Source organism: Pseudonaja textilis, chromosome Z, assembly GCF_049901715.1.
Source record: "Pseudonaja textilis isolate UNSWEBS1 chromosome Z, rPseTex1.2, whole genome shotgun sequence".
Taxonomy (NCBI): domain Eukaryota; kingdom Metazoa; phylum Chordata; class Lepidosauria; order Squamata; family Elapidae; genus Pseudonaja; species Pseudonaja textilis.
In genome coordinates this window covers 135055274-135125774 of record NC_142008.1, presented here as the reverse complement: position 1 = coordinate 135125774, position 70501 = coordinate 135055274, and the positions used below count along the sequence as shown (strand labels likewise).

The window sequence follows — 70501 nt, the reverse complement described above, 5'->3', positions numbered from 1 at the left end:
GGCGAGCCGGGGCAACTCTCCAAGGAGGGTTTGTGTCCCCTTGCCAGTTCTTCGTTCCCTCCATTGGTGGCAGTCTCGAGCCATAGATCAGGGATGCTTGTTCAGGGAACCCAAGAGGATTACCATCACCACCGATGACAGTCTCTATGGTTGGGGCCCACTTGGGAGCCCAGGTCATCCAGGGGAGGTGGTCACGAGAGGAGCTCGCCCATAACATAGATTGGCTAGAGCTCAGGGCTGCCCGCTTAGCGCTCAAGGATCTAAGGCAAGAGGTGGTGGGGAGACATGCTTCTCCTCACGGACAATGTGGCTACCAAGGCCACATGGTCATTGGCACAGTGTCCTATGCCCATAAACCGGCAGGGGGCACCCGCTCCAGATCTCTAATGCAGGAAGCAACTCAATTGTGCAGGTGGGTGGAGAGAAACCTGTTGTCCCTACGAGCAGAACATGTCTTGGGAGTATCCAACATGCAGGCAGACTGGTTGAGCAGGGCACAGTCGACCAGTAAGAATGGTGACTGCATCCCTGTCTATTGAGGAGATGACAGAACGCTTCGGCCACCTGATTCTGGATCTCTTTGCATCACCAGAGAACATGCACCTCCTGAGGTTCTTTGCTCGATTCCCTGCCCAAGGAGAAGAAGGGGTCAACACTCTCCGGTGCAAGTGGCCCCAGGAACTATTGTATGCCTTCCCCCCCTTCCCCTGATTCCGAGGGCAATCAGGAAAGTACTGATAGAAAGGGTGGAAATTCTGTTGGTAGCCCCTTACTGGCCCAGGCTTCTGTGGTTCGCCGACATGGTGGGCTTGTCAGTCACCAGACCCTGGAGAATTCCCCTGCACAAGATCTCCCTCAGCCAGGGCCCGATCGAGCACCCAGATCTAGCCTGGTTTTGGTTGACCGTCTGGCGCTTGAGCGGGGGATCCTGAAACGGGAGAAGTTTTCCACAAAGGTCATTCAGGCTATCCAGGCGGCCAGAAGACCTTCCACAACCAGGATATATAACGCAACCTGGAAGATTTTCTGCAGTTGGTGCACTTGTCACCAATTAGAACCCACTGGGGTTTCTGTTGCAAAGGTATTAGAGTTCCTGCAGGACGGGTTGGACAAAGGTCTCGTCCCCAATACCTTGAAAAGACAAGTGGCTGCCTTGGCCTCGGTGATTTTGGTCAAGGGCTCTACTACTCTGGCCCAACACCCTGGGGTGAAAGCCTTCCTTAGGGGAACCACAAATTTGAGGCCACCAGTGGTCCACCGCTACCCCACCTGGGATTTGCCTAAGGTCCTGCAAGCACTGACTTCTCCCCCATTTGAACCCTTATGTAAAGTCTGCCTCTGCCTTCTCACATGCAAGGTGTCATTCTTGGTGGCCATTACCTCGGCCAGGTATATTTCGGAGTAGGCGGCCTTATCCATCAGGAAGGATCTGCGTATTCCATGCAGACAGGGTGGTTCTGCAGTTGGACCCTACCTTCCTGCCCAAGGTGAACCCCTTATTCCATCGTTCACAGGAGTTGATTTTGCCTGATTTCTGTCCTAAGCCTACCCATGCACTAGAGAAAAAATGGCATACCTTGGACGTTAGGAGGGCCCTCCATATTTACATTAAAAGAATTTCTTCTTTTAGAAGGATGGAAGCCCTGTTTGTTTCCCTTCAACTTTGGGTCGCAGGGTGACACCTTCTACAGTAGGTCGATGGCCCAGAGCCTGCATTGCAAAAGCCTATGAGTCAGTGAGCCTTCCTGTACCCAGGAGGATCACAGCATACTCAACCACAAGTGCAGCAACCACCGCAGCCTGGGCAACGCAGGCATTAATTCTGGACATTTGTAGAGCTGCGACCTGGTCATCGGTGACCCCATTCATAAGACAAAATTGACTCCTTTGCCTCAGCAGAGGTGTCCTTTGGAAGACGAGTCCTGCAGGGTGTGCATGTAGAGGTGGGGACCTCCGACCAATCCAGATCCCACCCGTAGGACAGCCATCAGCCAGCTTTGGTATGTCCCATCCTGGATTCTCCCTTCGGCTCAGTGGAGAAGGGGCATTGGTCCTACCTGAACGCTTCTCAGGGAGCCGAAGGGAGAATCCAGTCCCACCCTGTATTCTGTCTGGTTGGAATAGGGAGGAGATGTCCCTTTTGTTTGCAGTATTAACTGAACTATCTGCTTCAACATCGTTCAGAACTGGGGACCGTTACCAAGGGCTGTGTCCTCAGTTTTTCAACTTGGTCTGCAGAGCTAGGAGACTAGAGATTACCCCATCCTGGATTCTCCCTTCGGTTCCCCGAGAAGAAGTGTTCAGGTAGGACCAACGCCCCTTATAAGTTGACAATTGCCTGTACCAAGGTTGTTAATGATTTCCTCTTTATTCTCCTTGTTTGCAGCCAGAGATGTGGCAGAAATGTCTCAGTTCCATTGATGAGCTTTTGGATATCCTCTTTGCGCACGACAACATCTTCATTGGACAGAACATTGCAGAGGATTCTGAAAACCTGGCCAACCCTGAGCAGGTGGGTTTCTGCAGGTCCTCCCTGCCTATAAACCATCCTGCCACGTGTTATGTAGGTAGTCTTCGACTTAGGATTGGCTGCTTAGCACCCAGTAAAATGGATTCCCCCAAAAGAAAAATCCCAAACTGGATTCAAAGTTCCAATGGTTGTCGCCCTTTCCTCCGGTCATGTGATCACATTTTGGTTGCTTGACAACTGTGTATATGGCTATTGGTGGTATCTATCGTCATGATTTACAGAGGTTTCCAACGAGCACCCCCCCCTCCAAAAAAAAAAATTGATATTAATTTTTGGGCTTTGGCAAAAAAGCACCCAATACAGAGAACGGGTTCCCTAAATGACCATCTCAAAAACCATAAAATCAGGTTGGTCACATGGATGCCTCAACTTAACAACTGTCATGATACAAGAATGAAAATTCCAGGCTTTGTTACAGTCATAAGTCAAGGATTATGTGTAGGGAGGGCTGAGTGAAGTTTGCAAAGATCAAAGAGGATGCTGCTGCGCTGGCAGACCAGGGGAGGGGGGACTTTTTTTTGTTTATGCCACTTCGTCAAGTATTCTGCATGCACAATCCAATCACCTCAATAGCCTCATAACTGGGAGTAATGGCGATTGTAATTCAGCCCAGTAGGAAAGTTCCACATTGGAGAAAGCTAAGATGAGCCTAATCCCACTCCTTCCTTTCTGCTTTTCCGTGGCCAGCCCCTTCGCATACGTGGGTGCATCTTGACCTTGGTGGAGCGGATGGATGAGGAGTTTGTGAAAATCATGCAGAACACTGACCCCCATTCTCAAGGTGAGTGAGTTTGTACATTGTCCATCATAAAGTGGTGTCTTAGAGGCACAGCTGGTTGAGGGAAGAAGTAGAGGTAATGAAGGGCAATGGGTTGGGACAGGAGGTACCTTGCCTGATAATAGGAATATTTGGCTCCTAGTTGAACGTTGTTTCTAGCAGAACTGCCTCTTTTAGCCAGACAAAGGAGGATTGGTTTCTTCAGAAATTTGGAGCCTGTTAAGTTGCAAAGTTGAAAATCCACCCTTATTTTTTTCATATTACTATGCCTGCTTACAGAAGAATAGCAATAGCACTTCATAGCGCTTTACAGCCTTCTCTAAACAGGTTACAGAATTAGCATATTGCCCCCAACAATCTGCTGGAACTGCTGGAATACGGAGAGCTGACCTTTTCCAGGCGACAAATCCAGCGTCTTTAAGCTGCTGAGCCTTTGCAACTCCATTGTAGATAACAAAAAGTTATAGGTCAGCATGAAAAACAGGGCTTGGTGGTCGAGGCCCTTCATTTTTCTACGTTTTAAATTGTGTAATTGTAAGGGCATAAAGCAACAGATATTTTGCACAACCACCAAAATGAAAGCTGTTGGAGACAGGAGGTTTTGTGGGACTGCATTGCCAGATTCCTCCTAATCAAACAAGAGAACCCGGTGAGGACCTCTTGTAAAAGATTAAGCTAAGCATCTGTGGTATGTTTCTCCTAGAATATGTGGATCACCTGAAGGATGAAGCCCGAGTCTGCAAGATCATAGAACGGGTGCAGACTTATCTGCAGGACAAGGGAACTACAGATGAGATCTGCCGTGTTTACCTGCGCTGCATCCTCCACACCTATTACAAGTTTGACTACAAGGCTCACCAGCGCCAGCAAGGCCCAGCAGGAGACAGCAAGGTAAGGTGGCCCCTTTGCTAGGCAAGGAACTTCAGTAGTTGGTTTGCAAAGCATCTTCCCTCTCCAGAGAGAGACATCTGTCTGTCTAGGTCTGTGTTTTCTTACCATCATCATCTTCTGCTGATTTAAGAGATGCTGGGGATTGGATTTGGAAGCTAAAAGTAACATCTTGAAATGTTACTTCTAGGAAACTTCATAGACCAGTAGTTTCTCAACCGTGGCAATTGTAAGCATGCTAGCAAGAGAATTCTGGGAGTTGAAGTTCACACATCTTAAAATTGCCAAGGTTGAGAAACACTATCATAGAAGACACAGCCACGTCTTCCAGGATGTACGATGTTTTTCCAACAATACATCCCCCCCATAGGAAAACCCAGCGTGTTTTCTAGGCATAAAATGAAATTAAGCCCCTCGCCCCCAAATTTAGAATTTTAAAACATGCGAAATTGGGGAAGGTGGGGGGAACTTACCATTAGGAGCGCCCCACGGGCAGCTACGCCTCGCCATCAGCTGCTCCTGACAGCCAATCATGGCAGAGCATGGAGGGCTCCCTACCCCCACCAAGCGCCTTTGCTGCAGACGCGGGTCAGTAGGTGGTCGGTGTGGATGTCCGCCAGCAGCGTTTCAGCCGTTTCTCAGGCCTCCATAGCTTCCACGGTTCCCACTGGTGCTGGGCACCTCTCTTGCCAGCGCTGTCTCCAACAACAGCATATAAGTCGCTCCCGCTTTTCCCCCATCCCCATAACAACAGGAAAAAAAAACATTTTGAGAGCGCCGTGCGCTGCATTTTGATTTAATCCTGAATGGCTGGGTGGGCGTGAGAAGAGCCGAGTGAGCATTTCTGCTGCTGCTACCCTTGGTGCTCCAGCCTCGGGCTCTGCAATTTTTCAAAAGTCACGGTGTGCAGCCCGTTCCTGCATTCCAAGCACACCCAGGCTGAGCTGCAGCTGTTCCTCTCTCGCCAGCGCTGTCTCCAACAACAGTGGCAGCAGCGGTGGGAACTGTGAAAGTTAGGGAGGCGGCTCCCCCACCTGAGAAGCGGCTGAAACGCTCTCTTCGATTCTGCTGGCAGTCTCCTCCCTGTTCACCACCTCTACGTGGTGGCTTAGCCCCAAAGCCAGCCGGCTTGGGGCGCTCCAGCAGCGAGCACAGATTGAAACTGCGCACGATCACAGATTTTGGTCTGTCACCGAAGAAGCTCAAACCGGAAGCCCTCGAGATTGCAAGTTGAACACTTTGCATTAGGAGCGTGTGATTTATTGATAATGGGGCTAATTTACACTCTCTGCTTATCTCAGTCCGAACAAGACCAAGCAGAAAACGAGGGGGAAGATTCTGCAGTGCTGATGGAACGCCTTTGCAAGTTCATCTATGCCAAAGATCGGACAGACCGGATCCGTACCTGTGCCATTCTCTGCCATATTTATCACCATGCCTTGCATGATCGCTGGTACCAGGCTCGTGACCTGATGCTCATGAGCCACCTTCAAGATAATATCCAGCATGCGGACCCTCCAGTGCAGGTTAGAGAGGAACAAGCAGTTTGGTAGCCTTTGAGAACCAACATTGAAGTTGCCTGTTTGATGGTGGTGGTGGTGCTAGCACTGAGTTTGGATGGGCAGCAGACTTTCTACTGTCCTATTCTCTTTGGTCTGCTTGGAGACAAACCACCCCTTCAGTGGGGCAAGCCACGGGGTCCTCTAAACAAAATGGAGGATGCCCAACTTAACCAACTAAGCAGCCTAGTAGGGAGGGAAGCTTAAAATTCTGCTTGACATCCTGTACTGTGAAAGGGCAGCAGTAAGAATCCATTATTTGATCAGTCTCTGAATTATCCCTGGGATCTGAGAGCAGATAATGGGAAAAGTGGTGCTGGTAGTTTTTCCTTTCCCAACCCTTTTGGTTTGTTTCCCTACCAGATCCTGTATAACCGGACAATGGTTCAGCTGGGGATCTGTGCCTTCCGCCAGGGCTTGATCAAAGATGCTCATAATGCTTTGCTGGACATTCAGTCAAGCGGAAGAGCAAAGGAGTTGCTGGGACAGGGTCTCCTGATGCGTAGCATGCAAGAGCGCAACCAGGAGCAAGAGAAGATCGAGAAGCGCCGACAGGTTCCTTTCCACATGCACATCAACCTGGAACTCCTGGAGTGTGTCTACCTGGTCTCTGCCATGCTGCTTGAGATCCCTTACATGGCTGCTCATGAGTTCGATGCCCGTCGGCGAATGATCAGCAAGCAGTTCCACCATCAACTGCGGGTGGGGAGCGCCAGCCTCTTCTTAGTAAGCGCTAAAGGATGCTTGCTTTAGCCCCCCCCAAAAAAAAAAAAAAAGATGCAGTTCTGGCCTAAGGTTTCAGAAGATTAAAGGGAATCTGGTTCTGCCAACCAGAAGCAGATAGAAGCCAACAAGGACGACATGAAGGCAACATTGTCGTTCTGTTTGTGTTCTCCAGCAAGTACTAGTAAGAATAAGAGAGCTACACTAATCGCAATTTATGGGTAGTCCTCAATGAACTACCATAATGAAGCCTGCTAAGGGGTTGTAAGTCAAGAACTACCTATAATATGAATAACCCTAGGGTAGCTGAGTTGAGATAGATTGCTAGCCCATAAACCACAGCTTACCAACGAAATAGTTGTATTTACACAGTATATGAATACAAAACAAAACAAGCTATATATAATCTTCTCTAATATAATGTTTGACATTAATTACCATTTAATACTGAAGAAATATTTAGCCATCCTGAGTGGTAATATGTTACGTTGGGGGGAATTAAGCCGTTGTGGTTTCTTTAAAATAGCTTTGTTCCTCAGATAAATTATTTAATCTCTAAAAATAAACTAAAATTTGGGAACTCATCTGTTTTTGTAACAAACAGTCTGCTTATTCCTTATACTTAAATACACAGTTTAAATACACTCTTTTATAACATACAAAATCTACAGTTTTCTGAAATAGCAAAGTAGCACTTTTTTTCCCTAAGAGATTGTGGCTTATTCATTTGGATAATTAAAATCCTCTCTAATGGATTAGAGGAACATCCTTTTATCTTTCCCCGCCTCTCTTTCTTTCCTTGCTTCAAGGCCCCCCTGAATCAATGAGAGAGCATGTTGTAGCAGCATCCAAGGCTATGAAGATGGGTGACTGGAAGACATGCCACCGTTTCATCATCAATGAGAAAATGAATGGAAAAGTCTGGGATCTGTTTCCCGAGGCTGATAAAGTGCGCAGCATGCTTGTCCGGTCAGTTGCAAGAAAATTATGAGAGAAGTAGGCCATGGATGTGATGTAATGCAGTGAGGAAGGGGATTCCCAGGTGGGAGGGACTGCATTTCTGAGGGGTAAGAGGCAACTCAGTCTGCATGTTACAAGTGAGAGAAAGAAGGTGTGTTCAGCTCCTCCCTAGTAGTTCATGGAGTATATTTTAGATGCAGATAATAGAACCTTCCATCCGGCAAGATTTTCTTTAGAGGCATGGAAGAATTACCCAGGTTGGAAGAATTATCATGAATTATTCTTGATTTTGGGCCTCCTATCTATCTAGGAAAAGTACAACTATTTCCAGTTTTGCTCCAATGTATTGCTGGAACTAGCAGCAAAGATACAGTGGAAAATTGGAAACCTGAAATGTATCTGTAATTTTGAAGAGTAAAATTTGGGGGACAGAAATTGAGATAATTTGAGACCTCATTCTTATACCTCATTCTCACTGCCATTGGTTTTTTTCTCTCGACTGCATCCCAACAGGAAGATCCAGGAGGAGTCTCTCCGAACCTATCTCTTCACCTACAGCAGTGTTTATGACTCAATCAGGTACAATCACATTGGGGGTCCAGAGGAGGAGAGAAGAGAGGTCCACAGTTAATGGCGATTGCATTTCTAGAGAGTCGTGCTTTTCCCTGACTATGGGACTGCATATATTTTATAAAGAGAGTTGACTGTGGACAATGGGTATTAGAATTCCCTTTGAACTATCTGACTTATCTGTACTTGGTGCTTAGTGTAACTCTGGTCCCCAGTTACAGATCCTTCTGAGCTACTGTTTTCTCAGTAAATTTTCTTCTGGGCAAGAGGCTAGTGTGTCAATCCTAAATAGCTGACTCTTACACAATTCTCTGTTTTCTGTGGTCCATCTTCCTAGCATGGAGATCTTGTCCGATATGTTTGAGCTGGACCTGCCCACTGTCCACAGCATCATTAGCAAGATGATCATCAATGAAGAGTTGATGGTGAGAACTTTTGTGTAAGGCAGGTTGGGGCAGCTCAAGAAATTAATTACACCACCAGGAAGAGGCAGGAGAAATGTTGCTCTTGCAGTGTGACCTGCTTCGAAGAATGGCAGGAAGAGAGCCATCCATCCATAGGCAGTTTCTGAGGCAATTTTAAGAAGACAAGAATATATAAGAACAAAGGAACACATAGAGAATCTCTAGTCACAGGCCTAATTTTTAATAATATATCTCGTCATCAAGAACAACCCCATCTCTTATAATAGTTACATGGGTAGTCCTTGACTTACAACCACAATTAAGACCAAAATTTCTGTTGCAAAGCAGGCGGTTAAGTGAGCTGCGCCTGATTTTAAGTCTCTTTTTTGGGGCCACAGTTGTTAAGTGAATCGCTGCAGGGGTTGAGTGAATCACACAGTCATTAAGCAAATTGGGCTTCTCCATCCACTTTGTGTATCGGAAGCTGGCTGGGAAGGTTGCAGATGGCAATCACGTGATCCTAGGAAGCTGCAACCGTTGTAAATACATGCCCGGTGCCCAAGTTTTGATCACATGACCACAGGGATGCTGCAGGGATTGTAAGTGTGAGGACCAATTATGTTGTTTTTTTTCACTGCTGTTGTAGCTTTGATAGCTAAAAGAACAGTGGTTCTCAACCACAATGGAACCCTTATAACCACAATGGAGCTCAAAATTTATGATGCTAAGTGAGAAACCTGTTAAGTGAGTTTTGCCCCATTTTACGACTTTCCTTGCCACCTTTGTGAAGTGAAACACCGCAGTTGTTAAATTAACACGGTTGTTAAGTGCATCTAATGGACTTTGCTGGTGAGAAGGTTGCAAAACGGGATCACATGAACCCCTGGGACACTGCAACTGTCATAAATGTGACTCAGTTGTCAAGCATCCTAATGAATAAATCACGCGACCTTGAGGATGCTGCAAAGGACATTCATGTGAAAAATGGTCATTAAATCAATTTTTCAGTGCCGTTGTAACTTCGAATGATCACCAACCAAACTGTTGTAAGTCAAGGACTACCTCCAGTTGTAAGTATAGGGCTACCTGTAGTGGCAAATGCGCCTTCAAACTAGGAGGAAAGAACCAAGATAATTATAAACAGGAGAGACTGAATCAAAACCTTGTCGTGGGAGGCAGGAATACATCAGGTCAGATTCAGTTCCATACTGTGTAGAAATTTCATTTTGGTAGAACTAGGAAGTCACAGCATAGGAATCTCTCTCTCCTGAAAGATTTTCAATTGTGTACAAATTATTCTGTGCCTTTTAAACTTTTCTTTTCTAGGCTTCCTTAGATCAGCCAACCCAGACAGTTGTGATGCATCGAACAGAGCCCACCACCCAACAAAACTTAGCCTTGCAGCTGGCTGAGAAGCTGGGCAGCCTTGTGGAAAACAATGAGAGAGTGTTTGACCAGAAGCAAGGCACTTACGGTGGCTACTTTCGGGGTAAGTTAAAGCTCCGATTTTCACTGCACTTAACTATTTTTGCTGGCGTCTTTATTTCTCCTCCATTCGATTAACTGTTACAGGCTCAACACACTCATGTCTGAACTACCCTTTTAACAAAGGGGAAAATATTTCAGCAGTTGTGGAACAAAATCTGAAAATATTTTGAAACTTTCCTTTACTAAATATTTATTTTTCCTGTTATCGGGGCAGGAAACCTCCTTTCTTTTCATTACTGGATTCAAGTCCATCTTGTTTTAATATACCTCTAGTCAGGGAAATTACAGTTCATGGCCACTTCTGTTCTCTTCCTGCTTCTCATCCCCGCCCCCCCATGAAACATGCAATGATATTCATTCCATGACCACTTATTATTTCCTTGTCCCTGATACATACTTTGCTACTCGCTACAAAACAGTTCGTTTCTGTTTTGTTTGCTGTCTCCTCCTTTGCCAGTACCTCCTAATCAGCTCATGTTTTATCTTGCAGACCAAAAGGACGGCTATCGTAAGAACGAAGGGGGCTACCTGCGGCGGGGAGGATATCGGCAGCAAGAACGTCAGAGCAACTACTAAGCTTAGAGCCATTTTTATTCAGTTAATTTGGAAGAAGAGAAGTTACCAGTGACCATAATTCAAACCCAGCTAATAAAAATATTGCTAAAAAAGAAGTCTATGTAGTATCCTTGGGAACAGGACAGGTAAATTAATTAAAGAGAATGACAAGAATCATCCAGCTCCATTGCATTCCCGACCTTTAGTAGTTACTATCTGGCCCTGGAACGAATGGGCTCCTAGACTGAAGATTATATTCATTTTCAGTCTTGATAGGATCAGAAACCCAAAGACAAGGAACTTCTCCTCAGAGAAGGTTTATTAAAGGTGGTATTCTCAAAAACCAGATCTGAAGAAACAACCCCAAGTAACCTTGCTGGAGCACTACTTTTGTTGAATGTATCTGAACCCTAATAAACACATGTGTGAAGCATGCCTGTTTGGCTTTAAGAGAGTTTTGCTACCTCTTGTCATTGTTTCTGGACTAGCGAGGCAAACCATATTGCAAATTGCAGAATTTCTTTTTCTAAAAACCTTTTATCAAGTTGGCTCTAAAATCTTGGGGAAATGGTCACTGTTTTAGTAAGACTGTCTTACTCGTGGACATTCATCTTCAGTAAGCCCCTTGACATTTCACAGCTTTATGTTATTTGGGTTGGTGAGCGGCTGATTTAGCAACAGACAACAGTCTTGTGAGTGGGGTAGCCAGCTGTTGGTAAAAAAAGTCATCCAGTAATTTCCCCCGGTTCACATGGAAATTTAACCTGAAGCCTCTCCAGTCAAAGTACAACTGTTACAGTATTAGACTTCATCCACATTACTTATTAAGTACCACTCATTTATTTATTGTATCCATATGCTTGTACAGTTCAAAAAAAAAGTGACATAGGCTTTGTCTTTCTATCATCCACTCAAAATTGCCACCATTTTTCCTGCTGTCTCTTGCCTTTGCCACAACATACTAGTCATGCAAACACTAAGGCAAGGGTCTTCAAACTTGGCAAGTTTAAGACTTGTGGACTTCAACTCTCAGAATTCCTGAGCTAAAATCACTGGAGGAGGAATTCTGGGAGTTGATCCATAGTCTTAAAGCTGTCATGTTTGAAGACCCCTGAACTGAGGCTATTCCAAAGTTTCTAATATCCTAGAGAAAATCAGGGGTCTATTTTATTTATTTATTTGATTTGTCAATTGTCATTTTATAATTTTGAGACCACAATTTTTGCCATTTATCTAAATCAATCCCATATCCAAAATTTCCCCCCCACGCAATCATTGTATCTTTTACTTGTTCTTCCTCTAATTTAAACTCTAGCAAATGTCCACAAAGTTTTTTGATTACTTTTTCATCAGTACCTGTCAAAATTTTATCTAGATCAGTCAACTTATCATAGATACCTTCTGTTTTAATATCTTTATCAAATCTAGATTGTATTTGCAAATATGAAAACCAATTCATTTTTACACCTTGTTCTTCCAACACTTGCATAGATTTAAGTTCACCCTTTTCATTCAATATCTCACCATATCTAACTGTTTGTTCCTTTTTATATATTATTGGATAGCAAAAAGCTTCAATAGTTGATAACCATTGCGGAGTTTTTAAATAATATTGCTTTTTTATCTTATCCCAGTTTAGAAACAATGCTTCTCGAATATAATGTCTTCTAAAATACCCCTGCGTTTTAGTTCCCTTATACCAGGGGAAGGCATGCCACCCTAACAGCAAGTCACGTCCTTCAAAATTCAAATGTCTAGTATTCCTTAGTGTTATCCGTTCCTTTACCCACATCAGACTCGTCGCTTGGTAGTATAATTCCCAATTGGGCAAAGCAAATCCTCCTCTTATTCTTGCATCTTGTAGCAATTTAAGTTTTATTCTCGCTTACTTCTCCTGCCAAATGTATTTTAGCACCATTCACTATAGCACTAAATCTTCAAAAAAATTCTTTCCCTAATCTGATTGGAATTGTCTGGAATAAGTATAAGATTCTAGGCAATACATTCATCTTAATTATAGATATTCTCCCAATCAGTGATAATTGTAAATTTTCCCATTTTATCAAATCTGTCGCAAACTTGTTTAAGTTTGAAATAATTGTCCTCCTTAAGTATGCTACATCTTGGTGTTATATGTATCCCTAAATACTTAACCTTGTTTGTGACTTTGATCCCCAAAACTTCCTCCAATTCTTTCTTTCGTCTAACTAACATGTTCTTTGCTAAAATCTTTGTTTTATGTTTATTTATTTTCAAACCTGCTACTTTCCCATACTCTTCTATCTTTTCTATCAGGTGCAGGCTCCAATTGATCCTCTAATATAAATACCAAGTCATCTGCAAAGGCTTGTAATTTATATTCTTCTTTTTTAATTTTCATTCCTTTTATTTCTTTTTCTTCTCTGATGTTCCTATTCAGCACTTCCAGTATTAACACAAACAACAGAGGCGACAGTGGACAGCCTGGTCTACTCCCTTTTCTTATATCTATAAAGTCTGTTAACTCTCCATTTATCATAACCTTTGCAGTTTGTTTATGATATATCGTTTCTATGGCTTGAGTAAATTTTTTACCAAAGTCCATTTGCTCCAATTGTAACAGCATAAAACGCCAATTCACATTATCAAAGGCTTTTTGTGCATCTATAAACACCAGAGCCATTTGTTTTTGAGGATGTGCCTCATAGTATTCCAGTGTATCTAAAATTATTCTCATATTATCTTTAATCTGTCTCTTCGGAAGAAATCCATTTTGATCAGGATGAATAAAATTGTTTCAGTATCTTTTCAGTCTTTCTGCTAGAATTGAAGCAAAAATTTTGTAATCTGAATTTAATAGTGATACAGGTCTGTAATTTTTAACTTGCTGTAGGTCTGTCTTCCTTCGGTACAAGTGTGATACATGCTTCTGACCATGTTTTGGGTATTCTCTTCTTTGTCATAATTTCATTCATAATTTCTAATAAGTGAAGATTCAATGTTTCCTGGAATGTCTTATAAAATTCCACTGGCAAACGATCCGGACCTGGTGTTTTCTCAGTGTTTTGCTTTTTTAAAGCTTCTGTTAATTCCATCATTGTTATATTACTTTCTAACATTGTTTCAATATCTTTGGGTATCTGGGGCAAATTTGCTTCCTGTAAGTATTGTTGAATTCTTTCTTCCTGAACATTCTCTTGACAGTACAGTTTTCCATAGTAATCTTGAATAATTTTTTTCTTCTCCGCATTTCCATAGCATACATGTCCTTGTTCATTTATCTATTGATTTATTCTTCTCGAGTCTCTTTCCTTTCTCAGTTTATATGATAGCCATCTGCCTGGTTTGTTTGCATCTTCAAAATAGTTCTGCTTAGCATTTTAAATTTTTTGTGCTATTCTTTTCCATTAGCCACATTTTATGTTCAGTTATGTCCATTTTAATTTTAATATCCTTTTTTTTTTTAGAAATTTCTGTAGTTCTTTTTCCAACTTCTTATAGTCATCTTCCAACATTTTAAAGGTTTTTTTTCTGTTTTATATTTCTTTTCCTTGTATAGTCCATTATCAAACCTCTTGTATAAGCCTTCATGGTGTTCCAGAGGTTCTGTAATGATGTATCTTCTTTTGTATTTTCTTTAAAGAAAAAAGTCAATTCTCTCTCAATTTTCTGTTTAAAGTCTTTTTCCTTTAATATCGTATTATTTAAAGTCCATCTAGATCTCCTTTTTTGTCCTTTCCATACAAGTGTTATTGGATTGTGATCTGCCCAAGTACTTGCTTCTACTTCAATGTCTTGTATGCTAGAAAGTAATTCTGTTGACATCCATATCGTATCTATTCTAGACCATGATGCATGTCTACTTGAATAAAAGGTATATTGTTTATTTTCCACATTTCTCTCTCTCCATGCATCTTTTAAGTTAATCTCATCTACCATTCGAAAGAAGGATTTTGGCAATGTCTTTCTAGCTTTCCAGCTGTTTTTTGTGTTTTATAATCCAATTTGTCATTTATTATTCCATTAAAATCTCCCATCAGACAAATATTAGCATAGTCCAGTTCAATTATTTTCTTATGTAATTTCCTGTTAAAATCTTCTTGATTATCATTTGGGGCATAAATTGGTATTAAAAGTATCTTTAGATTATTGCCCATTATCTCCACCATCAAAATCCTTCCATCATAGTCTGTATATATTTGTTCCACAGGGATTGTATCTCTAATGTATAACACCACTCCTCTTTTTACAGTGTGTCAACACTGTAAATAATTTCCCTAATGTTTGTTGTTTCAATATATAATCATGTTGTTTTTAATATGTACTTCTTGTAGGCAGATTAGATCAAATTTTAATTTCTCTTAACTTATGAAATATTTTTCTTGTAATAACTGAATTAAGCCCGTTTATATTAATTGTAATCAGTTTTTTCTCATCCATTTTAGACTTTATAAGAAGGATTTGTTGCTCTAGTAGATCTTGGATCTCATTGTTCTCTGGGTATACCACCTACGGCTCCTTCTTTTTCAATTATTGCTGTACATTCCTCTTGAAATTCAATTAACGACTCTTCTTTTCTTGTATCTTCCTCCCTTCCTCTAAAATATTCCAGATAGAATAACTCAGCTTTTTCAACTGTATCAATTCTGTGTCTTTGTTCCTGCCAAGTAAACATGAGACCTTCGGGTATCAGCCATCTGTAATTCTTTGTACTTTAGTGTTTTTTCTCTTGCCGCCTGCAGTATTTGTGATTGTATTATTTTCTTAGTAAATCTGATATGAACTTCTCTTGGCAGTTTATTTCTCATCGCATATCTTGTATAGACAGGAAAAACCTCGTCCATTCCATCCATCGTCTTCTCTTTAGTTACCTCTAATGCTTCTGCCAGTATTTCTGTCATCATTTCAGCAAGGTTTTCACCCTTTTCTTCTTCTATATTTGAAATCTAAGATAGAATTCTGATCTATCAATTTCCCATCCCAATGATTGCAGAGATCTGCCCTTGTCTCTTTCCACTTCATTCAATCGGGTATCCATATCTCTAATCTTCTTATCTCTTTGTACATCTTGTTCTTCAATTTTCTTAATTCTGTCCTCGTATTGCGTCATCATCTGTTGAATATTTTCAATTTTCTCATTTGTCTTTTCCATTCTTTGCTCAATATTCTCCATTCACTTTTCAATATTATCTGTTTTTACTTGTATCTTTTGAATTTCTTGCATAATCTTCTGCAGTGTCACTTCTTTCTCCTTCTCTTGTAACATCACCTGTATTGATCGTTGTCCTTCAGATGGTGAGGAAGAAGTTGGGATTGAAGAAGCTGAGGCTGGTATCTTTCTGCTCATCTTAGAGTACTTAATAGAAAAATTGAAAGGAAAAAACGAGCAGCCAATTGCCACTCCAGTTTTTTTTAAAAAAGCAAAAGATAAAAATAAAAAAGGGAAGGGGAAAAAAATCTTCAGGCACTTGAATACCTTAATCCAATTGGTTCCAATTATGTAGGAAAAAAGGAAAAGAAGAAAAAATATAAAATGGAAAAAGGATGAAAAAATAAAAAAAATAGGAAAAAAATTAAAAAGACAGAAATATGTATATTCCCCTTGCTAAAAAGGTAAAACAAAGGGAGGAGGGAGAGGGGGAAAAAGTAGTCTTGCATCAAAGGACTCAAAGTCCAAAAGTAAAAATCCAACTGGGGGTGGTGGTGGGGGGATAGAAAAAAAAAAGGAAAGAGAAAATGCAATTCTGTCATAAGCAAAGCACTGCCGCTATATGTTCAGGGCTCTTTACTAAATCAAAAATAAAATTTCCAGTTCTCTCTTCAAGGTCACTTCAATCTTCTTTCTTCAATTTCAAATCCAGACTTCAGCTATCAGTATTTCCACAGAAGAGCAACCACAAACTTTTCCAAAGAGTTATTTTGAAAGGAAAAAATAAAAATTAAAAAGGAAAGACCAGTCCAGTTTAAAAATTGAAAAGTTTTTACAAAATCCAAAGTTCCAACAAAAAGAAAGAAAAAACCTTCAGGTTTAATTTGTGCTTAATCTCCCGCTTAAGCACTTTTATCTTCACTTTTAAATTTAATTTTTAGTCTTTTAGGGTGTTCTCTCCAGAAAAAAACAAGTAGAAAATTATCTCACCAAACTGACACACTTTCTTTCCAGCTTCCATTCCGGAGCTGTCCCAGCTTCAGCAGTTTTAATGGCTGCCTCTCCACCACGGGCAAAAAGGGCTTCTGGATCTACTGGGGACGTTGCGATGTCCCTGGGATCAACAGAATGTGCCCTCCTCAGTCACTGTCTCTATGGGACAGTTTAGGTCCTTTGGGACCGTCCTGCAATGGAGATATCAGCAGCGATCTTAGAACTTAAAGATCACATGGTGTACTGCCGCAACGCCAGCTCCGCCCTCTTGTCCAGCTGTTTAAATATATTTTAAAACATTTGAAACCAAAAGGATAATGAAAGCTAAAATAGCAAATATATTAAAATGTTGTTACTAAAAATGTAAGGCTCCCTGAGAGTTTTCAACAGGTGCCAAAAGAATTCTAGAACATCTGTAGAGATTGAAGTACAGTGTTTTTTTAATGGGCACCCCCCATGAAAGCATCCTGATAATGGGGTGCTGCTTCAGCTGATGAGTGTAGGACATTTAGTTTCAACTACCTTGGGAGTTAAAACTAATTCATCTACACATTGGGACTATGGTAGCTGGAATCTAACCAATATGAATATTAAGATTGACAATACTATGAACAGCAGCTCCAGCATACTTGGAGAACAGATTTAGAAAATGTTTTGGCCTTCAACTTCCATATTATCCCATCTAACAATAGCTGGGAATTATAGAAAGTGGAATTGAACATATCTGGAAACTACCAAGTTGCAGAAAAGAATAAGCCAATAAGGTTGAAATGCCAGGAATCTTGATGTTAATGAATGACCTCAGCTTAGCAGGTTTTCTGCCCTAGTGAATTGCTTCCCACTTACCCTCAATAATGTGCTGAAACTGCACCTTACTGGCCTGTGTTTGCACTCTTTCCTCCACCCTCCCCATCTTCTCAGCTTGTTCCCATACGCAATGAGATAAATGCCAGATGCTACATTCTCAAAGGTGGCACTGTGACCTTCAGACTGGTAGCATGCTGCATTGTGGGGCTCGTTTCTTGCACCGGAGGGTATTAACCCTCTGGAGCCCCCAGGTGCCCACCCAGAAACCCTCATCTTCCAAGACAGTCCCTGAAACTTCTTCAAAGAAACCCCAATCTTCTAGTTCACTGAACCTGGATGATGGGAAAGTTTTTCGCCTCAAGACCAATTGGGAACTCAGTCGTGGACTGTTGGTCTTCTTTCTCTGTTCTTCTCCATGGCTGGTGCAGAAAGCACCAAAGGTGAGATTTTAACTCCTGATCTAAGCCTTAACCCATTTTGTCTCAATTGTCACCTGCGAACTTGGGTTTCTATGATGTATGGTTGGAAGGATGTACCAGAGAGTAATTTTAATGATCTTATCAGGAAATCAGTTTAAATGATAAATATGTATCTTGGTTTATTAGGTTTTGGAAGTCCCCTTGTTATCTCTCCATGTGAGCGTGACTCTGGAATTTGCACCAATGACTTAAACGGAGTGCTCTATTGATTGGGGAGGTGATAAAGAGTTTTTAGAATGAATTATTTTGTGCAAAATAAGTCACAAATTATTTGTGACTTGCACAAATGATTAAAGATTGTTCTGCCAACTTCTTGCATAGATTGTAGGTTAATAATTGGTGTTAAAGGCTGACAAATGGCAATTGGGAGACATTGTTTTTGTGGACTAAAGTCCATTGTCCAGATGCACAAGTTGTATTGTTATTGGAATAAATTATCCGTAGTGATTGTTAACAGTTAATCTATAGTCCATCTGTTAACCTTTTAGATATCTCAAGATGGACTGCCTAAAAAATCCAGATAATCACTTAATGGAGAAAAACGGATATAGAAAACTCTCTTTGTTTCCATCATCTGGATTTTTTCAGGCCAAATATGGTAGCCTTATTCAGGGTTCTCTTTCTAAGCAAATACAGCTTCCCATCTGGAAATTGTCCACATATCCTCTACTTCTCTTTGTCCTGCAAGCTCCTTTCTTTCACTCGGCGCATTCTGGGACGTCGTCTCTGGACCTCTGCACTTCGTCTTACTTTGTATGGGCAGTTTGTGGCTGGTGAGACCCACAAAGAGATCAAAGAAACACTGCAACGACTCCAACACTTGGGGGTCCGGCCTCTCCTTGCTGTCCCCATAGAGGAAGATGTAGGAGAGGAAAAAGAAGGGTAAGTATAGGTGAAGGGATGATAGGTAGTCTAGCAGTAGAGGAGCTTTTGCACAGATGGAAAAAGAGAAGACAAATTGTCTGACTTGTCTGCCAATTCTTGACCAGATGACCATATAATTCAACTTTATTACACATGAGCTTTTCACTACATCTGAACTTTAAATAATTGCTTGAGAAATAAATAACAACTGAGATGATAAACATATGTCACTTGAGACAGCAATTTTAGTCTATCTAATAGTAGAGGTAATCCTGGAAAAAGAAATTGCAAAACAGAGGAATTGTACCTAGAAGAATACATCTGCAGAAAGACAGTAAATTCAGGGATTGGGAGTACATTTTATGTGATTCTAATTTGGGATTTATTTTAGAATCTTTAGGATTCTGCTTTGGTCATGGGAGATGTACACAAGGCAGCTCCAAATTTCTGGTCACTATAAGGGAATCAACATTGTGATTCAAGTGCTTAAAAACAGTTGTGCTGTTGAATGCATTAGTCTTGCCTCTATCCCCCATGTAACTATTTTGTAATAAAAAAAAGAGCTAATCTCATTTTCTGTGTTACACCATTCTTCAAACATTATTGGTCATCATCTCCTGGATTTGCTAGCTGGGAGATAATGGTAGATGTTTTCCAATTCATCTATCTGGTGGACATTGTAGTGGGGGAAGCTTTACTGTACAACAAATTCACTAGCTGGCAGTTTGTGGGTTATAAATCAATGAGGGGGTGTTTTATGGTGATATGGAGAGCTTCTGAAAAGGTGAAAAGAGTCACACAAGTTTGCAGCTTAAGAAGGGAAATATGATTCATACATCCACTTCCGGTGTTTCCAGTATGTATTAAGACCTTACAGAGCTACCTACAACCTTGGCTTTCTGTTTGAGGAAGTGGTTATCAAGTGTTAAGGGTAATTTATCATGCTTTAACTACAATAAGCTTTGATGTAATACATGGAACCCTGCTACTCAAAATTAGAAAAAAATGAGAATAATTAATTTTTTCTGAGTCTAGTGAAAAGGAAGTCAAATGACCCGACAAATAAAGCCTGTTTTTTGGGGCAGGAATATCCTTACTTTCCTCCAGCAATTTTAATTTTTGCTGAGAGATTTGGAAACTGTTGAATTTTCCTACTTAAGTATTACTCATAATCTGATTGTTAATAAATATAAATCACCACTATCATTATAAGCCAGACTTCCCTTGCCTGTTTCCTTCTCTAGGTCATAAGGATTGTTCAGAATTCCTAGTCATTACATCCCCAAGGACAGTTATTTTGGTGTGATGGTTAAGGCATGGGGTAGAAACTGGGAGACCATGAATTCTAGTTCCACTTTAGGCCCAATACCAGCTGGGTGACCTTGGGTCAATCCTTAACTCAGCCCCACAAAAAACAAGGCAACAGCAAACTATTTCTGAAATCTTGCCCCCCAAAACTTGCAGGAACTTCTCCAGGATAAATAAATAAATAAATAATAAGCAAGATGGCCATGGGTGAACTTCAACTCTCAGAATTCCCCAGTCAGTGTTGGAATTCTGGGAATTGAAGTCCACCCATTTTAAGCTTGACATCACGCAAACAGATGCAATATTTCATCACATACTAGCATAACAATCCTATGGAACCAAATCCAGAGAAACGGGTGGCATTAAAGAAATAAAAATTTGTGAGCAAGCAACAGAGGAACCAAAACCGAGATCTGAAAGGGTTCCAAGCTACCTTTCTGCTCTCTCCTCACCAGGGAAGGGTGGTATGACAAGAATGCCCAATCCATGATTACCTGCCTGGATCTCTCGGTGGGGGGTGCCCCCAATCCCATGATGCAACTGAAGGTGACAGCCCTGATGGCAGCTGAACTCTGTGTGAGTACTGTGGGATGCATCAAGGAGCAGCTATTGGGAGCATGGAGTTAGTTTATACTCTGAAGACAATATTAACAATTAGTTTTGCTGTGCAAACACCAAACCCATGCAGTTGGTGTTACCAAGTCCTCCCACCTCCAGAAAAACAACCTAAAATGAAAGAGAAGCTATAAATACTAGCTTCTCCATTAAAGCACTCAGTATTAAGGCCCTGAGCAAGGTGGAACAAGATTCCCAAATGCGGATTGACTGATGTGGCCAATTCAGCCATGCCTGCTCTGTCCCAGTTGGCTGAGGAGGCATTATCACTATTATGAAGCTGAGATCTTGCTCTTTTGGTGGAAGGGTACATGGGATGTTAAATACTTCTTCCAAGAAAAAAAAAAAAGTGGATAGAGACATTGTATTCCCCCAAAATGTGATCTTTGACTAAGTTACCGTGCCACCAGAAAGGATTAGGGGCTGAATGGGTTAAGTATATTATGGCAGTGTTTCTCAACCTCGACAAGTTTAAGACACATGGACTTCAATTCCCAGAATTGAAATTGACAAGTCCATGTGACAAGTCCATGTGTCTTACAATTGAGCAAGTTCATGATGGATTCATTTTTTTCTTTTTTTTACTAGTCAAACTAAATTCAGCACTTCAGGAAAAAAATAACCCTATTGTCTTCACTTATTGAAACTGTCACTATGTGATATGGTCGTTAACAATGTCATTTCTCATACAGTTATTAATTGGATCACCATGGGGCTGTTAAGTGAGATATCACATAATCATCACTTGCAATTTTACTGGCTTCTCCTTTGATTCTGCTGGTCAAAAGTCTGCTTTGAAGCACCTAAATGTCAATCGTGTTTCTGTGAGGATAGCTGCAATAGTCATAAAAGAGAGGACTGATTGTTAAAGTTATTTTTTTAGCACCATTGTAAGTTTTAATGGTTGGTAAATAAGGCAGTTGTTAAACAAGGTTAACTGCTAATCCAACACAGTCAGTCTTCATATAGCAACTGCCAGAGACAGAGATTGTTCACAAATACAGTGGTATTAAATGCTAGTAAATGGTAGTAGAAAAATAATTTTCAATCACTTTTGTCCCAACAACACACATTGTTGCACAACAACAATACATGCCAGAGAGTCACACTGGAACTGCTGCAAGAAAGAACTTTTATGTAAGTGAGACACCAGCAACCAATGATCTTTGCAGCATGTCTCATGGTTCACTTAGTGAGCGTTTTGCTTAGTGGCCATTTTTTGTTGGAATAAAATGCAGCTCCTAAACAAGGAGAGACGGTAAGTGTGCTAGATTTCAGTTTACAGGAAGGTGATTTAAGTGGAAAATTGGCAAAAATATAGTACAGGTAGTCCACAATTTAAAATAGTTCACTTATTGACCTGTTTAGTGATTGTTTAGTGAACAGTTGTAACCATTCAAAGTTATGACACTGAAAAAGGGACTTCTGTTTTTCACACAAATTACCATTGCAACATCCCACATGAACAGGTGTTCAAAATTTGGACCTTTGGCCACTGCCTCATATTTATGACAGTTGCAGTGTCTTGGGATCATGTGATCACATCTTTTGTGACCAGACAAGCAGAGTCAAGGGGGAAGCCAGATTCATTTAACAACCATGCTAACTTAATAACTGGCAAAAAAGGTTGTAAATCACTTAACAAATGTCTCACTTAGCAACAGAAGTTTTGGGCTAAATTGTGGTCGTAAATCAAGGGCTATATTTCCTTTACTATAGAAAAAGTCATCATTCTGGTTCCTAATTGTGCAGTATGGGATGAGAATGAAGACAAGTATTCTGATTTTATTTGGGAGGGATTTATTCTCTCTCTTCACAGAAAACAATTACCCTGTGTTTACAAAACAAGGAGGGAATATCAGACCTCAGCATCGAAAGAATCATGGCTGCCATGTCAGGACATGTGAGTTGATCCCCTTTCATGTTTTCTCATTTGTTTCCCTATTTGCTTTCATTTTACCCTTTTTGCTCAATCTATGGAGTTGTTTTTTAAATGTATATATATATGTTGTCTGTTCTCTTCCATTACCCTCAGGAAGTGTCCTTCAGCTGCTTGTCCCAAGAAGAAAACCAGCATTTCCAAAAATCATTGAGGCGCCTGAATTCTGTAGCCGAGGTACCAAACCAACTAAAGTTTCACCTGTGACTTTTACATTGGTTTAGGCTGTGAAATGAAAATATAATTATTTCTGACAACAGCATTAAAGCTTGATGAGCTGTGATGGCACATTTCTGCTGATTGCCCGTTGGTGATATTGTCTACTTGAGTAGCCAGAATGTTTTTCAGTCTTGAGGTATTGGCCCTATTGCATTCCTTGAGTTGCAGGATGGCATCCTTCTCATGATAAAAACCTAATTCAGAAGCAAGACAAAAATGTCGGCAAAATTCTGAATACAGAGAAGAATCACAATGGATTGCAGTTGCAATGAGAAACTAGAGGGCGAACCTAGGGCATGCATCCTGGAAGTGGCACACAGAGCCATTTCAGATCCGGCATGCGAGCTGTCGCCTGGAACAGATCTACTGTGGGGTATCTGCCATGCATGCACAGAGTGGCGGGATGCGTACTGGGGTGGGTCACACGCACATGCGCAGAGGCGTGCGGTCGCACACGCATACACAGGGGGGCAAGGGGTCACGCATTGCATTATGGGTGTGCGCATGCACTTTCAGCATGCAATGACAAAAAGGTTAGCCATCACTGAACTAGATAAACTTCTGGTTTGAACAGGATGAGATGTATGGCTGACATGGGCCCTTCCCCCATTATTGAGTTATTCCCCATTCTGGAGTAAGCAAAGAGCTCTCCAGCATAAAATTTGCTCTCCCCCTTTGCTGATCTTTATCCTGCATCTATTGCCTTTTGCTGCTACATATCCTGATGACATGGGTATAAGTTGTGTGAAGCAAAGCAGTTGGTGTTGCCCTCCTGCTTTCTGAATGTCACCAGCAGGTAGAAAACTATCCAGAAATCAAGATGGATTAAATTTGGTGAGATAGCAAGGTTTCACAGATGTTTGGCTTTATCACATATGTTAAAGAAGGGAATCGCATAGGCAAAGAAGCAGAGATGGCCACCTCTTTCAACATGGAGAAGAAGAAAAAGAACTACCAAGTCATTCTCTCCTTCTGAGAGCTGCAATCCAAAATATTTGCCGAGCATAATTAACCATCTCTGTTTTAGACATTACCAGATTTAGTTTCCTTCAGCTTATCAAATATGCCGTTACTTAGCAAGCAGAATTATATAAAGGAAAACTAGGTGAATATCAAGAATACTGTATTTGGGCTGCATAAAACCAGATTACCATTAGATGGGAGCAAAGAGGCAGACTTTCTGTAGCTTTGTCAGAAACAAAAGTGAACATCTCCTACCAAAGTAGAGCCCACGTTTTAACTAAGTGCATTTAGAAATTCTAAACTCTTCTTACACCATATATTTGATTCTTTTGGCTGCTGCTTGAAAATATCCACCTGCACATCTCTATAGTTGGGAGAAAATGCCTTACAGAGGTCTGTTTTCATTGTTGCATTTTGCAAAGGGCTTAGGAACTTGTAGTTCTTTAGTATGTGTTCTTAAATCTCAACAGGTTTGCGGGGGATTGAATGGAACTAAGTAAAATCTTCAGCAATCCCAGTATCTGAACTCTGGATAATCAGTCACATGTCTTCTTTACAAATCATGTGGCCTTTCTTCTCTCCATGTAGTATGCCGTAGAAAAAGGAGTCCGTGTTCTGGTAGATGCAGAATACACTTATATCAATCCTGCCTTGACATTAGTCACCATTGCAATGATGGCTACTTGGAACACCCAAAAGCCTTGGATTTGGAACACCTATCAAGCATATCTCAAGGTGGATTTTTATTCCTAGACTCTCCCCGCTTTTTGTATTTTATTCATCATATTACCTGGAAACCCCCAAAATGCATTCTAATCAGAACAATTAAGTGGTGTTAGCACACTTTAAAACATATTCCATAGCAGTTGTTTTGTTTGTTTGACTAGTTTTGTTTTCCTTCAGGATACTGTGGAACGCTTGAAGCAAGATGTCGCCCTTGCAGAACGCTTGGGTGTATCTTTTGGAATAAAACTGGTCCGGGGGGCTTATCTGAACAAAGAACGGAAATTGGCAAAGGAAAAGGGTTACCCTGATCCTATACAGCCCAGCTGGGAAGCTACCAATGAAAGGTGTGGATTTTTTCAAGAGAACTGTTCTTCTGTTTTGAACCTTGATTATATCAGGCTGTGTGCTACTTGTAAGATTTCTGTTGGGAATCTCCTTCGGTGGCTCAGTGATTAGAGTGCAGTACTGCAGGCTACCTCTGCTGATCAGCTGACCGGCTGCTAGCAGTTTGGCAGTTCAGACCTGACTGGCTCAAGGTTGAATCAGCCTTCCATCCTTCCAAGGTCAGTAAAATGAGGACCCAGATTGTTGGGGGCCATATGCTGACTCTGTAAACCATTCAGAGAGGGTTGTAAAGCACCGTGAAGTGGTATATAAGGCTAAGTGCTATTACTGTAGTAACGTCCCCCCCACTTTCATTTTCCTTGGCAAACAGTTACCGGCATTGTCTGGATTTTGGCTTGGACCAAGTATCTCAAGGCAAGGAAAGATTTGAGATGATTGTGGCAACACACAACGAAGCCTCTGTGACCCATGCTGTACAAAGGTATGGTGGTAAAAAGGGGTGGGGAGGAACAATGTAATAAAACATCTACCAATTAAACATCTACAAAAGAAAATGTTGAGGCTTTGGGAAAGTGCTGAGAAAAGCAATTAAGATGATTAAAGGCCAGGAGACTAAACTTATGAAGAATGGTTAGAGGATTTGGGTTTGGCTAGTCTACAGAAAAGAAGAACTAAGGGGGATCTGATAGTACTTGAGAGGCTGCCATAAAGAGGAGGGGGTCGCCCTATTTCCCAAAGCACCAGAGGCAGGACAAGAAACAATGGATGGAAACTAATCAAAAAGAAAAGCAAGCTGGAATTAAGGAGAAACTTCCTAACAGTGAGAACAATCAAGCATTGGAACAGCTTGCCTCCAGAAGTTGTGATTGCTTCATCACTGAAGGTTTTTAAGAAGAGACTGGACAGTCATTTTTCTGAAATGGTTTGGGGTCTCCTGCTTGAGCAGGCGGCTGGACTAGATGACCTCCAAATTCCCTTCCAGTTCTCTTCTGATTGATTGATGTTGCATGATTCTGTGAACAAGTCCTTTTTATCTCCTTAAATGATCTGTACAAGAAATTACCTGCGCATTTCTTGTACATTCTTTGTACAATTCTTGTATGCACATTTCTTGTACATTCCGCAGTGACTCACTTGGTAAGTCACTGGGCTTGCACACTGCTGAGGTTGGCAGCTCGGTGGTTCGATTCCTGTGAACGAATAAACTGTGCAGGGACAAGAAAGACGTCTCCCCTGAACACATACTGGCATTCAGGCATCCCGCAGGTAAACATAACACTGCCCCCCCCCAAATCCCTTTCACAGAGGCAGCCAGATAGATAGATGGATAGATAGATAGGTAGATAGATAGATAGATAGATAGATAGATGCATAAGAAGCAAACAGGAAAACTGAAAGCCAACAGAAAGAGAAGAAATAACCCTGCAAGATTTCATTTAGATCAGTAGTTCCCAAGCCATATGTCCTCCAGTTTTGTAAACTTTAACCTTGTTTAGTCAGTAGTGGCTTTACTCAGAATTCTGGGAGTTTGTCCATATAGCTGAAGGCTGACAAGGTATTCGTCTTCCAGGACTTGAGGGGTTGTAACAGGGAAGAGGGAATTGACTTATTGTACAAAGCGCCAAAAACTGTGGGTGGAAGCTTGTTAATTAGATGTTTTGAAAAACAGACTGGACAATTGACCAGGATGGTATAAGTTCCAGAAGCAACAAACTTTGTGCTCAAGGGTTGGCATGTTTTCCACTTTAACACAACTGAGAGGGAAAGGTCAAAATAACTAGAGGCTTAAAAACATTAGTTCAAATGTAAAAGCAAATAATCATTTGTTCTCCTCACACGTTTGGGAAATTAGGGCAAAAAAATGAAACTGATGTTATGGGTAACTGATTTGCAAAGAGGTAGCAGAAGGAGCCTAGAGCCCTCAAGATTTAGCTGAGTCACAATTCTCAGAATCTCACTTTGAGCCATACAAGGTGAGATGCTGAGGACTGACAATCAACAACATGAAAATTAGTTTCATCTAGTAGCGGTTAAGGCACTGGCCTAGCAACTAGGAGACTTTGAGTTCTAGGCCAGCATGAAAGCTGGCTGGATGACTTTGGGCTAGTCACTCTTTCTCAGCCTAACCCACCTCAAAGGGTTGTTGTTGTAGGGGAAATAGGAGACAAGAGATATGTTTGCCATATATGAAACTGGCAGGATATATATAGATATAGAGATGAGATAGAGATAGAGATAGAGATAGAGAGTTAGATAGATAGATAGATAGATAGATAGATAGATAGATAGATAGATAGATAGATAGATAGATAGATAGATAGATAGATAAAAGGTTTTGAGATACCCATCTCCTTGGCAGAAGCCTGCCAATGAACCTATGCTTAAGCTAGGATTGTCTTCTAGCTTATATGTCTATAGAAATTCTCAGTCATTCAGGTCATGTTTGTCTCAAAGGTGTTTTTTAAAGAGCACCTTTAGGACTTCTAGCTTACAGTTTATGCTTTCTATTCTACATTAAATTCATGCCTATCATCGTCTGTGTTTGTCTTATCTTCTTAAGGATGTCACAGATGGGCATCAACAAAAATGCTGGACCTATTAGCTTTGGGCAGCTGCTGGGTATGTGTGACCAGGTGTCCTTGGCGCTTGGTGAGTCCTGCTCCACGCTCTTTATGACTTTTTCCTCATTTCCTCCTTTCTTCCTGGATATATTCACCTCCTTTCTCTAATTTGGTTTTCACCCTCTGGCCAAGTGTAGGTCAAGCAGGTTATGCCATCTACAAATCTATCCCATATGGATCTGTGGAAGAGGTTATCCCTTATCTGATCCGGCGTGCTCATGAGAACCAGAGTGTGCTGCTTGGGATCCGAAAAGAACGAGATCTGCTTCGCCTGGAGCTGTGGAGACGGATTTTAAGGAGGCCCTGATGGAATTTGCATTTGCTAAAGACCATCTCTCTCTCTCTCCCTCCCTCTCTCTCTCCCTCCCTCTCTCTCTCTCTCCCTCCCCCCCTCTCTCTCTTAGAATCATGGTGGCTTCCAAACCAGGATCAAACAGGAGGTTAAGATATTATGGTATTGCATTTGTTAAACTTCCTATGCTTTTCTACTGGGGTTTCCACTTCTTTTTCTATCACAGAAGATTGATTAAAAAGAGAAAGATGGAATAAGTGTCTAGCATTTTATTTGTTATCAGTGTTAAGTATGTTCCTAGTTAACCACAGTTATTTAATAATACTCTAAAGTACTGATTTTTGAAAGCCTTGATGATCTACTCCAGTGGTTCTCAATCTTTTCTTCACCATGGACTCCCTTTAAATATCTTTCGTGGACATGCACCACCAAGACAACTCAATATTTAAATCATAACAATTCTTCAAGCCTTCATGGACCACCTGTGATGACATTGCAGCCCCCCTCAGGGTCCATGGATCACAGGTTGAGGACCATGGTTTTACTTCAAATCCCAGATGGTTTTGTATAGGTTAGCTTATATCAACCTGGCTTTTTAGCTCCTTCTCTGTTTTCTTCTTCAAAACAATTGTCAGTATTGGCTGAAGATTGTTTGCTTATAGCTAAGTTTGCTGGCTAAGGGACCTTTTGGGCATGGCATTCAACTGTGAAGTTCTTGGTGGAGGTTCGGTGCCCTTATACATTTAAAAAGGATTGTAAAGATTAATATTAAGATTATGCAACCCAACTGAATCTTTCTTTCCTAACAATTACCGTTTACAAGATATGAGTGCCCATCATAGACATATAAACTCTGTGATAGCCATTCAGTGTTTGCACCACAGATGGAAACATACTGCTTGCAATCATTCTGCAATCATCCACCACCACCACCCCTACTTCCAAGGTTGGAACTGAGGTTGAATTTCAGGTGAATTTGTAATCATGTATGACACAATCAAGATCACCGGAAGCAATCCACAACAGAGTGGGAGTGGGAATAATTTTCCTGGTCTTTCTGGTGTTCCCATTTTTTCCAAATTCCAAAACTTTCCACATGTTTTACAGTCTTCTACAGGATGCATATTATATCATTTGAGAGAATGTAATTTGTCAAGGCAGGCCTTGTTCCCTTGCTTCTGGATTTTAGGATTAACCCAAAATAATAGTTACCAAGTTGGAATGGAGATGATAAATAGATAGATAGATAGATAGACAGACAGACAGACAGACAGACAGGCAGACAGACAGATAGATATAGATAGATATAGAAAAATAGATAGACTCTATCTATCTATCTATCTATCTATCTATCTACCTACCTACCTATCTATCTATCTATCTACAGATAGATGTGTGTGTGTGTGAGAGAGAGAGAGAGAGGGAGGGAGAGACAGACAGACAGACAGACAGACCTTGGAGATCCTTTAACTAGTCCAATCACATGCTCAGGCAGTAAACCCTATGCCATTCCAGACAAGTACCCAGTCTTTTCTTAAAAGCCTCCAAAGCACCCACAATTTCTAAAGGCAAACTCTTTCACTGGTTAATTGTTCTGTTAGGAAATTTCTCCTTACTTCTAGTTTGCCTCTCTCCTTGATTAGTTTCCATCCATTGTTTCATCTCTTTCCTTCTAGTGCTTTGGAAAAAGGTTGTTCCCCTCTTCTTTGTGGCAGCCCCTCAAATATTGGAACACTGCTATCATGTCACCCTTAGTTCTCCTTTTCAGTATGCTAGACATACCCAATTCCTGCAACCATTCTCCGTATGTTAAACTCGCCAGCCACCTAATCATTTTTGGATGGACTCCTCATTTTATATCTGCCCTCTGATTTTAGCAGTTTCCCAGGCCACCCTACACAGTGATGCAGTTGCTGTGAAGATTTAATGTATTATTTTGTATAATAATGTATTATTATTATTTAATGTATTATCTGCAGTTTCAGCTGCTTCCTAACTGATGTATGATGAAGCTTGAATATGTGTTGACCTGTTTAAGCAAGGCAGAATGAGGCAGGGGGAGAAGGGGGCTGTACCTTTATATAATGGACTGTGCCTTTATATAATGGTCTAGCAAACTAGACCTCCACACATCCAGGCAGTGTTAAACTGGATTAAAACCAGCTGTTTTGCTAAAAATGGTTAAAGACAGTAATCAGGACAAATGGGATTTTCTCTTACCAGTGGGCTATAATGAAAAAGCCCTGTGTACGAAAAACTGAGTGCCATGACAGTATTAAAATTATGTTGGTCATGTTCCTTTTCCAAAAACCTGTAACTTTGTTTTAAAATAGAAGAATTGAACATGGGTTTCGAGGATGTTAATGCCAAAAAAAAAAAAAAATCCTTCCTTAATTCGGCATCCCTCTTTATCTAGGAATGAGAGTGATGTGGTGGCTAAGCTCAAAAGCAAGTATTTAGGAGCAGAATTGAATCTCTTGGGACAGGAATTACCTTGGCTCACCCTTGATGTCATCAGCTTCTTTTTTGGACCTCCCTCATAATTTGATGGGAAAGGACGGCGGGCAGCAGCTGTTTTGGTTCCCACAACTCTTAATCTCAAAAAGGTGATTGATGGAAGCCAGCCAACCTGGAGCTATAATCCTTGGAACAAGCCGGGTTAAACAAGGCCCTGGGAACGCCAGCAGGCTCACATGCTTTTCACACTCAAATACAGATGCTCAGGTTCTCAGCAGAGTTTTTCAAAAGTTTCCATATTTTTCAAGTTACAAGAGCTGTCAGTTCTCCGTTTAATCTCTTTATGCCTGCCCTCATGTTTTCCTTCAGGGCAATAATCAAAAGCAAAATCATTTTGGTCAGGGTCACGTTTTAGTGGTGGGCAATGTTTCCGACTTCTGCAAATGTTGATTGATAATTGCAGTTCTTGGAGTGTTAGAAATTTACCACTCACTGCCTGAGAGAATTTTGTACAAGGAAAATTTTATTGTACACTAGCTGGGTACCCATGCTTCGCTACGAAACTATGTGATCAGGCTTAGTTTTGGGGGAGGAAAATAAGGAGAGAAAAATTCTGGCTCTGCTTACCAGCATCCATCACTATTCATCTGGCTAATGTCCTGTCAATATGTGAGAGAGTTGAGGGCTTTTTGGAAACTGAAACAATATTTGCTGTGTGAGCAAGAAGGAGGCAGCAAGGAGCCTTGGTGTGGCTTAGCTCAGCTGTTCTGTACTAAAGCTGCTTGCTGCTGTGAAGCCAAAACTGAAACTGAAACTCCTCTGCTTGTGTTTTGCAGGTGGGGAGTGGGAGTAGAACTCCTTAGCATCAGAGTGTGTTAATAATAATATAGGAAATGCTAATGCTCTGATGGTCATTTTGAAAAATCCTTTCTTAGTGAGCACCTAGAAGCCAAGAGGAACATACACGCCAAATTTCAAGTTTGTAGGCTTTACAGTTCTGGAGATTTTGTGATGGAGGGAGATGCATTTTTATTTATTTTATTGACTGGAATTTGTCAAACAAAAATGAGAACAAGAATAAGAGAATAAAAATACAATGACAGGGACGATAGGCACGTCAATGCACTTATGCATGCCCCCTCTACTGACCTCTTAGGTATGAATTCCATGAAAGTCAATTTGTGACTGAAACTACGAAAATTTGTAGCTGAGACAACTGAATCAGGTAGGGCATTCCAGACTTTGACCACTATTACATAATTATATTCTATTATATTCATTGTAACCATTGTAGGTACATGGCAGTGAGTTGGGAAGAACTTAAGAAATCTACCAGTTCCCTCCCCCAGTCTCCTATATAAACTGAGTTATTTAACCTCACCTCCCAGTTTAGACCGGATCTTTTGTTCATGTTATACAGCTCAAGACAGGTTAGGTTGAGCTGAGAGAGTGTGACAGCCAGAATCACCAGTTACTTTTCCATGGCCAAGAGTAGATCTGGGTCTCTTCAGTCCTTGGGCCCATCCATGCTTAGGATTAACTGAATATATTTTGCTGATCATTTTTAGAGAACATGTTTTCACAATGTTGTCATTATTTCATCCCCAGCTTCTTGGGAAGGCATTTGTCTTTAACAATTCCAGTTTATCAATCGTGTTTTTCTTCTTCTGAACCAAGTCATATTGTAAGAATATCCTATGATGACTCCTTAATGATGTGCCATGGATTGGATCTACCTAATTCCTATCAGCTCCTCTCAGGTTCTGCAAACACAACCTTGGGGTCCTTTCCTCTGTTTGCTTCTTTCCACTATGTTCCTTGAATGTTTTGATAGGGGCTGCAGGAGAGATTGGACACCTGGCTTCCACAGAGGCATCTGCATACCTGACCGGTGTTTTGCAAAGCACCAGCCAGGTATTACACAGGTTTCTTATATAAACAGATTTAGCATTCTCTGCAATACAATAGTTTCTGATTTTAATATGCATTTAGCAATAATCAAAAAGTGATGCATCTTTATTTTTAAAAAACAGGACTATCACTGTCTATAATTAAGCTAGAAATGAGAGCTGGGTTTTTCTAGCTGTGGGTTGTCGGTTCTGTTCCAGATAAGTGCCTTACAGGATTTTCCACAGCTCCTGCCAACAAGGGTTCAGCCATGGTTTCTACTATCTTCATTTCTTTGAGGAATTAAGACCTTTTGCATCTCCAAAGTCACCTTGTATATTCAATGGGATGCTTGTAGAGGTTGTTAGCAGTTACCAAATGCTGCCGGCACTGCCATTTTGAGATAATTGGCAGCTGAAATGAAATGGAAAAAAATTCTGCAAGTTTACCCTTTCTCGAGTGACAGGAAGATCAGTAGACCTGTATTCAAAAGTTGCTTGGATGATAGACTGGTGGAATGGACAATGATTGAACTAGGAAGAATCTCCTTTGAGGTGCCCTGCAAGCTTCTCTCCTCTTAAACTCAAATGCCTTTTCTATCCCACTGACCTGTCCACTGACATATTTTTGGACACCAGTTTGTAGGTCTTCCGGAATATTAGTAAAGCTATGTCCAAAAATAACTTGGTAGATAGGTTGGTAAGATGAACCGTCCCAGAATAAAGCAGGGGGAAGCTCTCTTACTATTTCATCCTACACCTCTACTTCATCCCATCAACCTTACAAGTAGCGATTTTTAACACAATTCTCCTGGACTTCTGGATGTTGGGTAATTCAAAAATACCCTGAATGTCAGGCTACCCAGAGGGAGCATCTTCAGTCGAGTAACCTGTCATTTGGGCAATTCAAAGTGTGGCTGCACCTGCCCACTTTCTTAACCTTGCCTCTTTGGATTTTAAAGACAGGATTTGGTGCCCCCTTATTCCCCCTGGTTTGTGACACTGGGTGGAAAATAAAGGCAGCATTTTCACGAGCCTTCTCACTAAAGCAAATTAAGCGATAGGGTACAACAAATTGTGCCAGCATACTTTTGTTTTTGAAACTAAAGAACTAAAAGAATGCATATTTATTTTTTTTATTTTTTTAAAGTGCAGTGTGTATTTTCACTCCTTGGAAGTAGAGGAAGGCTGATGATTGCATCAGCGTGACATCATCCAGACAAATTCTGTAAGGGAAATATCATGAGATAATATTAGTACACTTACACTAGCCCTGATTAATGTCAAATCCTTATTCCATCCTGGAAGTTTGCTTAATGACCTCAACTGATTTCTGCCTCTGATGTGAACATAATTGCCAGGAATGTGACAATAGAGGGTTAAAGCAACAAGGTCCCTTTTTACAGTTGTTAAGGAGTAGAAAGCTGATCTAAATTAAATTTATTGTGTTGCCTGATTAGGTACAGATCAAATTTCCTTTGAGCATATCATACAGCTATGGAAATGCCACCTACACAGAGCCTTCATTTTAAGGTCTTAAGATACGATCATCTGATTTTCTGCTAGAAGAGGCTAACCTTTCCAAATTGCTGACCTCAACTCATGTACTCCTCATTCAGTAATCAGTTCAAAAGGGGTTTGTTTGTTTTCTTCCTCTCTAGTTCAGATCTCTGGCAATAAATATGTTATCTTCTTGGTATAAATCAGTATAATTATAATCAAGGGTGGGACTCAAATTTTTTAACAACCGGTTCTGTGGGCGTGGCTAAATTGGTGGCCGTGGCTTGGTGGTCATGTTATTGGCTGGGTGTGGCCAACTCAATATCACTCACATCGAGGCACGCATCTCCTCACCCGGCCTCTCGTGACTGTGGGGATGCTGCAGAAGAGGGTACACACTAAACTCTTAGAAAATAAATATACAGCTTAATAGGAAATATTACTAAAATATTTATCTTAGTCATTAAAACATCAAAAATCTGCTCTGGATGGGGGAAAATTGCAGTTGACTTCCAATCTCCTTGAAATTGGAACAACATAATAAACTTTCTAAATCTATTATCCAAACCCATTTAAGCCTGTATCTTGTCACTCTGTACTTCTAAATCCTATCTCCCTAGAGCTTTAATACATTAATCATTCACCCTGATTTCCCTAAGCCTGTAATCTCTTTCCATCTATCATACGGTATATTGCCAGATATCACCTTCAAAATCCACAGTCCCATCTCCATTAACGTCAGCATCCTTCACCATATCGTTAATCTCTTGAGGGGTCATTGTCTCACTCATCAAACGTTGCATGGTTTGACGCAGCTCAGTCAAGGTGATCTTGCCATCCCCATTTGTGTCAAACTGGAAAGAAGACCTAGAATTATTCAGACTATCCATACATATTTTCTATACTAAAACCAAAGGGAGGTTTAGATCTGGACCAATGCAGTAATGGCATTTAAGAGAGCAATGACCATAGCAGAGGTCCAATATCTCAAGGGTTGCCACTAAGAAGAGGGAGTCAAGCTATTCTACAAAACAAGCACCTGAAAGCAAGACAAGAAGCAATGGATGGAAACTAATCAAGGAGAGAAGCAATCTAGAACTAAGAAATTTCCTGATAGTTAGAAAAATTAATAAGTAGAACAATTTGCTTCGAGAAGTTGTAACTGCTCCAATACTTGGAATTTTGTAAGAAGATATTGGACAACCATTTGTCTGAAATGGAATAGGGATTCCTGGACTAGAAGACCTCTAAGGTCCCTTCCAACTCGGTTATTCTATTCTATTTCTTAAGTTTTTGAAACATATTAAGGGACCAATCTTCACTCTCCAGTGTGGGAATTTCTCCCTGCCAGAGGTCATAAACCAGCTAAGATCACCTACAATCTTATATTAACAATAGGATTGTTTGATGCGATTTAGAAAGAACAAATATGTGATAAGAGAGATACTGATTAGAAATAGGTGCCTTGGTCCTAGCTGGAAAAGCATTGATTTCTTAGCCTCTGCTCTCCAAAAGTGACATCACAGATTTAATTATCAAGATTCTAGTAGGCCTGATTGTTTGTTTTCTTAGACTACTTGCACCCTTCAAGTATGGATTACAAATATCATCATCTAGTTAGCGTGGTCATTTTCTGTGCTGTATGGGACATTTTTAATTTTGCAAATTTAATTTCAACACCACAAGATTAGAGCCTCCAGGATGGTTTCCCATGGCCAGCTGGGGAATTCTGGAAGTTGAAATCTATATACCTTCAAACAGTTAAGATTGAGAAACATAGCTCCAGTCTGTTTCTTTAAGATATGCTGGAATTGCAATTTCCAGAATTTTTTTCCAGACTTTTGAAGGGGAATGTTGGGCTGAGCAGTTTTATTGAGGAAGAAAGGGGTTAGGCCTCTCACTATCCATGGACACTGTGGGCAACACATCTATCCAGATAGCAATGAAATGTGCTATTGTTCAGTACAAGAGGCAGCACCAGAACTAATTTGCTCGGTACGCATAGCTAGTTGTTATTTGTCCTTATTAATAAGGCAGCTTGTTAACAGGGCAATTAATGTGCAGAGACTGAAAGATTCTATACTAATGGGACAAAAATGCCTAATAATTCCTTTTCAAATATTGTTTAGGACTGGTGAAGATGCTACATTATAGTTAGAGGCTAGAGGCTGCTGCAATAGACTTTCCTACTTCAGCCAGTGCCATCACAGCTGACAACACATCCCTGGCTGAGTTGAGGGGGGGAAAAAATGGCTCATCTTAGGCAGCACATGTAGTCACATAATCACCTGTACCAAAGGTAGCTTCTATTACCCCATTCTGTGGATCAAATCATGGGAGAAAAGCTTCAGGAAACCTCAGCTTTATATGGAGGCCAGAATCCATACCACCTCTGACAAGCTACATTGGGGTGGTGGGGGACACTATTAAAATAGTTGAAGAGGCCCTTCCCACTTCAGTCAATGTTGCCACCCTCTGCAATTTACCACATCCCACCTACCACAACAGATTTCAGGGGATCTAAGAGGGGAAAGTAAATATGACGTCCAAATTTGTCAATCACTATCCACCACAAGAGATTGGATGGATAGGAGCACACTCACATCAATCAAAATCAACTAAATGAGCTAGGCATATATCCTACCCTCTTGTATGTTATCAGCTCCATCTCCCCTATGGGAGACATTAATTTCATATAGGATCAGAAATTAGCCTCAGCAATGGTCTGGAGGCACTATTCTTACAACATGTAGACGGGGTGTTTTAGATATGCCCTGATCTTTAGTCTGCTTCCTACGTTCATGTCTATAATGTCTATAGAAATAAACACATTAGGAGATGTTAGCTCCACTATGTGAACCAGACCAAGAAAATAACTTTAAAGTAAGGTTCAAAATATTATATCTGCTATAGTAACTGTAACTTTCAAGTCTGATTGTGCTTTATCTCCCCACCCTCAATACTCCTGTGAACTAAGGAGGAATCTGAGACTCTGAGCCATTTCCTCTTTCCCCCCACCATGTTGAATTGGTCTTGAATTATTAATCTCTCTGGGAATGGAGCCGGCCTCTCTTTGTCAAGGTCATTTGCTTTACTCTTTCAAGAGGCAGTCTCCTACAGAGAACCAGACATTGGGCAGAAACTATGGTTAAGCATAGATTGTCCTTGTATTTTGTTTGTGCAACCGTAAGAAGATACTGGTCTGGGTGAAGTTTTGCTCAGATCAAGAAATTAGGAAATAAACTTACGATAAAGAAAGCTCATCTAATCCACGTTTCCTTTCTGGATCTAACTCCTGTGCCATCTGTTTTTACATCTGTAAAAACGTCTGTAAGCATCTGTTTTTACCTCCTTGAAGACATCTCTCATCTCTTGAAGGCCAATCATGCCCGCTGTTTCTGCCAGCAGTTTTGGGGTCATCAGCTCTACAAAGTCATCAAAAGCTACGTGTCCCCCAACTGCAACAAGAAAATTGATATTTACTCAAATGAATTAAAAAGCACCCCCCCAAGAGAATCTAGATATGTTGCCTTCTCCTTCAGTTCCCTGATTAAAAGCTGTTTCAGAGTATTGAGGAGAAAACAATAGAAAACAGATCATTCTGAACTTTCCCACTTCCTAAGTGAAAGCATCATATTAATAATTTAGTTTTGGATTGGATAAACACCTGGATAAGAGACCATACGAGATCATTTCTATCAGAAAGAGGAATGGCATAATTGTAATAAATGCACTTTTATTGTTGAAATGATGTGATCAATTTCAATTTAGAATAGAGCTGGAAGGGACCTTGGAGGTCTTCTAGTCCAACCCCTTGCTTAAGCAGGAAACCCTATACTATTCCATAAAAATGGTTGTCCCATATCTTCTCCAGCTCTTGTTCAAAGAACTCAGAAGAAGTTTCCCATTATCGCGCCTAAAAACATTGGAGAACGGGGTGCTCCAATGCAAGAAAGAATTAACATAAGCCCTTTGACTTGCTATGGTCTTTATAAAAATCTTCTCCCTTAGCCATTATTTTATTGTGGAAACAAAATGGAGGGAACTTTCTTATGAGTGCAAATAATTGTTTCAGAAGAGAAGACTTGTAATATAGTAGTACAAGGGAATCTTTCCTTTCTGCTGCAATCATCCTTTTCAGCAGCTGATCTTTGCTCATTTTTAAAAAGGTCCAAATTAAACAAGATGTATAAACATCATGCGTAATTCATCCCTGAAGGGCAATCACTGGCCGCATTATCCAGTAAATCTGAAACAGACTCTTCAGTCTTAACCAATTTACACCATGGTTTCCAAAAGCTGATAGTAACTGCCATTAATGAAAGATCTAGCTTTTTTTCTGAAATAGAAACTTCCCTTCAGAGACAACTGCACACTAAGATAAGAGAGTGATTGGAAACTGATAGAACTCCAACAGTTGTTGAAGTTTACTTCCCATCACTCAGTATTGGCTAAAATTGATACAAGTTGGAATCCAGAGACATCTGGAGAGTCTCAGACTTAGGTTTCCCTCACTCTGTCCCACCTGGAAAATGAACCCATGGGGAAAGTCTGACATCACTGACTTTTCCCCATTGAATGTCTAACATTCCCAATAAGCACTTACGATTCATGTTGATCTGTTGAGACAGTTCTATGAGCTCCATCTCGGTTGGCATGTACCCCATTGTTCTCATGAGGTTACCCAGATCTTTGCAGCTGATATATCCATCTTTGTCCTTGTCAAACTCCTGAAAGGCTTCACAGAGTTCTGTTTTTGCATATTGAGGAAGATTATGAGGATAATAAAGAAACAAATAAAATCATGGCTGGATTTTCATTACATGCTTGAGTAATTTAAGCTTCAGAGTGTTGTGGGAGCTCAGCCTTTAGCATGCTATGTATACCAGGTCACCATATAAACCATATTGATTTGCATGCTTGGGCATATCATTTGTGTTTTGTTAACTTGTATTTAGTAGTTAGCTTGGAGCCATTTTAGAGCAGAATGACACAGAAATGCCATTAATTGATTGACTGTTAAACAAGCAAGCATGTTGTAAGAACCTAGCTCATTATTTGAAACACCATTAATAAAATGCTTTTGCTTTTATACATTCTAAATCAATTTTCTACTTAGAGACCTCCCATTTAAGTTCATTTACTGAGAAAGTTAAACCAATTCTGGCCTTATTTTTAGACTACAAATAGCAGATCCAGAAAGGCTCCTTCTTCACCACCCCTCATCATAAATTCATTTGAACACACAACTGATATTTGTCTTTTTAAAACTGCCTCCAGGGGAATTCTGAGAGCACGCTTTTTCAAGGAAGATTATCTGCTACTGAGGTCTCTTCAATCGGTCCTAACCTTCCAAAGGACTTCAGCATATCTTGGAGCACCAGTTTAATATATTGGTCAGAATCATATATGTGCACAAACAGAAGTTTGCACTTACCTTCAATTTCATCTCCACTCAGTTCACGGTGCTGTAACAAAACAAAAAAAATAGTGGAAAGGCATTCACTGCAATAGAGGGACATAAACATGGAACTCAGAAGCCAAGGCTCACGATTCCAAATCCTAGAGAAAACTGTTCCTTTTTTTTTGGAACTGGAGAAATCAACTTAACTCTCCACCCAACTATAACAACTCAACTGAAGCATTTCATTGTCCTTAGCCAATGAAAAATATTGCATTCAGAAATCAGCAGTATTCCAAAATGTCAGGTTAAAACACAAATAACTAACTGGAAATGGAAAAGCTAAAGCTATTGGGCTTTTTGATTCACTGGATCCTTTTTCAAAGAGATGAATAAATATAATGGAGAGCAAGGGTTATAGTTGAGATGCCTGCTAGCTACTGATTGTGGAAAAAATCAGCTACTGATTAGGAAATAAAGAAAAACATTTGAGAAGACAGCCCCCTAAACCAAGCTGCTTACAGCAGAGGTCAAAAAGACTCAGAGTTTTTTTCTTGTAAACTTTGCTAGTGATTGGAACAAATCCCCAAGTAGAAATTCAAAGAGAAGTTGGAAGATGAGCATCACTTCACATGGACTATACTTATATTTCTGTCATCTTCACTGTTTGTAAACCTATGTGGTTTGCCAGAAGTGGAGATAAAAACATTAGCAACCATGACTTTTTCAACTGCCTGCCTCTCTCTAATATATGTTCATGTGTACATATATTTACTTTTTTCTGTCATGTTCTCATATGCTAAATTAAATCTAATTAATTAATTAACAATATCTTGTAAAATATAATTGTCTCTATCAACTTTCTCCTATTTACAATATTGTCTTCCCAACAGTACAGTTGAATTACAACACCCACCATTCTGGACAAATTGGTTGGGGCTTGGAGCCCAATACATTTTTAAAAGGTTGGGGAATCTTCCTTTAGATTTCTTTTGAAGAAAACCCAGCTGTCTATCTCCCTCATCACCATTTCATACTTCTACTGTCTTCTGCCTAGTCTGGACCCCGGATCCATTTCTATTGCATACCCTGAATTAAAAACAAAATACCTTCCTATGGCAGAGAGTGAGATCTGGGAATATTATAATCCTGCCCTGGACCACTTTTAATTAATTGCTATTTCACTGAAAAAAGGCAGAAGTCCAATCCAGTGCATTTCCCCTAACCTGTAGGAGTACCCCGCCAATGCCCACGACCCAGTTCCCACTAGATGGCCCATACCCTCTGCTTGTCAGCAATGTTCTTGCGCAAGAAGATGCAAGCAGGTCCCAAGCTGTTCTGCATGGTACAGAGGAATGTGGTTCCCGGTCTAGTCACCAAGTCCCCAGCCAATCGGCCTGGCACCCAATCTTCAGCAGCGGGGGAAAAAACGACTCTTTGGGAGAGGCTGATTTATAGAGGGAGAAAAGGATCATCTCTTCTTCATTTCTGACCCCTCCTCCACCCAAGCCTTTTTTGTTTTTCTCCTGGCTGTAACATCTGTAGAATAAATCTCTCCTCTGCCCAGATTAACATTGGCCACGTGGTGAAAATTGGCAGCCTGGACCAGCTTCGCTTCTCAGGAAGTATGGAAGAGATGGAAGCTTCCAGAACACTGAAACGATGTAGAAAAGGATGGATAGTCAGTGTATGTAGCAATTAAGCCATCAGGCTAAAAACTGGCTGAATGTATATTCCAGTCCTGGCTTAGGCAGAAATATAGCTGGGTGAGCCAGTCACTCTCTCTCGGCCCTGGAAAGGAGGCAATAGCAAATCATTGCCAAGAAAACAGTGCGACTAGACCCAGCAATCATGAGGAATCAACAATGTCTTGAAGGCACACATCCCACCCAAATACACACACAAAACTCCACTACAGTATAAACTATTTTAAAAGGTTTAAGTGTAAAAAAATAAAGAAAAACTCCAGACTCTCCAAATCTCAGAAGAAAACCCCACATAAATAGATTTTGTCCACTTTATTGACATAGTTTTAAGGGTGTAATGGCTACTTTGCCCACTGTGGCCTTCAGCCCACCTGAAAAATATAAATAGATGGCCCTTAGTCATAAAAAGTCTCCTCATCACTGTGCTAACATAAATGCTGCTATGGCAGGTCACACCTGAAAAGATGGACATGTTCCACCAAAATCTGATTTGGCTCTAATTTGTAGAAACATTTGAGCCTTGAGAGCTTCAGAGCAGTCATGACCTAAATTAACTACTAAGTGTGCTTCTTAAAATTGGAAAAAAGGTGGTGGTAACTCTAAGGTTTCCTATCTGAGCAGGGGTTTGACTAGATGACCTCCAAAGTCTTTTCCAACTTTGTTATTCAGTTAAATTATCAAGTTATCTCAAGAGAGATGAGTGCAGTCTCTCATACTCACCACCTTGTTTAGCACACATGCGCACGCACACACACACACACCAGCCAGATACATGTAGGATAAGACAAAGGAGAAGGCACCAGGCTGTGGGTCCAGCTACTGAGCCTCTTCTCCTTGTGAGTCTTCCTCCTCCCTTTACAGCTGTCATAGTAACCAGGTAGATTCTTCCTTCTCCTTCATTGGTTGCTAGGAGCTGGAGTAGAACCCTTAAAGAGAGAGGAAGAGAGAGAAAGGCTGGTTGCAGGGATGAAGGGCAGAAGGCTTTGAGGCGGTTGGGAGTGTGGGACATGGGGATGATGGGATGAGAAGAAGTTTGCATAGCTGGCAAGTGGTTGAGTTGGAATTAAAAACATGGATGGGGGAAAGGGCTCTTGGATCAATCACCTGGGAGGTCAGGGAATGTAAAAAACTGTGGTAGCCATTTGGTGTGCCACATTATATTTGCCCACCTAACTCAGCATTTTATCCTAAATGTAGCGGCACTACATATTCTCAGGAGAGATCTGTGGTTTGAAAGGCGACTCGGGGGGGCTCCTGCATGCAGCATGTGTGCTCCAAGGTTCAATCTTCCCCAGAATGTTGAGAATCAGTTGAGAAAATAGGAATGTAAAAACCCAGCAAAATGTCTAACTTCCCTTTTTTCCTTCTCCTTGAAGACCTGCACCCCCCAGGCCATGCAGTCTGGACGCCGGGGGCGCTTGTCCATTCCAGGGCCAAGCAACCAACCCCAAGAAACCGTTACCAACAGCCCCTCCATATCTGGTGATCTTCGGCTGCTCCACACAATGTAAGTAACAATGTGAAGGAGGCGATGATGTTTTCTTCTCCCCATCTAAACTCAACGGATGGTTTCTAGCTTGAAGAGACCAGGTCAAGGTGCTGGTTGTTTAAAGCTTTGGATAGGTGGAGGTGTCCCTATGGAAAAAGAGCCTTTTTACATAGGGACACCTCCACCTATCCAAAGCTTTATAAAAAAGCCTCTTTTTCCATACAAAACTGTTCAATGCTGGCTCACATGTTTCAACAGAGATCAGTCTAAGCCAGTATTTTTAGAAGCAGCTGAAAAATACACCTCTTCCTGGCAATTCCTACAGCTATGACATGACAAGGCTTTTCGGCTTGACCTCGATGCAGTTAGATTTCTGATTGCCTTCTGTCTGACTTCTTGATTTATGCCTTCAATATTTACGGCTGCGCTGTTATTTTGTTTTCTGTTCGGCTTTATATTTGAATTCTTTTAATAAATTATTACATTGATTTGGTGTTAAGGCCTGCGCCTTGTAAATATATTGGATTTTCAACCTTCATGATTTGAAATGTGAAGTTGCTGGATTTTAGCATCATGATAAGGAGCCTCGGTGGCACAGAGATTAGAGTGCAATACTGCAAGCTACTTCTGCTGACTGCCAGCTGCCTGCAATTTGGCAGATCGAATCTCACCAGGCTCAAGGTTGACTCAGCCTTCCATCCTTCCCAGCTGGGTAAAATGAGGGCTCAAATTGTTGGGGGCAATATGCTGACTACTTAGAGAGGGCTGTAAAGCACTATAAAGTGGTATATAAGTCTAAGTGCTATTGCTATTATTATCTTCAGCAACAAAAGAGGAAAGCTACTAAATGCAAATATGTTGGTCATCCTTCCCAGAGACTGTGGAGATCAGCTACTCTGCTGCCAGTTCAACAATGATGGGACCAGGGTTGCAGCAGGATTGCGTACTGGAGCCATTAAGGTCAGTGTCAGGCAGGGAAAGAGGGCAGTTCCAGAAACTAGGATTGCCCCCAGAGGGGCAATCAAAAAAGTCAAGAACACAGCCACACTCATGCAATTGAAGCTCAACCCCTTTTTCATATGTGACACAAATATGTTACATATGTGTGTGTCTGATCCCAATTGCATAGCCACAACTCAAAAATATAAGGACACTTCAATCCCCACAATGGAAGAATGGCTGCAAAAGAGTGAGCAGACATGGCTAAATTGACTCCTCTGATAAAAGAAAAAACATAAACACTTTTGTTTCTACTTGGAAACCACTTCTGGACTTTGTGCTTGAGGTGGGAAAAAAATGAAACTTTGATTTTGGGTTTTACCAATTAGATAGGTTTGTTGATACAGAAATGGTTAGTTCATACTACTATGTAAAAATAGAAAGTTGAGGGTTGGTATTATTATCTTATTTTACTACACCAAAGGGAGTCAGAGGTCAATGCCTTTTCTTTCTTTTTCCCTTCTTTTCTGCACTCTTCCCTTCCCTTTTCCCTCCCCTATTTTTCTACTATTTGTATTTTTTGTAGTTTATATTGTAAACAAAAAAAATTAAAAAAGAGTTCCCAACCAGGGGCTCTTAAAATCCAAAAAAATGCATAGCCACAGCTGCCCTCTTAACTTTTTACACACACATACAGATACACACAGACACACATAACCTACAACCAAGTGCCGTACACTCTTTGGCCTCAATGTTCAACAGTCTTACCTTACCTGACTCCCACTCCCAGGTGTGCTACACTCAAGGGGCTGAGGTGTGGTTCAATTTCCATCTGAAAAGCAACAGGCTGGAAGGTACGGATTTTGAACACCCACCATTTCCTTCTAAAAATCAAATGGATGAGGAGGATCAGAGATAACAAAATTCTTTGTCCTTTGTTTTTTGGCATCTGATCCATCATCACAGATTTTCCGCACCCTCAAAGCATTCTGCACAACGCTTGCTTCAAAATAAAAACATGAGCACATCAAAGCATTACAGAACTGAAGAAAGGACAATTTACAACAAACATAGGGGCTCATGTGATGTACCGTAGTAGTTATAATGTTACACTAGGAGCGGAGAAAATTGGATGCAGGTTTATTCTCAAGTATGGAAATGCACCAGATCCCTTGGGCCCAGTCCTTCCTCTCAATCACCTCATAGGGGTTCAAAGTGAAGAGAGATTCCCTCATAGATGACTTTGATGTTCTAAAAGAGATTACAAATATAACAAATTATACTAATCGGAGATTTGCAATCGTAAATATATTTACCAAACAGTAAAACCACCGGACTCCAAAGGACCTGCATCTGAGTAGATTCACACAGAACTGCAATGAATGGTGATTTGATTGTCTCATGTTATGATTACAATTAGATCTCCAACAGTGTACAGATAGTCCTTGACTTACGATCAAAACTGAGCCCAAAATTTCTGTTGCTAAGTGAGTCATTTGTTAAGCGAGTTTTGCCCCATTTTATGACTTCTCTTTCCATAGTTGTTAAGTGAATCACTGCACTTGTTAAGTTAATAACACGGTTGCCAAGTGAATCTGGTTTCCCCATTGACTTTGCTTGTAAGAAGGTCATAAAAGATGATACTGCAACTGTCAGAAATGTGAGTAAATTGCCAAGCATCTGTATTTTGATCACATGATTATTGGGGATGCTGCAATAGTTGTAAGTGTGAAAAATAATCATGTTACTTTTTTTAGTGATGTTGTAACTTTGAACAATCACTAAATGAACTATTTAAATTGCGGACTACCTGTATATTGCAAATTGTCTTATACCAAGGAGCCTCACTGAATCATTTAGCTTAATTCATTAGGGATAGATAAACTGTAGTCTTCACAGCATTCTGAATTGTATCACCAATATTTAGATAGAAGCCTCTTTAGTTTTGTTCAGTGTGTTCCCTTCCTTCCTTCCTCCCTCCCTCCCTTCCTTCCTTAACACATTCCAGTCATAAATCCTCAATCTATATGCTAAAGCGAACACCCACACATTCAAACAAGGAAAGGATAGTTCCTACCACCACCAAAAAGACAAAAAATACTGTTAAACCTGGACAGTATTGACTTGTTGCAATTTTTATCCAGGATCCCAGACAAATTTATTTCCTGGATGGTGAGGGTTGAATGGTACTGGTATATCTTCAGAAATTTGCAAAGTACATGGTGCATCGAATCCATTCTACAGAAATGGAACCATAACACTGTTCGAAGAATTGTTTTGTGCCATATTACCAGTTTCAGCTCCAAAACTACAATTTTATAGAATATAGTTTCATAATATTTTCCACGGGAAACACCTATGTTCTCTTGGATTTCCACGGTATGGTTTTTGCTTAATAGAATATTAGTCATTCCTTGTGAATTGTTAACCTCGTGTTGTCCTGATATCTCTTCTCCCCTGTGCTCGGTTTATTCTCGCCTGCTCTTAAGGTTTTGTGCTGATATTTCTTTGTCTTCTCTCCTGTGCTTAAGGTTTATTCTGTCAATGATGGGTCACTTCATCATATTCTTGCTGATAATGACACAACATCCCTAGGACTTCCCACCACCTCAATGCACTTTATGCCTCGTGGACCTGCCCACAATGGAGATGTCTTACTTACCACCTGTGAGTGATGCTTTTCTGATATATGATGAAGTTTGATTGCAACTTCTTGGCGCACAGAATATATTTCTGGAGTATGCAGTTTGGAGTATGCAAACCCTGAATATTCTTAAGCCTTCATAATAAATGATAAATTTAATGAAAAGAAGGACTAGGGGTGACATGATAACAGTATTCCAATATCTAAGGGGTTGCCACATAGAAGAGGAAGTCAAGCTATTCTCCAAAGCACCTGAAAGCAAGACAAAAAGCAATGGATGGAAACTAATCAAGGAGAGAAGCAATCTAGAACTAAGGAGAAATTTCCTGACAGTTAGAACCATTAATCAGTGGAATGTCTTGCCTGTAGAAATTATGAATGCTCCAAAATTGGAATTTTGTAAGAAGAGGTAGGACAACCATTTGTTTGAAATGATATAGGGTTTCCTGCCTGAGCAGGGGGTTGGACTAGAAGACCTCCAAGGTCCCTTCCAACTCTGTTATTCTGTTATTTAGTTTGATATGTGAATGGAGCTATTTAGCATTGCCATTTGTACTTCTCTTCATCTTCTAACTGTGGCTGTCTCCTTAAGCATTGACACAGAAAACCTATTCCACATTTGATATTTTACAAAGTTGTTCAGGTCAGAAAAGGACTCTTCCTAATAATGCTCCATTTTGACTTCTGTTTCCCCATGAAAAAGAATGTTCTCTACCTACATTGAATAATATCATTACAACTCTGGGCTCTCTCCCAACCATAGATTCTGGCGGGAAAGTAAAGCTATGGCACGTCTCTACTCACACCTGCATACGCACCATCACAGAAGACCGCCAAACCCTCGCAGCCTGTTTCAATCCTTCTGGCTCCAGGTTTCTCACAGGTGGAGCAGGACCTGGAATTTACATGTATGATGCTCAGACCTGGGATAAAGTGCAAAATTTTCTGCCCAGGTAGGTACGCTGTTAAGTTTCGGACATTAGCTCTTGAGAGGGTAAGAATTTCTCAACTTAGTAGGAATTTTGTGGGTGGTTTTGAGCTCTTAAGCCAATTGTAATGGGCAGAAGTAACAGGAGAAAGAGCTCCAACCAAGACAATGGTCAAGTAAAAGAAAATATTTGTAGCTGTTATTGGTAGTTTGGGTCCCTGAGCTTGCTGTTTGCCTTCCGAACATTTCATCACCAGGTTAAGTAACATTGATTGAAGTGTCTCATTTTAGTCCTCCTCTGCTTTTAAATGGTATTGTGTGGTTAAGTAGTTGATTGGCTGTATGGTTAACAGGTCACGTGATGCAAAGATCACCTTGGCAGGAAGGTCACATGAGGCCATGTGCTGGTTGGAGGTCACACGAGGCCATGTGATCGGTCATGGCACGCAAAGGTCACCTGGAGGTCAAAAGAATTCTGAGTTTTGGCTAGAACTGTAATCTGCGTAAAAGTCTCAGACAAGATTCTCTCTAGGCCACATGAAGACAAAGGGAGAAAGGGAGCAAGCTCATTTAAATTTGCAAAATTGTGTTAGTACAGCCTTATGATAAAAGGAGTATTAGCATGCATAACTTAGGTTTCCTAATCTGGACTACTTCAAAGAGCTGACTATATCCATCTTTTTTCCTCCAGTGATTCCCCAACTGTGATGGATGGACATATGTCCCGAGTCTATGCTTTGGTCTTCTTCCCGGAAAATAATGAACGCTTCATTTCTGGAGGATGGGATGACACAGTGCAGGTGAAACTCTGAGACTCAGTAGTAGCCACCTGACCAAACCAGGAATATTGGTTGTGCTACTGAGCAGTTATTGGTTGTGCTACTGAGGTTGAGAATTAGCAAATGGAAATTTCAGGATCCAGTACAGAAAATGGCCCATGAAAAATACTTTTCTCTAGTTACAGGACATACTTTAAAAAGAAAACCTACCTGGGAATGATTCTCCTTTCATCCATCCCAGCCTTTTTATTGGGGGGGCGGGGGGCTGCTGGTATTGTCTTATCCTGCAAATGTCAGAGCTACTATAGAGTTGTAGGTTTGAACAATCTAAAATCTCAGCCAGGCAGACCAGTATTTTGCATAAGTGCAAGGAGAACCTATAAAACATGCAAAATTCCCATTGAAGCTGCTCCACCTCCATTCATGCGAATCCAGGATGGTTTGATCCAAAATTGAAAGATTGGGGGGTGGAGCTTAATAGCCATAGCAACCACAATAGCACTTGGATTTATATACCATTTCCTAGTGCCCTACAAACCTCTCCAAGCAGTTTACAGAGTCAGCATATTGTCCCCAACAATCCAGGTCCTCATTCATGTCTCCACCTCCAACCCCCAACCTCTTTTTAAAAACAATTCACTTGTCTCTATAATGGGAGGAAGGATGTGGGGATTTTTTTAAAAAGCGGGGGGACTGAAGGAAAAGGTTGGGTCCCCCCGCCTCTTTCCATGGTCCAAACCAGAGGTGGTATTCAGCAGGTTCTGACCAGTTCTGGAGAACCGGTAGTGGAAATTTTGAGTAGTTCAGAGAATCGGCAAATACCACCTCTGACTGGCCCCTGGCCCCATCTATTCTCTGCCTCCTGAGTCCCAGCTGATCGGCTGGGTCTTCTATGGTTGCCCTGCACAGGAGAATGGAGCTGGAAAGCAGGTCAGTGGGGGGGTGAGGGAATGGGGATTTTACAGTATCCTTACCCTGCCATGCCCACCAAGTCACACCCACCAAGCCACGCCCACAGAACCAGTAGTAAAAAAGTTTAAATCCCACCACTGGTCCAAAGGTGTGGAGTAGACTGTGGGTGTGCAACTTTTGGGAAACTTTAACATCTTTTTTTTAAAAAAATTGATCTTTGAAAGACATCAGGTGCAGGTTACAGACAGACGGGTAGCAATGTGGTGCCATCTCTGGAGGGATGAGGCTGGATTTTTCAGCCATTTGGAGGGTGGGATTTGAATTGGTCGGGTAGCTTCCAACAGATGTGTAACACTATTAAAAGAAAGAGGTGGGTTTAAAAAAAAAATTTTTTTTACCATAATCATGCTGCCCAAAAGAGGTAATTTAGCTGTAAGGTTTGCCATTTTGGTAGGAAGGTCTCTGCAGGCCACAGGGAGTTTTGGGCTTTGGGGAGCCTAGGACTGGATTTTTTTAAAAAAATCAGAAGAATGGCTGTATAATACATATTTTACAGATTGTGTATTTTGTCTCAAGAGACATACCTTAAAATGCTTCCCAGAATCATAGGCGCCATTAACAGTTCCATAGGGTAGAGGTCCCCAACCGCCAGGCCATGGACTAGCATTGGGCAGCAGCATGCCAGAAACCGATCCATGCAAACAAGCAAAGAACCATCTGCGATATGCAGGCAAGACATAAAACCACACCCCATCCAGTCCACAGAAAACCTCTCTCCACAGAAACAGTCCTTAGTGCCAAAAGGTTGGGGGCCACTGCCACAGGTGATAGACCAGCCAAGGGAAATATTATCAAATGCGCTTTGGGGGTTGTGAAGGTATCTAACTACTTTTTTTTTCTTTTTGTCCTTCTAGTTTTGGAGCACACAATTTCCACATTCGCAAAAGTATGTCTAAATATCTCCCCTACTTCTCCATCCTTACCTCACTCGTTGGGGCTCCCACTCCCTCCTCCATTTCTCTTCCCCCCACAACCTGTTGTTACTTTCTCTATCGCTTCTGTTCTTACATATTTCCCACCTTTGCTCTGCCCTTTTCACAGGCGTATCTCTGGGCCCCACATCTGTGGGGATGCTCTGTCAATAGACAAAACGGGCTCACATATTTTGACGGGATCCTGGAGGCGGCATAACACCTTGCAGGTAAGAGTGGTGAAGAGACACCTCTGAAGCTCCAAATTTGATCTAGAGGTTTTGGAGATTATTTGGATTAAGCCATTTGGTTCCGTTGACACAGAACCATGACCTAGATAGAAGAAATTATTTGTAGCTCAGGGTTGATTTGTGGGGTCCTTGGTATTCTCTGAGCATGGTTGTTGCCTAGGTAACATCAACCGTGCTAGAGGAAGTGGGTTTGCTCTGTTTATCTACTAATGGCGTGCCCTGTCAGTGTTTCTGGGAGTAGTCTTGATGGTTCCTCAATTAGATAGTTAGCTTGTTTGCCAGAGTTTGCAGTTCCCTGATTGGGATATTGTATACTTCTTGATTGTTGGTCTAGTATTAATAGCAATAGCATTTAGACTTCTATACCACTTCACAGTGCTTTACAGCCCTCTCTAAGTGGTTTACAGAGTCAGCATATTGCCCACAACAATCTGGGCCATCAATTTACCGATCTCAGAAGGATGGAAGGCTGAGTCAACCTTGAGCTGGTGAGAATCAAACTGCTGGCAGTCAGAATTAGCCTATAATGTTATATTCTAACCACTGCACTACCACGGCTCCTTATCTTGGTATTAATCTGGGTATGGACTGTTGATGGGGAAATGTTTTGGTCTTTTTGGTTTTTTGATTGTCTCTTTTGAGTGGAATGTAGCTGTTGTTTATCTCTATGTGCTTATTGAGCACGAGTGCGATAAATCAGTGATCAACAGGCATATATTTATAAGGGTTGCAATATCCTGGGATCACTTGATTGCTATTTGCACCCTTCCCAGTCAATTTCCAACAAACTAGATCAATGAGGGAAGTGATTCGCTTAATGACTGCATGATTCATTTAGCAACCCTGGTGATTCACTTAACAACTCTGGCAAAAAAAAGTTGTGAAATCAGACACAATTGAACAACCACCTTATTTAACAATGGGAATTTGGGCCTTAATTGTGGTCATAAGTTGAGGACTCCTGGAAAAAAATAGTGCTCAGTGCAAAGGTTACTGCAAATAATGTGTTGATTTTCAAATATTATGGAGAAATCAGACACCACCTTTCTAATTTGCAATAGCTTTATCAAATCTACAACTCTGGATGGAATGCAAAATATATACATGGGGAAAATGCAACCTTGTTATTGGTGTGCAATGTCACAATGTCATTGCAATTCTGCATTGGTTATTGTTTTAAGTTATTCATTTGGAAATAGGCCAAATTTTTATTCTCATTTATAAAATTTGGGAGGATAGAGTAGATTTCCTTGTGCAGAGTGAAACAAATTTGCAGGGAATACTTCCAGATCACTTTTCTATTGTTGCATTATATGGTAAAAAATATACGCAAGAGCTCCAGTTTTACTCTAATGCTTAAGATAAATGAGACATGATATAATATGAATCATTCAAATGTCTTTTAAACAACAGAAGTATCATATTTATACACATTTCAGGTAATTCTATAAGCTTATAAAATTTATGAATGAGCAAGACATTCATTGGATTTAAATATCACACTAAGATTGGTAAGAAGTGAAAACCTGCCATCTTGCTTTGTCAGACATGATTTATCGCTTAGCATTATAGGTAAAAAGGTAAACAATAGGGGTGAATATCTGTAGCTTGGATGAAGGATGAGGTTGAAGGTTCATTCTCTGAGGGTGAGTTGTGGGTTGGTTTCTGAATGTTTCACTTGAGCTGACCCACACCTGACCCATCACAAGACCCTCACCTAATATAACTCTCACCTAATAGAACTCTCACCATCACAAGATCTACTGACCACACTAAGCCCTTATAAATAGAGGAACATTGACACTGACATCTTCTAAATTCCATTGAAGATGTTACCTAGCAGGGGTGGGATTCAAATTTTTAACAACTGGTTCTGTGGGCATGGCTTAGGTGGTGGGCATGGCTTGGTGGTCATGTGACTGGGTGGACATGGCTTGGTGGTCATGTTATTGGCTGGGTGTGGCCAACTCAGCATTACTCACATTGAGGCACGCATCTCCTCGCCTGGCTTCTCATGACGGTGGGGATGCTGCAACAGTCGTAAGTGTGAAAAATGGTCATACGTCACTTTTTTCAGTGCCATTGTAACTTTGAATGGTCACTCCACACAAGCAAAGTACCAGCAAAGGAGTGGGAAAAAGTCCAGAGACAGTTCCTGAGACAGGAAAAGTTCCTGAGACAGGAAGTCTAGTCTTGCCAAGAATGTAATAAGGGTTAACGGAGAGGCAGTTTCTGTAAGCAACACCAGAATGTTTCCTTCCTGCCTTCCTTACAGGATTAGTCCAATAATTTCTTTTAACAACTGGTTCTCTGAACTGCTTAGAATGTTAACAACCGGTTCTAGCGAATAGGTGCAAACTGGTAGAATCCCACCCCTGTTAAATAGCCTAGAAACGAAATATTCGGAAATCAACCCACAAGCTCAGAGAATGAATCTTCACCCACAAAAGGTTTATCTGAGAAACCATAGCTTAAATCTGGAAAACACAATCTACGACCCAGCTAATAAAATACAAATAAATATTTTTTTGCCTCTATTCTAGATTTGGGATGCTGAAACATGTGGCAAGATAATGGACATACCAGAAGATTTTCGGGGTCACTCACAGGTTGAAAAACTATTTTTCATTATTCCCAAAATTCAGACAAAGCCAACATTCCCTGAAGCCTAGTGTCCTCCAGAAATGTTGGACCATTTCCCATAAACTCTAAACAACATGGAGAAGGATGAATTTAACCCATCATACTAGGGCTTCTTTCTGAAAATAGCTGTTCAACCACCAAATTTAAAGATGCAGGGAACCCCTTCTCTTATCTTCTCATTGCAAAATCCACTTGGATTTAATATTTCCACCGTAAACCTCTCCAACCCTGTGATCTGACACCATCACCTTTCTTCAACAAGACTGTTCCTTTTGGCTCAGCTGTGGTGCAAGACAAAGTGCTCTGAATCTGGAGCTCTTTCATGTCCTCTTTGGAGGGAACTGTCCTCTTATCCTTTCTCCTGGCTTTTGGACTTCAGCAGCCCTTGTAGCTCTTGTAATGGGAATTAGTGACTTGATGGCTTTCCATCCTGAGCTCATTTCCTGGAGAAATTAGGAAGGATAAATTGTCACTATCCAATCAATTTTTCTCTTCCACTGAATTTTATTATTGTAGTATGTGCGACAACGTGAAATCACAGCTGCCAGCTCTTTAGCCGGTTTTAGCTGCTTACTTATTGAATTCTTCCCAAGAAACCTAGGGCATCATAATGTATCGATATAGTCTATGGTACATACTATAGTAGTGGCTCCAAGCCGTATCGCCTTTTGCAATTGACAGATGGAAAATTTGCCAATGCGCAGATTTTCTAAGTGCCATGCAATATTTTTGAGTATCGTACCCAGCATGTTGATAAACCACCGGGATCAGCATGATTGTTTTATACCATAATCTTTCAACTGAGCCGTGTGGGATTATATTTTCTGCTGCTGGTTCCCAGTCCTGCAATATCAAGAGGGTTGGCGACATTTGCAAGAAAACTCTTTTCCAGGATTGGGGAGTAAAAGTTTTATTTGCCTCAGTTTTATTTGCCATGATTTCAGCAGCCATGATTTCTCTGTCTGTTGCCCCATCATGTAGTCTTGTTCATTTATTTAGTTTCTGTGTCTTAGTGTGATTTTAACGATGCACATTTGCCAACTGAAAGCTAATCATTCTTTGCAAAAAAAAAAAAAGATAATTTCTTTAGGGTTCTTTTATATTTGTTTAATGAAGGGACCTTCTCTTGCTTTCTCCTCAGTTATATACTTGCCACTTCCTTGGCACTGACTACATCATAGCTGGTGGGAGCCGGAACAACTTGTGTCGACTTATTGACAGAAGAATTCTCATGGTAAGGTAGCTTTGCTAACCATGCAGGAAAGGGCGTGGCTTTGTAATAGAGCAGGTGTTTTGCACCCAATGTTTAGTCTCCAGGAATGTGAGTGCCATACAAAGTGGACTTTGGGGTACCAACCTCATGGACTTTGTTTTATTGTTATACTTATTAACTAACATAGTTATTTTGCATTTTAATTTCATTTATTTTTCTTTCTTTTAAATTTGTGATAAGGGTTTATCAAACCATTACAGACTGGAATTTTTTTTACCCTATTGCTAGATGAATAGATTGATAGCTTCTAATGTTCCTAAACTGAAAAGATAAATTCCTCAGATCAGGATAGGATGGGATTATATTTGATTTAAAAGGAGATCTGGAATTTGTTAATGCTAATTGGTATTTAATTTGTCTCTTCGTGAACTCCAAGCAACCTTTTTTCTCATTAACATCTTAAATTTTACACCCTTTTTGTTGTCAGACCTTTTTTAAATGAACATACATGTAACACGTTTGACTACATGTAGCCAATTTACTGTACAAAGAAGGGGTTACTTTCATCCTGTCCAATCAGCTTTTCTCTTGCATTTTTTTTTGATGTATTAATTATAAAATGGAATGTAAGCTAAGGATCTGAGTTCCCTCTTTGAATGAGTGGATTCCCCTTTAATCACAATGTTCTGAATAAATTGTAATTAAATGATCTTCTTGTCTCGGCCTGTCTCGTTCAAAAATATGCACGCCAAGGCATCAACCTAAAATACTATATATGATCTTCAAACTCCAAAGAAAAGAAACACGTGGTGGTAGCAGCTGATTTCTGCCCTCTTTCTTTTGTTCAGTAGAGAACTTGTCAATCAAAGAAAAACGGGGATGGGGGGAGTTATGAATCTTCAAATTAAAAATATTGGAGACAGCAACAGGGAATGGCAGAGAATGTTTATGCAATGTTGGAAACAGAATATTGAGCTTGATGGATTTATGGGGCGAAGGAATCAATTTATGATCTTTCCATTATAAGACTAAGTGAAGGGTTAGTTTGTAAGGGAGGATAAGGTGAGATAGAAGAAAAATATATTAAGCCGGTGTTTTTCGAGCTTGGCAACTTTAAGATATGTGGACTTCAACTCACAGAATTCCTCAGCCAGCATGCTCAATTTTCTTCTTTTCTTTTATCCAGAGCACAGGGGTACTTAATGACCTGCCTGGAGGTGTTTATAGTACTCACATCAGCAGCCGTGGAGTCCTAGCTGCAACTTCCAACAACTTCCTGTATCTTGCACAGACTCCAATAAAACCTTGAAGCCCTCCTCTGTCATTGCAAGAAACTCTTGCTACCACCTGAAGGACATCACCAATGCCTTGATCATCATGACTCTTACCAATCTTTCCTAGCATCCCGGATATCAGTCAGAATCATGCAAAATCAGACGCCCTGATATGCCTGCCATCTCCCCGTCATCTTCTGTTTCTCTGTGGACAAAGAGAATCATGGCCTGTCCATTGAGACTCCTACTTGATTGGCTGTGCCCCATTTCATCATGCTCTGCTGATGTCAATCCCTTCTCAGCATGATCCTCCAGAGGTACTTGTTCTGCTGGAATCATCTCATCATGGTTTGCTTCAATCATCTCATCATAGTTTGTTTCAAACATCTCATCATGGTTTGTTTTTGCAGAGACATTTTGGTTTGATCTTGTGCCCAGTGCTCTGGGACTCTCATCACATGCAATCTTGCATGCAAGAAACCTTAGCTGTACAGCTTGTTACCTGGGACTGGGACTAACTGGGTTAGTTCTGCAGCTGATATCCCATCTATTATTGTTGTTGGCAACCGCAACATGCCTTGCTGCTTCAAACCTTTGCTTGACCATGTCTGTCGTACACTTCATCTTAAATTGACAGTGACTGTTCTGAAGATCATGTGGGGTTTGAAATGGTCCCCACAACCCCAGATTTCAAAGAACTCCATCATCCTCTGAACAGCTTCCAAATCAAGCCACTGGGGGGAAATAGGCGTCCAGTATTTCTGCCTTAAGTTTCCATCCTGCCTTGGGGGGGTTAAGCTTTCTAAGTCTCTTCTTTGTCTCTTTTCATAGCCACCTCCTAGGGTGGCTGCCCTAAAAAAACCCTGCCTTGGTGCCAAAATAAAACATCTTGGCTGAGCCTTTGTGTGTGTCCAGTAATCCTGGGTCTCTGGCAAGGAAAATGGGATCTATTAGAACATAAATGCTACAGAGGGGAACTAAGTCTCCTGGATTCCTTGAAATGGTTAAGGATTTCATTCCTGGGGCTAAGTCATTGAATACTTGAAACAATATAATATAAATAACAGAATAACAAAATTGGAAGGAACTTTATATGTCTTCTAGTCCTACCCCATGCTCAAGCAGATGTGGTTGCACTAGTCCCATTTAAATATGATTTTGGAAGAAACACGACTGGCCAAATGAACAAGAGAGCCCCCAAACACAGCAGAGGTAAATAGTGCTATCAAAAGGGAAGTTGTATAAACACCAGGTTCAGAGTTTACCATTTCTTAACCAAGGCAGACATTGAATATTTTAAAACTGTTGCATTTTATAGCTTGGCTTTATTTTATTAAAAAAAAAATCAGGAAGCTCTGGTGAAGCTGCTGTTTGGATTCAGGAACATAAAGCATTCTGGTTTTGAAGAGGGGAGTTGAACAATTTATTCTTTATAGATCTTCCCTGCTGGTTCTTCCTGTTTTCTGCCCTAGTCTTTCAAGCAGCTTTTTGCAGCAACTGCTCTCTCTTCTTTTGGCTCATTTAGTGCTGCCTCGACATTTTTCATGCCAGTCAATGCCCTGACTATGCCAGAATCCAAGCAAAGTCAAAGTCCAGTGGCCAACTCTGACAAGTGAGACCTCGCCAATGAACATTGTTATGCAAGTTTATCCAAACTCCATACAGGCTGGCTTAGGTATCCTATAGACTGGACTCAGGTTTATAAGATTGGACCTGCCACCTCTTTGGTCTGGTAAACAGCCTAGTGTCAAAAATTCAGGGGCTGCCTTTAAATCTCAGGCATCCAAGTTGATATGGATAATAAGAATTTGATCTCTAAATCTGGGAGACATTAATTTTGCAAAGTGGCTTTTTCATGCTCCCCCGCCCATTATATCACAAGAACTTCAAGCAAAGTGAAAATGTGTTTGTTGGGTGTGTGTTTGTGTATCAAGGCTTAATACAGATACAGAATGAATGATCTGTAGGTATATGTGATCCATCAGAAAGTAACAATACTGTTAAAAGACATTGATTAAATGTGAGAAAAGACAGAACATCCTTAAAATATTTTGCATCTTTCCCACCCAGGCTTGTTTATTTAATACCTGCCAACATCCCAGGGCCCTAAAATATACTCTCTATTGTTTAGTTCATGAATAGGTACATTTTTTTAAAAAGGGGGGCTCTGGCTAAAAAGCCAAACTGGAGAGACAGTTTGATCTAGTGGTTAAGGCAACAGGCTAGCAAATGGGAGACTGTGAATTCTTGTCTCTCTTTAGGTATGAAAGCCATCTGGGTGACTTTGGTCCAGTCACCCAACTCAGTTCACAGGGTTGTTATTGTGGGGGAAATGGAGGGAGGGAGGAGCGAGATATATTTCTATCCTAACATTATTATTTTTACAAATAGCTCAAGGCAGTAACTACCTTGAGTTATTTGTAAAAATAATAATGGCAAGATACAAATGAACAAAATTTTAAAAAATGGAAAAAACATGATTTCCCGAACTTCAAAAAGCAACACAGATGCCATGCTAAAATATGAACATCACCTTATAATGCCTCGGCCTGTGTTACCTGGAATTTTAGGCTTCATTATTATTAGCTTTTTAATAAAGATGATGCACCTAAATATATTTACAGTATTTTTTTTAAGAGCACTGCTGGCATTCTCATGTCAGAATAGGAATGGAGACCAAACTGCTCCTAGCCTTATATTCTCTAGACCATTCAGAGCCATGGATTTTGGTATTGGGCATTGGTATTCATTGCATCACCGAGTGCAGTTGCTTAGTTATGATCCATTGTAGGAACAAATTCTATACTAGAAATGTTCTGTATCTCCAAATCAAAGGTTTCGCCCCCAATTTTCCCCAACCTCAGATAGTTCCTGGGTTAGATGGAAGTTGAACCAGGATTGCCATTACTAAGCAATACAACCATGTCAAATGATTGCATCCCTTGGTGCCAACAAGCCTGACAATCCTGGTTGACACTGTAACCCCAGTGTTATTAGGTAGGAAACGGGCAGGAGTTCCAGGCAAGGAGTATAAGGGATGAGGAAAGCCACCGGAGGCCCTGGAAGGGCTGGTGAAGGCTGCATGAGAGTTGGGGAAAGCCAGGGCAGGACTCAGGTGGCCCACCAGAAAAGCCAAGAGATGGATGATGCAAGGAGGTGCGAATGCAGGAAAACCAGGAAGGGTTAATGGAGTAATTTGTGATCTTCCCTGCTGATTTCTCCATTGGCTTTGCTTGTGGGGACCCGAGGGGAAAGATCACAAATGGAAAATCACGTGACCACAGGACACGGCAACTGTTATAAGTGCGAGCCAGTTGCTAAGCACTCAAATCATAAGTGAGAGGACTGTGAGGTGGCTGCAAGGGCCAGAACTTTGAGGACCAGTCCTAAGTACTTCTTGTTCAGCAATCTTGCAACTTTGGTTGCTGAACAAGTGGTTGGTAAGCGAGGACTCCCTGCATAAGAATCTGGTATTGCAGTTACTGTTGGGAAAGGCTGAAGCCTAGGACAAAATCCGACACTCATCATTGGAAGAAATAATGCAGCTTTGATGAATAAACCTAGCTTCAAAAGATCCATAATCCTATTAATTTAGTGGCCCTTTTTTTTTTTTTGCCCATGACTGAATAACACATTCGTATTCAGATCTCCTGTGTGAGTGAGGTTTTTGCACAAAGTTTGTGCTTTTGCATCACAGGTGGGTGACTCTACATTCATGTAATCATGTATTTATCCTGGATTGCAGACAAATACTGCCTCTGTTCTATATTAGCATACTCCAAACCCTGAATCCTGATTGGTCCACACGGACCGCAACCTGATTGGACAACTAAACGGCCGTGATTGGCGCGCTAAGAATCAACCGCGATTGGCCGAGCCGATCGCAGGAGATTCAAAGCCCTGTCATTGGCCGCCGAGCCGCGAGCAGTTCCTATATGAAGGGCTGTGTGGATTGCAGGTCTTGTACAGAACTGTATACTGAATAAAGAGCTGAATGTTCACTTTTGGTCTCGCATCTCTGTGGGGATCGATCTACCCGATCTAACAGCCTCCATCATTTCAGCAGGAGACCAGCTCGATTTCTATGACCAGTGATTTGTCTTTCATGGACGGACTCTGTGATTCTTCCACCACTGTTGAGAATTTAAGCCTAGGACTTATTTTTGCACCCAGAGGCTCCACTTAACTATAAAATATGTGAAATAATAAAAAGCTGCTACCAGAAATACCATTTATAATGGACAATCCTCTGTGAAATCACAACGCTCTTGCTTATTAAATGGCTAATCTTTCAAGTGAAAGGAAATAGCTCACCCAAAGAACAGGTCAAAGGAGTCAAAATGGCAGCCACAACCATGTGGTTGAAACTCCACCCCAAAAGAGTGGGACTTCAGTCACATGATTCTGGTTCCATCTTGAAGTTTTTTTAATCACTTTCCTGTGGACACTTCTATACAGGATCTTGGGAATCTGGCATGGATCCCTCCTCCAGCACACAAAACTGAGTCAGAATACAGCTACAATTTATTTTGAAAGCAGCAGTTTTCAATCCATTGCAAGTTTTCAACTTATGCCTTCCCAGGAATTGAGGATGTTAGATATGGGAACGGCTTCTCAAACAGACCTCTGCTCCCATGCCAGGCGAAAGAGAGAGTTGGCTGCAGAGACCATCCTGTCTCGGTATTCCAGTTCCGTGTGATTTCCAGATGGGACATCTTGGAGACCGTATGTAAGGCCCCAGCAGCAAGCTGCAATCACCCCTGTGGAGTCACTATCCCCTGGACGACAAGAGAAACATACAGAAAAAAGAAAAGATTATGAGTGGCTGTGATGCATTCCCTGATGCTTCCCCAGACGTCTCTCCAGATGCTAGTTCAGACAAGGATGAGCTAGCAGCAAAGAGCCATGAGTCAGGAGTGGAGGGGCTAAACACAGGAATAGCCGGACAAGCAAGCAGCCGGCTGAATTAGAGACAGGAGAGGCATAGCTGCAGATAGGAAGCGCGGAAGCTTTGGGTAGAGAGGGCACCCAACTGGTTAGTGGAGATTAAGAAGAACTACCTCCTCCTCTAGATCAGATAACACACAGGGCTAAGAGAAGGCAGGCACAAAGGTCATCTAGGTTACTCATGAGGAGGCAGTCTTCCGCTCTTGATGAAAAGAAAAACTGCACCAGGAGCAGTTATTTAGCTCAGTAAGGGGAATGAAATGATGCTGGGAACAACACGTCTATTTCCTTGCTGTGTGTTCTTGACATGCCCTTTGCCCCGGGGATTTGCCTTGGCCTTGTCTTTGCCCTGGGGACTTGCTTTGTTTCGTCTTTGCCTTAGGGATTTGTTTTTGCCTAGTGGACTGGACTTGCCTTGGCCTTGAGGACTAGCGTTAGCTTCTTGTGAGTAGCCTCTGGAACCCTTCGGGATTGAGCTGGTGCTGGCACAAAGGAATACTAATTCAGGCTCGGAAGCCTTAATAAGGACTCGTAACACCTGTGGTGTGTGTGTGTGTGTGCGTATGTGATTGGAACAGAACAGTGTGAGTCAGTTCTGGGATCAAGCATTTTACAGGGGAGGTTGCCACTCACCACCATGGAACATGGACCGTCCACAGAGCTCCTCCCAGCTGCTCCCAGCACCCAAGAGGGCATCATAGGCAATCATAGGGGCATCGTGGCCGCTCCGCCCAGCCCACCCATCCAGGCTGAAGGTTTTGTAGATGACATCTCGCTCGGCAGGACCGTAGGCAGGAGGAAATCTAGCTGGGCCCCGACCATCAGTGAGACCCCGTTCTGAGAGGTACCTAGATGTGGGATAATTCAGTTACATTTATTTATTCTAGTTATATAGCTGTCTACCTCACAAAGAGGGGTCCTGAGAGGATGGCATAGTGCTGAAAAACAAAGTAAACAAAAGGACAAAGCACAGCACAATATAGCATGAACAGTAAAACATAATCCAATCTTCCCCCCAAAGTGCTTTTTCAAACGGCATCTGTACTCTTTTTTTTTTCCTGGCAGAAGTTCCTTGGCTGTAGCAGATTCCTTGAACTCTGCTACAGATTCTCCACAGTTCTAGAAACCTCCCTGGGAAAAGGGGCAGCTTTGGAAATCAACTCTTTTGCTCCTCTGAGCTGGATGCTCTCAGACTGCAAGGAGGAGGGGGAGGGGGAGGGGAGGAAGGAGAAGGAGAAGGGAAAAAAAGAACTGCTCCGCTGGAGCGAAGCAACTCTGCAAGTTCACTGTCGGAGAACCAGCCATTCAAAACAGACAATAAAGAGTGCCATTGTTTCTTAAACACTAGTTTTCCCGCATATTTATCTTTCATCCTAAAAAAAAGGCATCCTCTGGCTCCACTTGCCTTGTGAAAAAGCACTTTGGGACAACCATGGCATGGATATAACTGAGAATCTCCACAGACATAATCCAATCTTCAAATCATTCTCAAGCGGACTTTTAACCTCTGGCCCAATATTTGTGTGTGTGTGTGTGTGTGTGTGTGTGTGTGTGCGGGGGGGGGGGAATAAGTGGAAGGCTGATGGGTTCAGAATATCTGGAATTTGGGAGATGAATATGCTGTTCCAAACAGCAGGTGTTGTTCGGACAGAGAACTGTACTTCCTGAGTCCCACTTAATGACTTTTTTTCCTGAAGGGCACATATCCAACCTGCTGGATCTCATGGGGCAGGTAGAGATAAATGCAGATAGGATTTAGAAGGGATTGTAGTTGGTAACCAGCACCTTGAATTGTATCTGAAAACTTATTTATATCCTGCCTTTATTATTTTTATAAATAACTCAAAGCAGTGAACACACAATATTTCACCTGCTTGGCTCAGGGTAAAGGCATGAATGTGTTATTATCAGCACACTAATGAACTTTGACCTTTTGCTGGGTAGATAACCTTACCCAGCAGCTAAAAGCATGAAGGAACAAAAGAGTCTGAAAAATCGTGTAAACCAGGGAACTAGGATGTGATTTCTCCCTTCCTCCATATTAGTTGGAATATCCCCAGAGGATTCCCCAAGTTGGGAAAGTAGATCCTAAAAAAAAAAAATTCAGATTGCTTCTGTCTGTCTATTATTCATCTATCTATCTATCTATCTATCTATCTATCTATCTATCTATCTATCTATCTAATCTAATCTACCTAATCTATCTGTCTGTCTGTCTATGTAGTCTGTCTGTCTATCTATCTGCCTACCTACCTACTTACCTATCTAATCTATCTATCTATCTATCTATCTATCTATCTATCTATCTATCTATCTATCTATCTTGTCTGTCTGTCTGTCTTTCTGTCTGCCTGCCTGTCTGCCTACCTACCTACCTAATCTATCTAATCTGTCTGTCTGTCTGTCTATGTAGTCTGTCTATCTATCTGCCTACCTATCTATCTATCTATCTATCTATCTATCTATCTATCTATCTATCTATCTATCTATCTATCTATCTATCTATCTATCTATCTATCTATCTATCTATCTATCTATCTATCTATCTATCTATCATCTCTCACTGCCTACCTGCCTTCCTGCCTGCGTGCCTGCCTCTCTGTCTATCTATCTATCTATCTATCTATCTATCTATCTATCTATCTATCTATCTATCTATCTATCTATCTAATCTATCACATTTCTGATCTGCTCATCTCCTATTCTATTGCTTCCAGCTTTAATCAAAAGCCCTGAACTCCTTGTTCCCTCTCTTGCCCCAACTACTTACCATTCCCATTTCTCTTGGAAATAGGACCAAGCTGCTACATTGGCTTCAGTCTCAATCCCAGCAGCCTGGATGTATTCCAGGGCGAGGGGCAGAGTCTTCAGCAACCCAGGACCCCAGAGCTCAAGGGGCAGTCCCCGGACAGCATATGCAGTGAAGAGGGCTGAAGCCAGAGATCCCAGATAGCCTAAACAGAGGAAGTAGAGAAAGGACATACCTTTCAGGACTCTATAGACCCCCACTTTCCCCCTTTTTATTCAATTACTGAAATTTACCCCAAGCTTCCAAAGGTAAGGCCTGTATAACAACTTTGTTCAATGACCAGCCAAACATGCAACACAAAAGTAAAATCAAACAGGTGAAATAAAATATGAACATAACAAGGGTCTCTGTAATAAAAGGGTAACATAGGTTACTATGATTATGTGCTGTCGAATTGTTTTCCACTTCTAGTGGCCACATAGATAAGAGCAGGTAAGTGTTGGCTTGTTGGCTTTGATAATGGGTGTGTCAAGATGTTTCACAAAAAATCCTAGCACCAAACGAGTAAGGAGAGAATGGGAAACAGACAATATAGCTAAGCTCATCCCCAAAGGATTTTCATAGGACAAGAAATTTCACAGAAACTATACTATGTTTCTGTGCTGGTATGTTAATTAATAGTGCAAGTGTAAACAGTGCATCTAAAATATTACAATCTATGGAGTAAAATACATATTTTACTATATGCTAACATGCATAACTACCGCAGCACCATTTAAGGGTGTCCTGACATATCGGAGCAGCTCTGTAGCAGACAAAAAAGCTCTACAGAGAATCATTAAAACTGCCCAGAATATCATTGGGCTCCAGCTACCAGCCCTGGATGACATCTTCGCATCTCACTATTTGAGGAAGATGCACAACGTTCTCAGAATCTCTTCCCATCCTGTTTACAATCTTTATGAATTGTTGCTTTCTGGCAGAAGATACAGAACAATTGAAACTCGGACCACACATTTTCCGAATAGTTTTTATCCCAGAGCTATAATTGCACTTAACAATGAACTTAAATATCACCATCAGTGAGCTGTTGGACAATATTACTTGGTATGTTATATGGATATTACTTGGTCTGTTTTTAGGAGGCGGGGAATTTAGGCGGGTGGGGAGGTGTTTGGGGATTGTCATTTGTGTGTGCATGTTGAGACTGGTCTCTGGGTGTTATGTGAATTTCGTTGTATGTATACTGTGTATATACATACAATGACACTAAAGAATTCAATTCAATTCAACATTGCCTAAAACAAGAAAACTAAGATATAATAAAGCTGAATTGATCATTCTGGTCTATGACTATAATAAAAACTGATTGATTGAAAGCTAAATTGATGAATAAAACAAAAGCACTTATTCCTGAGACCAAGTTTGCCTTATTTTCATTGTGGCAACACAGAGTTTGGCTACTGCACAAGTGAAGGAGGGTTTCAAATTTCTAAAAGAAGATTCACATAGAAATTGTCTGGTTTTCCTAGGATTTTACATATTAGGAACAGGCTCAAACAGAATTTTTCAAACAATAATTTGGGGGAAAGTGGCTTGGCCCTATTTATTTTAGAAATCCCATTCAGATTACACCAGTGAAGATAGGAAAAATATATATTATTCAGTATTTGTGATATCATCAACACAATAACAATCACTTGTGTTTAGCAACACCAAATTTCAGAAAATTCCAACAACACATCAATCTACACCTCAAAAAAGCCAATTGTATTGCTTTAGACTCTACCACTACATTCTGCTTTATGGAAAGATGCCTGCTCAACCAGTGGTGGGATTCAATTTTTTTTACTACCGGTTCTGTGGGCGTGGCCTGATGGGTGTGGTAGGGGAAGGATACTGTAAAATCTCCAGTCAGAGGTGGTATTTGCTGGTTCTCTGAACTACTCAAAATTTCTACTACCGGTTTTCCAGAAATGGTCAGAACCTGCTGAATACCACCTCTGCGCTCAACCTGTGTTACTACTGCAGGCCCAACCACAGGGCAATTTTTCTGTATTGTAGAAAAGCTGCCCAGCATAAATATAATCTTGTTTTATTTTTCCTTTCCTTAAGCCTTGAGATCGGTCAGTCATGCAACAATGGCCCCATATGTCTTTTTACCTGTGGGGTGGTGATGTGTCATTCTTCCACTTTCTATGCTGACTTGGATCAAGGTGTTGAGATCAGAAGGATGAGGATACCTGGAGGAGATATTGGCTGGGAATCAGGATGATCTTGTGTTGACTTTTGATCATTCTGCTATCGCTACTTTGCATGTATTTTCTTCTCCTGCATGTATTACCTAAGCCCAATGCACATGGACCTCATAGCTGCACCACAACCGGTTGCGTTAGAGTTGAAGGGAATGTGATATCCACCTGGCTCTCCTGGATGTAACTGAGATGTTCCTAGAAGGAAGTGGAGGGGGGGGGAGGAATAGCACACTGAAAAGTTTATTGGCCAAATGACATTGGATTTTCAGTTAGACATCCTTTGTCCTCAAAGTATTCATTTAAAAAACAAAACAGTAAAGGTTTTGGTACAAAGTGGAAGATTTGTGTATGACTACCTTGAAACAATAGAAAATACTTGTAGCTCGGGTTTTTGATTTTGGCAGTGGTTTGCTCCCTAAGCTTGTTTCAATTTAGTTTCTGAACATTTTGTTACCAGATTAGGTCAGGTAACATCATCAGCAAGATTTTCTTGTCCTGTACTCCTTAGCTTATAAATAACTTGTGTTCCAGCTTGGTCAGTTGGTTGTGTGATTGGTTGTTCGTTTGGAGCTATATTTAAATTTTGAGCAGCTGATTGGTTCTCTTATTGATTGGTCGTTCAAATGGTCTAGTTTCTTACATATTCATATAAGCATATTGATTTAGAATGATCCAGGGAAGAAAGAAGGAATAAATTTGTAAGGCAGAAAATAAGAGGAAAGTGTGAGAAATTCAAAATAAATCCAGAGTTTGTTTGCCACAAGATCACATTGAACAGTCTTTTTCAACCTTGGCAACTTCAAGATAGCTGGACTTCAGTTCCAAGAATTCACTAACCAGACATGCTGTTGAATTCCAGGAGCTGAAGTCAAAACATCTTAATGTTGCTAAGGTTGAAAAATAATGGGGTAGGAAGAAACACTGATAGGTTTCAAGATTCTGTTATTCTATTTTACTACAACAAAGAGCAACCCTGGAATTTTGAACATGCCTTCTTACAGCTGCTAGTTTTGTAACTTTAATGCAACATAATGAATAGTGGCATTTACAATGTGAAGATAGTAAGTGTGGTCTGTCTGTCAGAACTGAACTTTCCAAGTTGTTAAGTGAATCCTGTTTTCTCCCTTGTGTTTGCTTGTTGGAAGCCAGCTGGGAAAGTCACAAATGGCAATCACATGACCCTGGGATGCTGCAACTGTCATAAATACATGCTGGTTGCCAAATGCCTGGATTTTGATCATATGACTGGTATAAATATGAGGGCCATATCACGCTTTTCAGTGATCTTGTAACTTTGAACAATCATTAAATGAATGGTTTTAAGTCAAGGACTACCTGTACTTAAAACATACAAAAATAAATAAGTTGTGTGTTACCCATAATACTGGTGGGTCCAGGTTTTCTTCCCTCCATATCTTTCATGGCCTCTACATAGCACCTTGCCAGCTCCTGGAACAAGGGTTCCCCAGTCTTCCCTATGCAAAAAAGATGGGAAACACAAGAGAACCATTTTTATTTTCAAATCTGAAATTACAATCTACTTTGCTCTTGTCCTTCTGCTCTGGGAAGGACTTCTTTTGATTCAGTTTATCTCCAATAGAAACTCATTCAAAACTCCTATATGCAGGGATCTTCTGAAGGATCCCTTTTCCTCTAATATTTTTCTTGCTGACTATGCTGATTGTAGAGATAAAACTTGGGCAACCAAACTTTACTGCATCCAATTAGGAAAGGTTGTTGAGAAAAACATTTGTGTTATCACTGCTAAGAATATGAGCCTTCATACCTCAACACCATCTTGAATCACCCACCTCAAGAATGTGAGTATCCAAAAATGATGTGAGCTACCCAGAGACACAAATGTTGAGACACAGCTATACAAAATTGAATAAAGAACTAAAAAAATGAAATCATTCTATAATCCCAAAATCTAAATTCAGAAGGCTTATAGCACTAGTTGCAAGCCAGCATCCTAGAAATGTCTGTTTATGTCCTATAATCCAGATTCATCTCAGGTAGCTACTGTTCCTGTTGATTTCATGACTGTTTTGACTAATTGGTAACAGAACAGGAGTAGTCTGCCACTATTATCTTTGACTTCCAGTCATCTAGGTCAGTGGTCACCAACTTTTGCAGCTTGGCAGCCCAGCTGGGGGGGAGGGGAAGTGGGCTGGCATGCACATGTGCCCAGCTTGACTTGCATGAGCATACATACATGCACACACAAGATGACTGCAAGTCAAGCTGCATGCATGCACCTGTGTTTGCTGGCCTACTGCCTGTTTGCAAATAGGCCACAGCCCACCAGTGGGCTGCGGCCTGAGAGTTGGGGACCCTGATTTAGTCAGTAGTTCTCAACCTCAGCAATTTTAAAAAGGGTGAACTTCGACTCCCAGAATTCCCCTGCTGGCTGGGGAATTCTGGGAATTGAAGTCCACCCATGTCAAAGTAGCTGAGGTTAAGAAACACTAATCTAAGCTATAACCCTAGTATTTCCTGCTATTTGCCTAGCTGAGTACTAACAAGCTTGGATGCTGCTTAATTTTTATAACATCAAGCAAGAATTTAAAATGGTGACCTATTGCCGTTGCTGGTTAAAAAGCTGGATAAGTCCTGCAGGGCCCTCTAAGCTAGGAGACAGATGCACCTGGTAACATTTTACCAAGACTATTTAATAAATTGTATAAACCACCAACTCCTATAAAGCACCACATGAGAGAAGTATTATTTGGGGACGGGAACCAAAATTTGCAAAACAAGACCACAAGGCTTCTCATTGCTTCCAAATGCTCACCTGTGGCAAGGGCCTCAGCAGTTGCCAGGTGCAGCACAGTGTCATCGCTGACTGGCCAATCTGGAAGGGCTACATGGATCTTGCCAAGTCCCCCCATTTCCTGCAGCTCTTGGTGAATCTGGGGTCCCGAAGTACAGTATTCCCAGCGCTGGTTGCGATATCCAAGGGCATCACCAGCTCCAGAGAGCACCATGGCTGCATGATAGTCTTCTTGGGAGGGAGTACGGTAGCTGCAGGAAAAAAAAATATATTACAAAAGGCAGTACCCCTACCCTGTGTAAAACCTTCCCATGCATGTATTGCAAAATATTGAAATGTATTAAAAATATCCTTCTGAAACCTGCAATTTCTATTAATTCGCTAGGATCTATTTGCTGAAGTTGCATACCCCCTCCTGTGTCCCCAACTGAACTGGCTAGTCCTTAGGAAGGGGCACATTTAGTAGAATTAGTATTTTGAAACCAGCATGTCATGAAATAAGATTGCACCAGGGTTAACCTGAAATTCACATGCACAAACTAAAAATTATAATTTGCATTAAAACGATTCTATGTTGTCATCAGACTGATATTTTAGCAGTCACACATCAGAGTAATAAAAATAGAAGTTATACAAGGAGGCTTAGACATGAATTGAAAGTGTGCTATTTCTCAGAGGAATATAGGTAGTTTTGACATATATCACCACAATTGGGACCAGAATTCCCATTGCCAAGCAAGGCAGTTGTTAAACGAATTGAATCCAATTTTATTTTATTTTATTTTTGTCATAGTTCAGTGAATTTACTGTACTTGTTATGTGAATCACATGATTGTTAAGCAAATCTGGCCATTGACTTGCTTGGGGGAAGCCTGCAGGGAAAGGCCACAAATTGTGATCACATGACCTCAGGATGCTGCAATCATTGTCAATACACACCAGTTGCCAAAAATCCAAATTTTGATCACGTGATGGTAGGATTGTTGTGAAAGTTATAAGTGCAAAGACTGGTTGTAAGTCATCCTTTTCACTACCACTGTAAATTTGAACAGCCACTAAACAAATGGCTCTAAGTTAAGGGATACCTGAAGTAACTTTCCAGTATGAATCTAAATAGCTAATTTTATGGTTGATCTCTGAAAGCTGCATAAAAACACCCTCCAAATCAAGATCCTGTAACAGCAAAACCACATTGTGGTATTTCTGCCAAAGGGCGCATTCCATCAAACAACCAGCAGACAAGCTCAATTTAAGGAAGATTTTTGGAGTAAGTTTGAAATCTGGAAAGTTTGCAGCTGCGATTTTTATGGAAACCCACAGAAGAGAAAGACCACTGAAAAGCGTGGGATTAAAAAGGAGCTCCGTTCTACTGATGTACACCGCCGCTTTCCAAGGCCTAATGTGGCTATTATTGAGATGCCGCTGTATTACATCTATTACGGTTAGCGAGTTCCCTAAAAGCAAGAATGCTACCCGCTGCAGAAAGCGATCTGAAGCTGGTGATACTGCTGCGGTCTGAGAGCCGCGATATTAGCCGTTTAGCTTAGCCGTTAGCGGATTCTCACGCCCTTTCTCCCTAATACACCCGAAAGAACCGCGCTGCAAAAAAGGTAAGGAAACGCAAGGAGAGGAACCAAGTGAGAAGGTAAAAAGGAGCATCTGGAGGACGACGTGCTCCTTAAATCAACTGCCCTGCAGATGACTAAGAAAGCCACAGCAATCCAATACACTGGCATGTTTGTAGAATTCTTTATTGGCCAAGTGTGATTGGACACACAAGGAATTTGTCTCCAGTGCATAAGCTCTCAGAGTACATACAAGCAACAAATGATAAATCATGATAAACACAACCGTCATAAATCATAAGATGCAACGCAGTGATTCTCATAGGACACTAAATAAGCAATTAACATGAATCTGATAATTAACGGTTAATTATTGATTATTAATAGGCGAAGTAGAGTGGGTGCGAGCAACCGCTTACGATCCATCCATGACTGCGGGGAGGGGAGGGGCACTTGCTCCGTCTTCGTCCGTCCAACTTTGAAAAACCACTCGCCACAACGACGGGCTGCTCGTCCAATGGGAGGACTTTAAACGGAAAGAGGCTACAAATCCTCTCCCCGCCCCACCTCAACCATGTCCGGCCTGCCCGACCCCCTCCCGCCCTCTGGGAGCGCTTTGCTGAGATTTCAAGTCGCTGCCCGGAAGGTTTTCCGTTTATAACGCCATTGATTTTCGCATTATGTAAAATGGACGTACGGAGAAGTGGCTCAGGGGGTCGGTTTCCTATCAGATCTCTGGGGATTTCTAGATTCCACAGGCTGTTTGCAGAGGAGAGGCTAAATCAAACTCAGCAGCTTTAAAGTACAGAATGGAACAGAACAGAATAGAACGGAACAGAATAGAATTCTTTATTGGCGAAGTGTGATTGGAGACACAAGGAATTTGTCTTGGTTTAAATGCTCTCAGTAGTCCTTGACTTACAACAGTTCATTTAGGAATGATTCAAAGTTACAATGGCAATGGAAAGAGTGGCTTATGACCATTTTTCACACTTGAAACCATTGTAGTTACAGGATCAAAATCTGGATGTGTGGCAACTGACTCATATTTATGACAGTTGCAGTGCCCCAGGATCATGTGGTTGCCTTTTGAGACCTTCTGACAAGCAAAGTCAGAAACCAGATTCACTTAACGGTGTTACTAATTTAACCACTGCACTCAACAACTGTGGCAAGAAAGGTGGTAAGGAGAGAGGGCAAAACTCACTTAACAAACGTCTCGGTTAGCAACAGAAATTTTGGGCTCAATTGCGGCCGTAAGTCGAGGACTACGTGTATGGATTTCGGCTTCCAGAATTCTCCAACCAGCATGCTGGGTGGGGAATTCTGGGAGTTGAAGTCCACACAACTAAAAGTGGCTGAGGTTGAGGTATACTGGTTTTAAATCACCAGGAAGGAGGGGGCCGTGTTTAGATTGTGCTTCATAGAACTGCAGAGTGCAGAGATAATTTGGTGGAATTGTGGG

The 70501-nt window shown here is 41.1% G+C and overlaps 5 protein-coding genes across 6 annotated transcripts in view; 3 read left to right on the top strand and 2 right to left on the bottom strand.

The window, feature by feature from the left end:
- Window positions 1-10889, top strand: part of LOC113443487 (eukaryotic translation initiation factor 3 subunit C) — a 24627-nt gene extending 13738 nt beyond the window's left edge. Inside the window, 11 exon segments of the mRNA XM_087917523.1 lie at window positions 2387-2512; window positions 3218-3311; window positions 4012-4199; window positions 5498-5722; window positions 6119-6455; window positions 6458-6481; window positions 7288-7447; window positions 7952-8017; window positions 8346-8433; window positions 9739-9901; window positions 10391-10889. Coding sequence (XP_087773649.1) covers window positions 2387-2512; window positions 3218-3311; window positions 4012-4199; window positions 5498-5722; window positions 6119-6455; window positions 6458-6481; window positions 7288-7447; window positions 7952-8017; window positions 8346-8433; window positions 9739-9901; window positions 10391-10476 — 1557 coding nt within the window. The 3' untranslated portion in view covers window positions 10477-10889.
- Window positions 10890-16704: 5815 nt separating this feature from the next.
- PRODH2 (proline dehydrogenase 2) lies at window positions 16705-27844 on the top strand. The gene is made up of 10 exons (XM_026711743.2): window positions 16705-17823; window positions 18551-18744; window positions 20490-20610; window positions 22469-22552; window positions 22685-22765; window positions 24359-24505; window positions 24674-24840; window positions 25212-25322; window positions 27402-27490; window positions 27600-27844. Exons 1-10 carry the CDS (start codon window positions 17530-17532, stop codon window positions 27767-27769), a joined length of 1458 nt encoding a protein of 485 aa, XP_026567528.2. The 5' UTR covers window positions 16705-17529; the 3' UTR covers window positions 27770-27844.
- Window positions 27845-33222: 5378 nt separating this feature from the next.
- On the bottom strand, window positions 33223-40490 carry CABP5 (calcium binding protein 5). Its single transcript, XM_026711955.2, has 6 exons — window positions 40280-40490; window positions 39035-39065; window positions 38204-38347; window positions 36946-37055; window positions 34304-34451; window positions 33223-33323 (listed from the first exon to the last, which is right to left on the bottom strand). The coding sequence occupies exons 1-6, from the start codon at window positions 40340-40342 to the stop codon at window positions 33298-33300; spliced, it is 522 nt and encodes a 173-aa protein (XP_026567740.1). The 5' UTR covers window positions 40343-40490; the 3' UTR covers window positions 33223-33297.
- A 1608-nt stretch (window positions 40491-42098) lies between these two features.
- LOC113443710 (periodic tryptophan protein 2 homolog) lies at window positions 42099-55533 on the top strand. Its single transcript, XM_026712123.2, has 10 exons — window positions 42099-42211; window positions 43069-43153; window positions 45664-45799; window positions 46540-46729; window positions 47396-47504; window positions 49310-49341; window positions 49497-49596; window positions 52161-52226; window positions 53402-53494; window positions 54660-55533. The coding sequence occupies exons 1-10, from the start codon at window positions 42099-42101 to the stop codon at window positions 54780-54782; spliced, it is 1047 nt and encodes a 348-aa protein (XP_026567908.1). The 3' UTR covers window positions 54783-55533.
- A 3717-nt stretch (window positions 55534-59250) lies between these two features.
- LOC113443700 (ADP-ribosylhydrolase ARH1-like) lies at window positions 59251-69772 on the bottom strand. 2 transcript variants are annotated; one of them, XM_026712096.2, is made up of 8 exons: window positions 69456-69772; window positions 67493-67722; window positions 66075-66173; window positions 64788-64893; window positions 64607-64686; window positions 62465-62648; window positions 60328-60542; window positions 59251-59525 (listed from the first exon to the last, which is right to left on the bottom strand). In XM_026712096.2, the coding sequence occupies exons 1-8, from the start codon at window positions 69464-69466 to the stop codon at window positions 59362-59364; spliced, it is 1089 nt and encodes a 362-aa protein (XP_026567881.1). In that variant the 5' UTR covers window positions 69467-69772; the 3' UTR covers window positions 59251-59361. The 2 variants fall into 2 exon arrangements, with proteins under 2 accessions (XP_026567881.1, XP_087773482.1); XM_087917356.1 differs by lacking the exons at window positions 64607-64686; window positions 64788-64893.
- Window positions 69773-70501: the final 729 nt, after the last annotated feature.

Bases quoted from the DNA above. Each gene is read 5' to 3' on its own strand.
- PRODH2 (XM_026711743.2), top strand. From the start codon at position 17,530: ATGCTACATTCTCAAAGGTGGCACTGTGACCTTCAGACTGGTAGCATG. The intron at 24,506-24,673 runs GTGGATTTTTAT...GTTTTCCTTCAG, and splicing joins CCTATCAAGCATATCTCAAG to GATACTGTGGAACGCTTGAA. The intron at 25,323-27,401 runs GTATGGTGGTAA...TATCTTCTTAAG, and splicing joins GTGACCCATGCTGTACAAAG to GATGTCACAGATGGGCATCA.
- CABP5 (XM_026711955.2), bottom strand. From the start codon at position 40,342: ATGCAGAACAGCTTGGGACCTGCTTGCATCTTCTTGCGCAAGAACATT. The intron at 37,056-38,203 runs GTAAGTGCTTAT...TTCTTGTTGCAG, and splicing joins TCAACAGATCAACATGAATC to TTGGGGGACACGTAGCTTTT. The intron at 34,452-36,945 runs GTAAAAACAGAT...TCTTCTTTCCAG, and splicing joins TGAGAGATGTCTTCAAGGAG to TTTGACACAAATGGGGATGG.
- LOC113443710 (XM_026712123.2), top strand. From the start codon at position 42,099: ATGCAGTCTGGACGCCGGGGGCGCTTGTCCATTCCAGGGCCAAGCAAC. The intron at 45,800-46,539 runs GTGAGTGATGCT...TCCCAACCATAG, and splicing joins AGATGTCTTACTTACCACCT to ATTCTGGCGGGAAAGTAAAG. The intron at 47,505-49,309 runs GTGAAACTCTGA...TTGTCCTTCTAG, and splicing joins GATGGGATGACACAGTGCAG to TTTTGGAGCACACAATTTCC.
- LOC113443700 (XM_026712096.2), bottom strand. The intron at 62,649-64,606 runs GTAAAAAGACAT...TCCTCTGTTTAG, and splicing joins GACACATCACCACCCCACAG to GCTATCTGGGATCTCTGGCT. The intron at 60,543-62,464 runs GTAAGTAGTTGG...TCCCACATCTAG, and splicing joins TTCCAAGAGAAATGGGAATG to GTACCTCTCAGAACGGGGTC.